Source organism: Quercus lobata, chromosome 4 (genome assembly GCF_001633185.2).
Source record: "Quercus lobata isolate SW786 chromosome 4, ValleyOak3.0 Primary Assembly, whole genome shotgun sequence".
Lineage (NCBI taxonomy): Eukaryota > Viridiplantae > Streptophyta > Magnoliopsida > Fagales > Fagaceae > Quercus > Quercus lobata.
Window position 1 is genome coordinate 93,874,596 of NC_044907.1, and position 72,089 is coordinate 93,946,684.

General features: G+C 35.2%; 2 protein-coding genes, 1 long non-coding RNA gene and 1 pseudogene across 5 annotated transcripts; all 4 read left to right on the forward strand.

Moving 5' to 3' along the window:
- Positions 1–15,012: 15,012 nt before the first annotated feature.
- LOC115987514 (exopolygalacturonase-like) lies at positions 15,013–17,450 on the forward strand. Its single transcript, XM_031111083.1, has 4 exons — positions 15,013–15,170; positions 15,386–15,694; positions 16,341–16,856; positions 16,983–17,450. Exons 1-4 carry the CDS (start codon positions 15,051–15,053, stop codon positions 17,214–17,216), a joined length of 1,179 nt encoding a protein of 392 aa, XP_030966943.1. The 5' UTR covers positions 15,013–15,050; the 3' UTR covers positions 17,217–17,450.
- A 6,498-nt stretch (positions 17,451–23,948) lies between these two features.
- LOC115983946 (succinate-semialdehyde dehydrogenase, mitochondrial-like) lies at positions 23,949–27,081 on the forward strand. Of its 3 annotated transcripts, none has more exons than XR_004090311.1 (3): positions 23,949–24,237; positions 24,378–24,490; positions 27,025–27,081. XR_004090311.1 is itself a non-coding variant. In XM_031106810.1 (3 exons), exons 1-3 carry the CDS (start codon positions 24,039–24,041, stop codon positions 27,053–27,055), a joined length of 249 nt encoding a protein of 82 aa, XP_030962670.1. In that variant the 5' UTR covers positions 23,949–24,038; the 3' UTR covers positions 27,056–27,081. The 3 variants fall into 3 exon arrangements, 2 of the variants coding, with proteins under 2 accessions (XP_030962670.1, XP_030962669.1); XM_031106810.1 differs by having other exon boundaries at positions 23,949–24,143; XM_031106809.1 differs by lacking the exon at positions 27,025–27,081 and adding an exon at positions 26,115–26,286 and having other exon boundaries at positions 23,949–24,143.
- Positions 27,082–27,485: 404 nt separating this feature from the next.
- On the forward strand, positions 27,486–27,975 carry LOC115987246. The gene is made up of 3 exons (XR_004091026.1): positions 27,486–27,530; positions 27,687–27,774; positions 27,928–27,975. It is a non-coding gene; the product is annotated as an uncharacterized LOC115987246 (long non-coding RNA).
- An 11,002-nt stretch (positions 27,976–38,977) lies between these two features.
- On the forward strand, positions 38,978–41,240 carry LOC115987244 (annotated as a pseudogene).
- The last annotated feature ends 30,849 nt before the right edge of the window (positions 41,241–72,089 follow it).

Sequence of the window (72,089 nt, forward strand, 5' to 3'; positions counted from 1 at the left end):
GGAGGGCCATCCATCAGAGAGCACCGTTGTCGTCGCCGTTCGTCTCAACGGAGTCACCACTAAATTCGTCCAAGGGAGCTAGGTATGTTTTCAACCTTCCCACTCTTTATTCTTGTGTGATTCAGTGGTTTGAAGTCATAGCTTTGCTGGGTATTTGTTTTTCTTTTCAGTCTGAATGTTAAGGCTTGCCTGTCTTTGTGAACAATGAATAAAACTTGTTGGTAATGAAGGAAAGCTTTGTTTTGATAACCGGTTAAGTAATGAAAGAAAGCCAAAAGAGAATAGTGGGGTTAAATCATGCATGTGCCTTCTTAAAAGATGGGCCTAGGCATTGAAAACTTGTGAGAAGACATAGCTTCCTTTCTTTTTCTTTTCCCACCGTAGCTAGCCCTTACATGTTGGTTAGACTCATGTTGTTTCCAACAACTCTCATGATTTTGGTTTCCACAAACAAAATGAAAAAATATACTTTGTTTTGTTACTTCAAATCAGAGGTAAGTCCTTAATTTCGGTTTCCACAAGCAAAAATAAAAATGTACTTTATTATTATTACTCTTATTATCATTATTATTATTATTATTATTATTATTATCATTATTATTATTTTTACTTCAACTCAAAAACAAGTTTATGCCTTCGGTTTTCACAAACAAAAATAAGAATATGCTTTATTTTTTTTACCAAGTCCATGTTTTCGGTTTCCAAAAATAGAAATAAAAATATACTTCATTTCCTACTTCAAATCAAAATCAAGTCACAAGCTAATCTGATTAAGTCCACTCTTCTCTAAAAAAAAGTAATCCTACTGGTTCCCTTAAAATGAAATCTTCTCATGTTGCTCAGATCATGGCTTGGAAGAATTTAAGCTTACACATGTTATATATATATATATATATAGTGGTTGTTAATTTCTTTGTCATTATTTTGTTTCGTTATTAACTTGTTGCTTATTTTTATCATCGTTATTTTGTCTTATGATTTAGCTTTAGGCCACCATGTCATAAAATCAACTACTTGCTTGATTTGGTGTAATGAATTCGATTAGTAATATTGTGCCCATCGAACGATTAATTGAATATCAAATAGTCCTTACTTATTTAGTAGAGACCGGTAGACATACCGGGCGTGCGTGGGTGCCTCATACCTTTCCACGACGTAATTTGACCCCCGAACTTGTCCTTGGTGGACGTAGACCATTTTTCTTATCCATTGAGTCAATCAAATAAAAAAGAAAGGGTTTTATTTCTTGTTTTATTTTCCCTTAAAAAAAATAATAAAATAAGTGGCGACTCCTCAACTTTTTTTTTAGACTCATGATTTTTCTAATAAAAAAATACTCTCAAGATCAAACCTTCATTTTCTTGAAAACCCATCCCGAGAGGCATCACGTGGCCGTGTCCACAAACTGGCGACTCCGCTGGGGATTAGTTAAGAGGGTCAAGCTCGAACATGAGTAGGGGCAATTTTTTTTTTAGTTAATTGTTTGATGGGCACAACTCTCACGTGCAATCTTTAAATTGAAATATTGTGGTTTGCTTGAATTGCCTTGCTCTGTCATATATATTTACATGTTGGCTACTATTGTCTTCTTTAAATATGTGGATCTTGTGATGGTTGTGCGCATGCATGTGAGAGTAATGGCATGGTGGATTTTCGCGCTTGTGTGATTGCATGTGTGACTAGCTTGTATCATTGGCATTACGAATGGTAGCAACTTGGTCGACCCCTTCCATGTAACAAGATTCGATGTAATTCAATTTTCCTTGCAATGGTCATCTCCATTGTAATTCATTGATATTGGATTGTATTAATTATTGGCCAAATCACGGTCTTTGCGTGTACTCATGTTTGCTTTTCGACCAAGCCTACCATTTGGGATCTAGTGATACATTCTGGTAGTATGTTTATTTCTCCGCTCGTTTGATTTTTTTCTTTCTTGCATGCGTTTGTGGGCTCGTTCATATCCCCATGGTTCCAAACAACCAAGCTTGGTCGCATTATGTAATTCGATTCTTTGGGCTTTGATGTAACGTTTCAGTATCTATGTATTACATATTCGGGTTGTAATTAAATTAAGTGGCCGGGTTGAGGCCTTAATTGTATAATTTGTTTGTTTCCCGACAAGCTTGTTGTTTGGAACCTGGTCATTAGCTTGGGCTATATAGTTATAGAGTCATACCACAGAGATTTGAAAGATGGACCATTGATAAAAGAAGCACGATTGTTACGCAATATGGAGGTCCTTTTGTCATTTTGTGGAGAGCGCTTTACCGTGAATGGTCCAAAACACCTTTTGAGAAGACCTATATAGCCCTCACTGTGACATGGATATTTACGAGCCCTATTTCCTGGTTGCGCTTTTTTATTGTTGTTATTATTATTATTATTATGGTTTGACAGGATGGGGGAATGCACCTACCTCACACACTGAGCACCCTAGAACGATATGCTTGAATGTATGGGGAGTCATAAGGTGCGTTAAACCAGCAGGTAACCTAAAACATAGGAACTTCCTTGGGTTGGCCAGGTAGCATCTTGATCCCGGAAGTGGATCCGGACTCGTCGTGTGGACGCCACCCACACCGCCTAGGAGGTGCGCAGAAGGTGTGTAAACACTGTATGCGGGGGCACCTTTTACCCACCTTTAGAGCCTACCATATCCTTTAAGAATGGACTTAGAACCATGGTTAGGATACCTGCCGTCACGTAGGTGCATTGTTGCACAGCAGAGAAAGTGAAGCTTCAGAAGTCCATCTACGTTCTCTGTTCTTCGGCACAACTTGTCTTCTCAGAGTTATACGTTACATGATTTCTCCACAGTCGTTTGGATCACATTTGGTATTCTGCACATGGTTTTACTTTTTCGGAATTTCGTTAAGATGGATGCTCTCAGTTTTATGGTGTACTCGATAAGTTTTTATCTTGGATGCATTCGGATCATCTTGGGACTCCCCTGAACAAATGACTTCGATTTAAAAATCAAAAGCCAAAGTGGATGCAAGTAATTTAAGCTAAGATTGGATGAGTCATCTTCCCCGAGATGAGAACCATCTAGTTGATTCTTTGGCTTCTCTTGCTTCCATGTTGCATATTCCTGAAGGTGCAGTTATTCGACCTTTTCTAGTTGAAAAAAGGACAGAACCCGCATACTTGCGCATCATGGAAATAATGGAACTATCCTCAGATGATAAACCATGGAAATCAACTGAGGGCATTTTGCTATTATGCTTGGATGAATTGTCAGCAGAAAAGGTGATAAATGAGGTGCATGGCGGGCAGTGTGGACCTCATATGAGCGGACATATGTTGGCGAGAAAGATAATGAGACTTGGCTATTTCTGGTTGACAATGGAAACAGATTGCTGTAAACATGTTAGAGGGTGTCATGAGTGCCAAATCCATGGAAATCTTAATCACGTACCACCTTCTGAACTTCATTATCTGACTACACCTTGGCCCTTCTCGGTGTGGGGCATTGACATAATTGGGAAAATCACCCCTAAAGCATCAAATGGACATGAATACATTCTAGTGGCGATTGATTACTTCACAAAATGGGTTGAAGCAGCATCTTATGCCAAGTTGACATCAGTAGAAGTTTCCAAGTTTATCAAGTTGAACATTATTTGTAGGTATGGGGTGCCACATGAGTTGATATCCGATCGGGGCTCTCATTTCAAGAAAGAGGTTTCTACTCTCTTAGCAAAATACAACATCCAACACCACAAGTCATCACCTTATAGACCCCAAACCAATGGAGCTGTGGAAGCAGCAAACAAGAACGTGGTGAACATATTAGAGAAAATGATTGAGTCACATCGTGATTGGCAAGAAAAATTACCATTCGCACTATGGGCCTATCGAACATCTTTTAGGACAGCAACTGGAGCCACACCTTTCTCCTTAGTATATGGTATGGAGGCGGTATTACCAGTTGAGATTGAGGTTCCTTCATTGAGAGTGTCCTTGGAGCACCGTGTGTTAGAGGAAGATTGGATTAGATCCAGGTTTGATGAACTGAATCTAATGGATGAGAAAAGGCTTCAGGCCGTAAATCACATGCATGCTTATCAGAGGAAAATGGCTAGAGCATTCAGCAAAAGGGTGAAATCCCGTGGACTAAAAAAAGGGGATATGGTTGTAAAGATGATTAGATGCTTGGTGAAAGACCCAAGAGGCAAGTTTAGGCCTAATTGGAGTGGTCCGTTTATCATTAGAGAGCTATCCCCCCAAGGTGCGGCTTGGCTAATGGACTTAGATGGGAATCAATTCTTTGAGCCAACTAATCTTGACCAACTTAAAAGATATCATGTTTGAAGTAATGACCAAATGATGGGTGATCTTATTTATTTAAGCCTATTCTTACATACCTAACCTCATTGATCCTTTGCTATTAACTCGTTACAATACCCACTTTCCCCTTGTTCACCTTGGGTAGGGCCTTCAAAGTGTGACATCTCTTGGAATTACTTCTTGGAGTCCATCGTAGAAAATTTATTCCAAAAAAAAAAAAAAAACAAAAAAAACAAAAAAAAAACAAAAACAAAAACAAAAGGTCATTTATCTCTCCGGAACTACGTTAGACCTGATTCCACTGGATACGTAGGCAACCTATTTAAAAGTAGGTTCGGTCTCATTTGTCATTAATCCCCATCTTTGCTCGTGTGTTCATTTTCTCATATCAACCCTTTCCCCACCCATTTATCATCAAACCTCACCATTGGTTCATGATTATCTTGCCATCAGCCAATTGTCATCACTTTGTCACATTTGACCTTGTCCTATTCCTTGAGATGCCCACACTAGGGGCATGGGTGTGCTATTGGATTTAATTTCCTTCGTTTCTTTCACATTTACCGGCACTACAATCCACAGGTCCACCCCGAGGTCATGGTCATTACTTCAAACTTTTTATCTTCTAGCAACAGATTGGCTTGGAATTGGTAACTTTGGAGTTTTGTTCCTTAAATCTCACGTTCAGTTGTGAATCTGTGCTATGAAGGTCTCATCTTTCAAGTGACCTTACAAAGTTTGAACATTAGGAGCCTAGACGTTCTCTTGGTTTGCGGTAATCGATTTGAGCTTCTTGCGACAAAAGCATTTCATACCAAGGGCATGGAAACCCCTTTATTTTGGATTTAATCAAGCTTAATAAACGGCTAGAAGAGGAGACTAATGAGTTCTGGTGGTAAGGTTTGACCTTGTTGGTGAACATTTTGAACTAGGGGCATGGACATTTATCAATATTCATTTATGGTCTAAGGCGAGATGACACACAAATTTCACTTTTCTTTTAAAGTACATACATACACATACACATACACATACACATACACATACACAATCACTACCATTGTCACTTTTACATTTTTGTTAAGCCCGGCATCTTTCCACCCGGCACATGGGCATCTTTCCACCCCATGTTTTCCTACATTTCTATTAAGCCCGGCATCTTTCCACCCGGCACATGGGCATCTTTCCACCCCATGTTTTTACATTTCTGTTAAGCCCGTCATCTTTCCACCCGGCACATGGGCATCTTTCCACCCCATGTTTTACTTTCTGTTAAGCCCGGCATCTTTCCACCCGGCACATGGGCATCTTTCCACCCCATGTTTTTACATTTCTGTTAAGCCCGGCATCTTTCCACCCGGCACATGGGCATCTTTCCACCCCATGTTTTTCATATTTTGTCAAGCCCGGCATCTTTCCACCCGGCACATGGGCATCTTTCCACCCCATGTTTTTACATTTCTGTTAAGCCCGGCACATGGGCATCTTTCCACCCCATGTTTTACTTTCTGTTAAGCCCGGCATCTTTCCACCCGGCACATGGGCATCTTTCCACCCTATGTTTTACTTTCTGTTAAGCCCGGCATCTTTCCACCCGGCACATGGGCATCTTTCCACCCCATGTTTTACTTTCTGTTAAGCCCGGCATCTTTCCACCCCATGTTTTTACATTTCTGTTAAGCCCGACATCTTTCCACCCGGCACATGAGCATCTTTCCACCCCATGTTTTACTTTCTGTTAAGCCCGGCATTTTTCCACCCCATGTTTTACCTTTTTGTCAAGCTTGGCATCTTCCTACCCGGTGATTTACTTTTTCAAAGTTCAATACCAATGCTTGCATAAGTTTCATGGAATCATTGTCTCTTTCCAAACACGTTGCATGTTTTTATTTTATATTCTTTATATCAGTCATCAACCTTTTTTCTGTTTGTCACTGTCTTTAGTATTTTGTGTCTATGGCTTTTCGTAAGGCTTGCATGGCTTAGTCTAAAAAAAAAAAAAAAAAAAAAAAAAATTAACATTTAATCTACTGTCATGTATATTTCGTTTCTTGTGTTCTAAATTTTGTTGTTTAGCCATGCAAGCTAGCCGGCGAGAACGCATGCTCAATGACCCGGTGGCAAACGGTTGTGCATTATAATGAGAACGAAATTGGTTGCCTTCTTTCACTTCGACGTTCAATCATTCCATTGCTCATGCACACGTGCACTCACTCACTCACGATCTCCGTCGAAGAGGGGCATATTTGTAGACACCCTCTTTCGTTCCCCAATTATAATGTATGCCTTTTACGCATGTGTCCCCCCAATGATGAACTAATTAAATGACATGCATTACTCTCTAATCTCTTTCATTTGACACTTTATTATTTTATTTTTCAACTTCTCTATTTATTTATTCACAGTTTTTACTATCAATCTTTATTTTAATTGCATTTGAAGCTACAATTTTTAATCCATGTTGGTTAGACTCATGTTGTTTCCAACAACTCTCATGATTTTGGTTTCCACAAACAAAATGAAAAAATATAGTTTGTTTTGTTACTTCAAATCAGAGGTAAGTCCTTAATTTCGGTTTCCACAAGCAAAAATAAAAATATACTTTATTATTATTACTCTTATTATCATTATTATTATTATTATTATTATCATTATTATTATTTTTACTTCAACTCAAAAACAAGTTTATGCCTTCGGTTTTCACAAACAAAAATAAGAATATGCTTTATTTTTTTTACCAAGTCCATGTTTTCGGTTTCCAAAAATAGAAATAAAAACATACTTCATTTCCTACTTCAAATCAAAACCAAGTCACAAGCTAATCTGATTAAGCCCACTTTTCTCTAAAAAAAAGTAATCCTATTGGTTCCCTTAAAATGAAATCTTCTCATGTTGCTCAGATCATGGCTTGGAAGAATTTAAGCTTACACATGTTTTATATATATATATATATATATATATATATAGTAGTTGTTAATTTCTTTGTCATTATTTTGTTTCGTTATTAACTTGTTGCTTGTTTTTATCATCGTTATTTTGTCTTATGATTTAGCTTTAGGCCACCATGTCATAAAATCAACTACTTGCTTGATTTGGTGTAATGAATTCGATTAGTAATATTGTGCCCATCGAACGATTAATTGAATATCAAATAGTCCTTACTTATTTAGTAGAGACCGGTAGACATACCGGGCGTGCGTGGGTGCCTCATACCTTTCCACGACGTAATTTGACCCCCGAACTTGTCCTTGGTGGACGTAGACCATTTTTCTTATCCATTGAGTCAATCAAATAAAAAGAAAGGGTTTTATTTCTTGTTTTATTTTCTCTTAAAAAAAAAATAATAAAATAAGTGACGACTCCTCAACTTTTTTTTCAAACTCATGATTTTTCTAATAAAAAAATACTCTCAAGATCAAACCTTCATTTTCTTGAAAACCCATCCCAAGAGGCATCACGTGGTCGTGTCCACATCATGACACTGCTCTCTTTATTTGAAGATCCTCTGCTGGTATCACTCTTATTCTTCTTTATGTTGATGATATGATTATTACTAGAGATGATTCTACAGGTATCCGCTCTCTTCAGCACTTCCTTAGTCAGCATTTTGAGATGAAAGATCTGGGCACTCTCAGCTATTTTCTTGGGCTTGAGGTTACCTCATCCTCTGATGGATACTATCTTTCCCAAGCTAAATATGCTTATGATCTTCTCTCCAAAGCCGGTATCACCGACAACAAGACTGTTTCCACTCCTTTAGAATACAATGCAAAGCTCACACCCTTGGACGGTGAACCTATATCCGATGCTACTTGCTATCGTCAGTTGGTTGGCAGTTTGATCTATCTCCTGTTACTCGTTGGATATTTCACATGCTATAGGTATGGTTAGTAAGTTCATGGATGCACCTCGTTCTGTCCACTATGCTGCTGTTCTTCGGATTCTCCGATATGTCAAAGGCACACTTTATCATGGTCTGCATTACTCCTCTCGATCTTCTCTCGAGCTTCATGCTTATTCAGATGCTGACTAGGCAGGTGATCCAACTGATCAATGCTCTATCATAGGTTTCTATTTCCTGTTAGGTACTTCTCTTGTCTCGTGGCGCAGCAACAAGCAGGATATGGTTTCCCGTTCCAGTACTGAGGCTGAGTATCGTGCCCTTGCCGACACCACTTGTGAGCTTGTTTGGCTTTGCTGGCTCTTGGCTGACATGGATGCTCCACAGCCCACTGCCACTCCTCTTTATTGTGACAATTGTAGTGCTATCTACATTGCTCATAAAGATGTCTTCCACGAACGCACCAAGCATATTGAGATCGACTGCCACATCACTCGCCAGCATCTCAAGAAAGGAAATCTCAAGTTGTTCTCCATGTCCTCTGCTGACCAGTCTGCTGATATCTTTACCAAGACTCACCCGCCTGGTCGTCTTCGAGATCTTATATCCAAACTCCAGTTGGCTTTCTCCTTGCCACCTCGAGTTTGAGGGGGGATGTTAGTGTATAGCTTAGACTAGTTTAGCTCATTGGGCTTAGCCTAGTATACTGTACTTGTAGTTTACTCCTTTTACTTGTACTGCACACATACCTAACCTATATAAGGCTCTCCATTGTACATTATTATACACACATTAATATACAGACTATTCAGTCTTTCTCTCACACTTTATATTGTTAACAATTTTAAAGAGCCCAAAAAATCATTTTAAAAAAACCCTGAGTCTGAATTAGGTATGAATATCCATGGGTAAAATATCGGAGATGGGTGTATAATAGGATGGAGCTATATATTGAATAGGGGGCCAATGACCCCCCTATTTTTAAAAAAAAAAAATATTAGTCTATTAATAGGTATTAATTTTAGTAATTTTGTTCAATAAAATTACACTTTGCCCTCTCTTAACAATGCCATCAATTCTTTTAAGAGTAATGTTATAACCACAATCTTTTTTACAACATTTTTACAAACTATAGAGGTAGCAAATTCTTAGTTGTTCGCACACTTGCATCACTTTTTACTTATCGATAACCACTTACCACATTAGCAATTTGTAAAATTTTGTAGTTTTATCATTTTTCACTTTTAAAGGCTATAAAAAATTAATTGATTAAATCTAAAACAAAAAAAGCCCAAAAACAATTAGCATAACAGCAAAAATTACAAATAATAAAGTTAAAAAAAAAAAATTAAGCCCAAACAACCTATTTTTATTCAAAACAAACAACTTGATTTTTTAAAAATTTTTACACAAAAATTCTCAATGGTAAAGCAGTAAAGTCAAAGGGCGAAATTGCTGCACACAGCGAGCAGCGAGGCTGCCCCCCTAACTTTAAGTCCTGGCTCTATCCTTGCAAGGTGGTAAATGATACAACTCATAGGTTTGAAATATTATCCTAAAAGAAAAAGTCATACTTGTGCCTTAGTTTTAGGCTGGTTTAATAAACGAACTGAGCCCAAGTAAATAAAATTGTTTACAAACATGCTAGTGAACAATAAGGCTCAATAAAAATAAGTTGAGTCTGGGCTCATTTATGAGTTTGGTTATAAGCTTGAAATGTGCTTGAAAAATAAACTTATATTTTACTAAGCCTTTAATTAATTGAGGGTTGGAACCACTTATCCAAACCAAATGTGCTTGATAATATTCTTATTGAGCTAAAATTTAATCTTGATATTAAATTTGAGCTTCGCTTGACTAATAAATTAAGCTAAGCCAAACCGAATCTTAACCTTTTAGACTTTTTATGAGCTCGAGTTCGATCATTTTTTGTAGGCTTGGTTTGAGCTTGAACCAAACCTAAATATTTTACATTTATTGTTGAGCCGAGTTTGAATATTCAATATTTGAAAAAAGCTTGATTTGTTTACATCCTTAGCATTATGACTATTAGTTGCTTTTGCTACCAATAGTATTGAAGGAAAAAGCAGCATTTGAATACTACGTATCACAATTTTACACATACATTCCTTTTTAGCATTTTTCAAATTAATGTCTCCTAAATTTTTTATAAAGAGTACATATCAGTTATCAAAAATTAAGTCTTGTCAGACAGTCGATGCAGTGATAACACAGTAAAAGGTTAGTGCCACAGTTACAAAATGTTTAGTATTTATTACCTGATTACAATATCTGAAATTAATGTCTCTAATTTTTATGATGATGGGAAAGGAAGGATATAGAGTTAGCCAAATTGAAAGACAATGTTTTCTTTACTATCACATGTGCTGTGACTCCAATACTATTAATTTCTCCTCTGAAACATCATCAAATACTTGATTCAAAACTCTCTCTTCAGGGACGGAACTACCTTAGGGCTGAGGGGGGCCATGGCCCCTGCCAGCCTTTGGAAAAAAATTCCCTAGTATATATATTAAAAAAAAAAAAATTTGGCTCTAAAATTAATATACTTGGCTCCCCTCTCCCAAATAATTTACAAGTTGACCCATGAAACCAAAAATGGAAAAAAATTATCAAATCATCCCTTGTCTGGTTGTCCCAAGAATATCAAGAAAAACATTTAGCTAAACATTTGGATAATTTACAAATCCGGTTAACAAAGAAAATCTACAAAACAATTAACATATTCAGATAATAAAAAAAAAAAATCTTTGGACATGGTGTAAGTAAAAAAAAAATTATAACAAATCAATTATAAATCCTAGCAAAACAAATCACAAAAACCCAATAATCTTTATCCAATTTCTACCTCTCATTTGAGAGCTCTTTGTCCCTCTCAAATGACTCCACCCTATAGTTATAGAGACAACTCCTATGTTGCTAATCACTCCATCCAAACACCAATTAGGGTCACCAGTAACTTGAATCAGTTGGTGTCTTTAACTCAACCCATGAAAAAAAATTATTTTTTTAAAGAGTTGCTACTCTTCAACACAACCCGTGGATTTTTTTTTTTTTTTTTGAATGATAGAATTTTATTGATTTTTAATGTTTCATTAACTTTGGGACACACTTGGCATGCATGCATGCATAAATGTAATACACGTGTGAAACAACAATCTACTGTTTTGTGCCTTACCTAAACTACCACTAGAGCATGTGTGTGATTAGTCTATTGGCAATAAACTTTGTGCCTTAGCTAAATTAATGTAGTGATGGGAAAGGCTTTATTATTTAATTAGTTGAAAACTCAAAGTTACCGTTCATTATCAAGTGATTGTTTAACAAAACTCTTTTTCTTTTCATTTTTTACTACTTTCTCAAAATGACAAATTTTTAAAGGAAAAGATCTCATGTATTTATGCTACCTCAACCTTAACCAAGTAATTATTAAAAAAAAAAAAAAATCCTTAACCAAGACACCAATAACTGTCCCACTATTTTTCTCATTGAATATTAGTGCATGATATTGATTAACCATTATTTTAGTTGTTTTTATTAATGCAATATTAGACATGGATTTAAACTTTTAACTATAGTTTTTTTTTTATTTTTATTTAGAATATTTTATATATAGCATTATGAAGTTATTAGGTATAGAATTATGTGAAAATAATAAATAGGTTTTAAAAAAAAATTATAATATGGATATAATAAAGAATTGGTCTAACCTCAGTCAGACCTTGAAATTATCAAGATGTGTTAATTAACTTACAGAACTCTTAATTATAAATATCTATCATTGATTTAAAAAAAAGAAAAGAAAATAATGCTAATAATGCATTGTTGTCAACCTCTAGTATTAATATTCCAACTTTTTAAAATTCTTGAATAAAGAACTTTGGCTTCCCCCTAAGTTTGAATCCTGGTTCCGTCCTTGCTCATTTAGTTGTAGCAAAAATGGGTGATTTAAAATAGCTCGCCAATTGCGAATCTCTTCACATGATCCCTTACAAAGTAGCAATTCAAAAAATGTTGTGCTATTTTTGGAATTTGGTTTGTAATGTTTGGTAATTCAGAAGAAATCCAAGACATGACGTTGCAATGTAACGAGAAACCCCATGATGTCTTTTCAGTGAACATCATCTAGTGAACAAATATTTGGGAGTTCCTCTTATATACCATCCTTAACCGTTTTAGGAGAAAGGAACCATGTTAAAAAAGTTGTTTCTTACATAGTTGGCAAATTAGTCGAGTAAAAAAATTATCTATAATTGTTGTCAAAGTGATTCTAATTTCTGAGAATGAAACGAGGAAGAGAGAGGCCTCTCTTTATTAATTAAAAATATTTATGTATTTGAAGCATTATAATAGGTGGAAAAGGGATATGAGGGAAATAAAAGAAGAGATTAAATGCCAAAAGATAGCTACTTGGATTAGGCATTTTATTTTATTTTAATGGTAATTAATCCCTAAACCTATACCATGCATTTAATCAGTATTGGGTTGTGTGATAAGAAATTAGCTTTCATGGGTTTAGGTAACTATAGAAAAACCAGCAATTGCTTATAGTTTATTTGTTTACAATTCAGTAATTGAACTAGCAAGATACAAGTAGCTTTTGTAATGGGATGTAATTCAAAATTTGCTGAAACAATGTTTAAAATTTAGTAACATGTGAAAACTTGACCAACTTGAATAAAATGATTAAAAAAAAAATAGAAAGAAAAAAATATCTAGAAATACTTGGAAGTTTAAGATGGTGCACTTATGCTCAAGTAATTAAACTTGAGGCCATATGTAAAAATAAACGCTCCTTTAAAGTAAACTAATCAATGAGGGTAAGATTTCAGTTTTTTGTCATGTGTTTGTTAGAAAATTGGAAGGATGAGAAATAAATAAAAATGTATTTTTTAGTTAGTTGAGAAGAAAGAGATTGAAACTTGTACTAATTTATGGGCAAGACTTAAGTACAGTACTTAGGTGCTGTTCCTTAGATTCCCCGATTAAGATTCTGCCATGTGAATTTTTTCTCGTGGAATAGAAATGCATAATTTAGTTAAGTAGTCATATGGCTCAATCTTAAGTGAGGAACTTAAGAAATAGCACTTAAGGTATTGTTCCTAAGTTTTGTCCTTAATTTATTGATACCCTTATGTCTTATCTCTTAAGAAATATTTTTCTTATAACATATCAATTTAAAATATTTATTTTCATAGTCCAGTAAAATGAAAGGAATTAAAGTTTTTGGACAAGGCCTCTGTCTAGTGACCTTTGAATGGAATCTTAGAGGTTTATTGGTATAGATAAATGATGTTTCTTCACGCTTTATGATGTTCTTATTGTCAATCATGACTAAATTTTTTTAACAAAAATTCAAGGTTTTCTTCTTAAAAAAAAAAACACTTCCTTTGATATTCTTTGTAATATTTACTACTAAGTAACTTTTCATAACAATATTGGGACCCATTAAGTACCACATAATATTTTGGAATTGATTGTAGCATGAAGTGGAAATTTGTGATCGGGAAAGTTTTTTCCATTTCTACCGTTGCTAAGCATGAAAATTCAAAACAAAAATTTAGGAAAATAAACCGATAAAAGAATTGTGTACTCATTTGCCTAAGCTTAAAAATGAAAATAAAATGGAAGTACAATAATAATAATAATAATAATTATTATTATTACTATTAAGTAGACTTACTTAAAGCAAGATAGATTACCAAAAGATATTAAAACACCAAAATAACAATTTCTTACCTTAATTGGATAATCTATATATATTAATAGGTAAAGCTTAGACAAAATCCAATTAGATTCTATAATTGAAGTCCAATTTTGCAACATATGTCCTAAATTATTTATTTTTAGAGAGAGTTATTTTTTAATTTTGAAGTAAAATGTGGGACCATATCATAAATATCCATTCAAGTGAGTTATTGCATTCAAACACCAAAGAGTCTATAATTAATGAACATAAAAAAAATAAAAAAAAATGGACAATTTATATTTTCTATCTAATAATATTCTTACAAGACTTTTTAAAGAGCTTAAAAAAATATAAAAATGACTATCAATAATATTTAAATTATATATGTAAAAATTATACTGTGCATCTTAATGTATCTCTATATATTAAAAGGATTCAGAAAGTTAGTTATGATTTCAAAAAATGTCAAAAATATCTCTAATCTAATTAGATAATCTTTAGTATTCAGTTTTTATTTAAAACTCCACAATTTTAAACAGGTGGAAGTCTTTTATTGGAATGGTGAACCACATCACTTGTCCACCATGAGAACCCCATAATATAGCCACACTTCTTCCTATTTTATTTTTGTTTAATGTATGCATTATACGAGCATAATGCCGCCCATTATTAAAATTGATATTTTTACCTCAAGTAATGCTACAGTTACAAACTATTTTATAATATTTTTATAAATTATTAATGTGGCCAACTTCTTATTGATTTTCATCTAGGCTCATTATTAACATCACTTTTTCATTTACCAATAACCACCCACAATATTAGCAATTTGTAAAAAAAATTTCTAAAAAAGTTTGCATCTCTAGCATTACTCTTTTACTTGGTTAACCGCTAACAATCATTTGTGTCTAAGAGAAAATCAAGGAATTTGGATTTAGTAGTTAACCATTAATGGTCATTTTTGTGTCAAGGATTTGATTTCAGGGAATGATTTTAGGGAATGAGAGCTTGACAAATAAGGCAAAGTGAATTAAATCCCTTAAGTTTTTTAGCATAATTCAATCGTAAAATTAGTTAACATTAGTTGAATAGCTCAATGGTGGTGAGCTCACGTATTGAAGTATAAATAGCTTCAAACCAAATGGGGTATTCATCATTCCGTACAACAAATTGGCAATAGCAAGCAAATAATTGAAGAACAATAAGATGGGAAAGAATTTTAGCATTGCAACAGTTTCCTTGTTATTGCTGTTGACATCCACCAATGCTGGGCAGGTCTTTGACGTTAAATCATATGGAGCACAGACTAATGGCGATATCACTCAGGTAAAAATATGTGTACGTAGTGCAATTAACCATACTTAATTAACATGAAAAGTGTGTTCAACTTAATTCGTAAAGCCTTTTAACATCATATAAGAGAACTTAGGTTCAAACTCTATTTACACTAAAACCCAATTGGTTTCTTGACTAGATTGATAAAACATTAACATGAAAAATAACTGTAATATGCTGATTTTGATTTTTCATAATGTGTTTAGGCTTTGACACAAGCTTGGAAAGCTGCATGTGCAGTAGCAGGAAGTAAAGTTGTGATTTCAACGGGAACTTACAAACTAGGTTTAGTGACTTTGTTGGGTCCATGCAAAGGTGCTATTGAGTTTAACCTTCAGGGCACCCTACAAGCCCCATCAGACATTGAATCCTTCAAAGGGAAAGATGGTTGGGTCGTTTTTGAAAGGATTGACAGTCTTACTGTGTCAGGCGGTGGAGTTTTTGATGGCCAAGGACAAATGGCATGGCAAAAAAATAACTGTGCGAAAAAGTACAATTGTGACATACTTCCTATTGTAAGATTTAAATCTCAAAATAATTAGCATTTACATTTCCATAATTTTCTACTTAGATATATATAGTCACTACAACTTTACAAGCTTTATCCATCACTAAAAAGCAATTCAAGCATTTATATGTTAGAGAATGCTAAAGATAATATAAATGATATGGTAAATGTGTCACAACTCACAAAGGAAGTAATTCAACATTTATATATGAGAAAGCCTATGGAGTATGGACACAACATTTTGTGCACAACACTAATGAGACTATGAGTGATAGAGAAAAAAAATTATGGTTAAATCTGAAAGTGATAGTTCGCCAATCTCAATCGCACATGTCATCAAGTTGTGACAAAGTGTATGTGGTTTAAGATAAGAATTATTTATAAAAGATGATATTGTTGAAGTAGTACCAACCACGTTCATTAACACATTAGGTTGTAAGTTGTTATGTGGTAATATTTCTTATAATTTTTTCATTTTTCCTATTTATTTTGTTGATTCAATGATGCTAAAAAATTTATTAACAAACCAATTTGTACTTTTTTCTGAATCGTTAGCATTTTACTAAATATGACATTTTTTTAGGTGAATATTTAAATGAAACTTGAGCATTCATATTTTGTGTTTAATTTATCTAACTTGTAATCATGAACAGAATATAAGGTTCAACTTCATCACTAATTCAATAGTCCAAGACATTACATCGAAGGACAGCAAATTTTTCCATATCAACCTTCTGGAATGCAAGAACTTGCAATTCCAACATGTTACCATAACTGCACCTGGAGATAGCCCCAACACTGATGGAATCCACATAGGACGGTCATCTCAGATCAACATTACCGATGCCAATATTGGAACAGGTGATGATTGCATCTCCATTGGAGATGGAACCCAAGATATTACTATTAAACAAGTAACTTGTGGACCTGGCCATGGCATCAGTATTGGAAGTCTTGGAAGGTACGAAAACGAACAACCTGTTTCAGGAATCAGAGTTATTGGTGCCACTCTTAGCAATACAAAAAATGGTGTTAGAATCAAAACATGGCCTGCTTCCCCTTCTGGGACTGCTTCTGGTATACATTTCGAGAATGTTATCATGGACAATGTTGGCAATCCTATCCTCATTGATCAAAACTACTGCCCAAACAATCAATGCTCAAATGAGGTTATTATAAATATCACAAATATATACACACATTTTGATGTTAGAAGTTAAAAAAAGGATAAACAAATTACAGATTCTAATATCAAATTATTGGATGGAATTTTTGTTTGTTTGTTTTGTTTTCAGTCTCCCTCTAATGTTAAGATCAACAATGTTAGCTTCAAGAACATTACAGGAACCTCTTCAACATTGGAAGCTGTGAAGCTTGTTTGCAGTAAGAGTGTACCATGCCAACAAGTGGTGGTTGCTGACATTGATCTCGCATACAAGGGAAGTGGATCTGCTACTTCCACTTGTGTTAACGTCCGTCCTGTGGTTTCAGGCAAGCAGAACCCTTCTACTTGTACCAAAAAAATTTAACTAATGCGGTATGAAGAAATACTATCTACAGACAAGTTATAGAAATTCTGTTCTAAATAGAATCTCATTTACTTGTGTCCAGCATGTTCCCTTTAAAAAAAAAAAATTGGGGAATGTTGCTTAGTTATTTTTTGAATTGTTTAAGTTCAGCCATTTGCTGAAAGCTTCTATGATTTGTAGTGTTGTAATAGATAGTATTTATTATGTTATGTTATAGATATTATTTATTTTGAATTGGGGAATTTTGGAGAATGTTGTATATATATTATAAAGAAAAAATAAAATAAATTAGAGTAAAGAAACATAAATATTTTGAGATATTAAAAATTAGTTTAGTAGCAACGCATTACTAAGATCTATTGGGGATATTACACAAAGTAATAATGGAAGAACAAGGTTAACACAAAATATAAACAAAAAATAGATAACTTGGAGGCACTATATCATTTTCCTAAGACAATATCTCCTCCCCCCTCCCTACACTTTTGTTGCTAAAGGGTTATCGTAAAGTTGTCTTTAGTATACAACCAAGATGTTAGGTTCTACAGATAGCAATTCTGGAGAATGACCATAGGATTTCTTGTGTTTCTCTCAAACTTACTATTTTGTGGAATTAATTATTTTTTCAAGTGAACATAAGCCATTATTTATACCCATAGGGTTATATTTCATCAAAAGGCACGTATGGAGAGTTAAAACGTTTTATAAAACCGTTAATAAGGCTTGAAACCTCTTCAACCTTTCTAAACAGTCACCAGAAAATTCTACAGAAAATCCTGTTTCATGAAGAGTGTACCACTACTACACTACACATGTTTGTAGTGGTACACTCTTGCCTTCAGCCAAGGCTTATAAGGCATGAGTGGGGCACATCTTTCTTCAATGTGGGAGCAAGTCTCAAAAACTGCTCACGTTGCTTGCAAAGAACAAAGCCGTGCGGGTCCTTCGGCCCCAAAGCAAACAAACTGATTGCGGGTGGATCTTCCCCCACAAATGTAGTGATGGGAAACCCTTTATTATTTAATTAGTTGAAGACTCAAAGTTACCGTTCATTATCAAGTGATTGTTTAACAAAACTCTTTTTCTTTTCATTTTTTACTACTTTTTCAAAATGACAATTTTTTAAAGGAAAAGATCTCACATATGTATGCTACCTCAACCTTAACCAAGTAATTATTAAAAAAAAAATCCTTAACCAAGACACCAATAACTGTCTCACCCTTTTTTTCATTGAATATTAGTGCATGATGTTGATTAACCATTATTTTAGTTGTTTTATTAATGTAGTATTAGACATGGATTTGAACTTTTAACTATAGTTTTTGAATTTTTTTTTTAGAATCTTTTATATATAGCATTATGAAGTTATTAGGTATAGAATTATGTGAAAATAATAAATAGGTTTTTTTAAAAAAAAATTATAATGTGGATAGAATAAAGAATTGGTCTAATCTCAGTCAGACCTTGAAATTATCAAGATGTGCCAATTAACTTACAGAACTCTTAATTATAAATATCTATCATTGATTTAGAAAAAAGAAAAGAAAAAATACAAAAAGAAAATACTGCTAATAATGCATTGTTGTCAACCTCTAGTATTAATATTCCAACTTTTTAAAATTCTTGAATAAATAACTTTGGCTCCCCCTAAGTTTGAATCCTGGTTCCGTCCCTGCTCATTTAGTTGTAGCAAAAATGGGTGATTTAAAATAGCTCGCCAATTGCGAATCTCTTCACATGATCCCTTACGAAGCAGCAATTCAAAAAATGTTGTGCTATTTTTGGAATTTGGTTTGCAATGTTTGGTAATTTAGAAGAAATCAGAGACATGAGGTTGCAATGTAATGAGAAACCCATTGTGGCCCAACCAAAAAAAAAAAGAAAAAAGAATTGAAGCCCAACGAGACCTGAAGAAAGGCTGAATGCCACTAGACCTGAAGAAGAACTCAACGGTGTCGTTGTGTCCGCCATTGTTGTTGTTGGTGGTGGCAATGTACTTAAGGGCTGCAACAAATCCAGTGAAGCTAAGACTGTGGTGTCTCATGGGATCAAACACACTGCGAGACGGCTTCACCAGATGATGTTTGATGATAGGGATTATGAACGAGCTAACGATGATGCCTTGGATGAGAACAAAAGACCTAATGTGAATGTTGTCAATTGGCATGACAAAGACTACTTTGTGGTTACTATCCAGAGTAAAGATAGGCCAAAGCTTCTCTTTGATGCTGTTTGCACATTGACAGACATGCAATATGTGGTTTTTCGTGCTAGCGTTAATGCTGAGGGTCCAGAAGCTTATCAGGTTTGCCATTTATTGTTGGTGGTGTAGATTGGGGTTAGCTTTTAATTGGCTGGCTTTGTTTTGTTTGTACTAGCATTTTTGCTAACTTTCTATGGATGAATTTGCAGGAATATTATATTAGACACATAAAGGCGGCTACAAGAAGTTTCTCTGACTTAGATTGTGAATTGTGAGATTGAGTGAGTGAGAATGGGAGAGAAGAGAGGCGGCTGTGAGATGAAACTGAGTCCGAGTGAGATGAGAAGGAGAGGTGGCTGTGAGTGAATGTGAGCTGAACTTTTAGTTTTAGGGTTAATATATATATATATATATATATGGGTATTTTAGTAATTTAGGATATAAGTATATAACCGAGGCGGGTTCGAGTTCGGGCCGGGTTTTAATAAAACCCGGACCCAACTCAGACTCGTTTTGGGTTTTTTTTTTTAAAAAAAAAAAACCCAAACCCGACCTTATTCTTTATTGGGCCAGGTAAAACCCAACTCATTAGGGTCGGGCCAGGCCAGGTACCTGCGGGTCGGGCAAAAATTGTCATCCCTACTTATAGGAAGGGCAACGGGTCGAGTTCGGGGCGGGTTTCTTTATGCCCGAACCTGACTCGCGACCTGACTCCAAAACCCAAACATGCCCTTTTTAATAAGCGGGTTTTTTTTTTTTAACCCCAAACCCACCCTGTCAGGCTCCACGGGCCCTGCCACCTCAGGCCCAATCCATGGCCCAATTAAAAAAAAAAAAAATTGTTTGAATCTTTAAACTGTGTAGAATAGAAACCATCATAAGAACCATGCAAAACAAAGTAAAAAGCACAAATATTCTACTCAATACTACAGATCAGAGTCTAAGACCATAAATATAGATCAAATCTTTCATCAAAAAAACAAAAAAAAAAAAATACAGATCAAATCAGAGTCTAAGCTTACCTCTATTTCAACCCCTCCAAAACTCCAAAAACAGAACCATGAAAAACCCCCCAACATATCAAAGTTTAAGACCATAAATACAGATAAGATCTTTCATAAAAATAAAAATAAAAATACAGATCAGATCAGAGTCTAAGCCTACCTCTATTTCAACTCCTCCAAAACTCCAAAGAAGAACCACGAAAAACCAACAAAAATCCCTCCTTTTTCCAATCAAGGCGAGGTGAGAGAGGTAAGGAGGAAGGAGCGGTGTTTGCGGTGAGGTGGAGGAGTGAGCGGCTTTTGCAGCGAGATGGAAGAGTGAGCGGTGTGGTGAGGGAGGAGCTAGCAATCTCTACGGCGAGGTGGATGAGCCACCTCGCTGCTTGGTGAGGGAGGCAGGGATTGACGAGACCGGTGAGGTGGAGGAGGGACCAGCGGTAGCAAGTGAGAGAAAGAGAGAGAGTGAGGGAGAGGGAGGGGTGGCTAAGAGTGGAGGAGAGAGAGGCAGCTGAGAGGTGAGAAATTAGGGTTAAGGAAATGTTTTTAGAAGTGATAGAATAGTATTTATACCTAGGTTTTTAAATTTTTTTAATAATATTATATATACGGGTCGGGTTCGAGCCGGGTATACATAATACCCAAACCCGACCCGAACTCGCTACAGGTTAAGTTTATAAAACCCGAATCCGCCCCATTTGCTTCGTGGGTCGGGTAAAACTCGACCCATTAGGGTAGGATCGGGTTGGTGTTTTTTTGCCATCCTTAATTGCTTACAATTTAGTAATTGAACTAGCAAGTTACAAGTATCTTTTATAATGGGATGTAATTCAAAAATTTGCTGAAACGATGTTTAAAATTTAGTAACATGTAAAAACTCGACCAACTTGAATAAAATGATTAAAAAAAATAGAAAGAAAAAAATATCTAGAAATACTTGGAAGTGTTAAATGGTGCACTTATGCTCAAGTAATTAAACTTGGGGCCATATGTAAAAATGAACACTCCTTTAAAGTAAACTAATCAACGAGGGTAAGATTTCAATTTTTTGTAATGTGTTTGTTAGAAAATTGGAAGGATGAGAAATAAATATAAATGTATTTTTTATTTAGTTGAGAAGAAAGAGATTGTAACTTGTATTAATTTATGGACAAGACTTAAGTGCAATACTTAGGTGTTGTTCCTTAGGTTTCCCTATTAAGATTCTGTCATGTGAATTTTTCTCATGGAATAGAAGTGTATAATTTAGTTAAGTAGCCATATGGCTCAATTTTAAGTGAGGAACCTAAGGAATAGCACTTAAGATATTGTTCCTAAGTTTTGTCCTTAATTTATTGATACCCTTATGTCTTATCTCTTAAGAAATATTTTTCCAATAATATATCAATTAAAAATATTTATTTTCGTAGCCAAGTAAAATGAGAGGAAATAAATTTTTTGGACTCAGCCTCTATCTAGTGACCTTTGAATGGAATCTTAGAGGTTTATTGGTATAGATAAATGATGTTCTTATTGTACTATTAAGTAACTTTTCATAACAATATTGGGACCCACTAAGTACACATAATATTTTGGAATTGATTGTAGCATGAAGTGGAAATTTGTGATTGGTAAAAAATTTTCCATTTCTACCGTTGCTAAGCATGAAAATTCAAAACAAAAATTTAGGAAAATAAACTGATAAAAGGATTGTGTACTCATTTGCCTAAGCTTAAAATTGAAAATAAAATGGAAGTACAATAATAATAATAATAATAATTATAATAATAATTATAATTTAGGAGAATACAGGCAAAGACAGGCAGCTCAATGCAACATACTAGAAGATTTCTTCACAATTGTCCATAATGAATTTCTTGGTTCTGCAACCCATTATACGGAAGTAGCACGAGAAGAATTCTTGTTGATAAAATGTTGCTCATTTGAAAGGAAAGATTTGGAGAAACATTTTGACAGAATGTCAAGGAGATACTGCTCTTTTAATGGTATGGATGATGTTAATGCCAAGCATTCCTTTCTCAACTCCCTTCTAGAACCATTAGGGGACGAAACACTCCGCATGATGAATCTCCAAAAAATAACTTTATAGCAAGCTTCCTTGGGAGAAATTTATTAGCATGTGCTCATTGCTCTAGAAAAACTCTGCAATCAGAGAAAATTTCTTTCAGAGATTGACAAGATTCATAGCAAACTCAAAGACAATTGTAAAAGAAAAGATCTGCAGATTAAGTTCTATGAAATGAATTGTGCTTTATTATTATTGTTAAGTAGACTCACTTAAAGCAAAATAGATTACCAAAAGATATTAAAACACCAAAATAACAATTTGTTACCTTAATTGGATAATCTATATATATATATATATATATATATATATTAATAGGTAAAGCTTAGACAAAATCCAATTAGATTCTATAATTGAAGTCCAATTTTGCACCATATGTCCTAAATTATTTATTTTGAGAGATAGTTATTTCTTAATTTTGGAGTAAAATGTGGGACCATATCATAAATACCTATCCAAGTGAGTTATTACGTTCAAAAACCAAAGAGTCTATAATTAATGAACATAAAAAAATAAAAAATGGACTATTTATATTTTCTACCTAATAACATTCTTACAAGACTTTTTAAAGAGCTTAAAAAAAATATAAAAATGACTATCAATAATATTTAAATTATATATGTAAAAATTACACTATGCATCTTAATGTATCTCTATATATTCATCTCTATATATTAAAATGATTCAGAAAGTTAGTTATGGTTTCAAAAAATATCAAAAATATCTCTAATCTAATTAGATAAACTTTATTCTTAAAAATTAAAAAGGGTTAAATTTGTAATTCAACAAAATTAAAGAAAAAATATCAGATAATTTTTTTTTAAAAGTTAGTACACTATCTATTTAAATATATCTCATACACGTTAGATACATTTTTTTTCTTCTAAAAACTAAACCCAACAGTTTACTCATTTTCAAATTCTAAATTTTAGTTTCTTAAAATTTCCTTCACGTGTAATCTCACTAATAATAGATAAATTCAAATTAAAAATTATATTAAATTCAAAATAAAAAAAGAGTCTCATGAACGTGCAATGAGACTCTTTTTTTTAAGTTTTTATTTTATTTTATTTTATAGGAACATGAGGGTAATTTTGGTTGTATACATGGGGCAGTAAGAAGTTTTATAGAACATGGAGTAATTTTATAAAATGGAAAGGTTTTTTTTTTTATAATTTTTTTTATCAATTTATGATTTTAACCTTATTTTTAAATATATAAATAACGACAAATTAATTAAATATTTTTGAAAAAAAGAGACAATAACTAACTTTTTGAATCTTCTTAATATATAAAGATTATCAAGGAAGTTATCTTCAAATGAAAATACAATTATCACCATTAATGAATCATGAGATAGACTAAAAACAGTGAACACAGAGTTTTGTAAGTACCAAGTACCTGTCCATATCTACAAAAATAGTCAAATAGATTCAAATACGCGTCGGAACAACCTCAATATTAGCAAACCAAAACTCACACTCACACACACACACTTGCCGGCTCTTCAGCGGGAGACAGAGAGACACACAAAGAGCGAGAGATACATAGATATGAGCACGTTGATGAGTGCAACGCACACATTCACCAAGCTTTTATCGCCTTCTTCGCATTCCTTTTCTCTTCGACCCTCTACTTCTCTCCTCACTGGCCACCAGGCAAGAACTTACCATACATAAATACCATATCTCTCTCTCTCTCTCTCTCTCTAAATCTGTGATTTGATCGTTAACTTCTATTTGATTTTTCAGAGTATGTGGTAAAAATATTATCTGGGTTTGTTTGTTTACTTAGTAATTTGTTTGTATTTTGAATCAAACTAAGTATTATAGTGTTTTGGATAACATTAACACTAAAATTAATAAAGGGTATTATTATTATTGTATTGGCAGATGAGTACGGAGGCTGAGAATGTTATTGCTCGGCTCAACAATTCGGGTTTGTTACGAAGCCAAGGCCTCATTGCTGGGAAATGGGTTGATCCCATGACAGAAAAACTATCAAGGTCTCTATTTAATTTTTTTTCCTGTCTATTTCTTATTGAATGCATGTAACAATAACAGAACTTTGGGTCTGTTATGGATTCTTAACAAATAACACTAATTATTGATATACACAACTTGTGAAAATACAATTTCAGTTATAACAGTTATAATTGTGAAATGGTGAAACCAATTTCACAATTTTAACTGAAATCATGTTTCAATTTCAGCTGTGTGTAGTTATCACCACTCAACAAATAATTTTGAGGTTCGTTATGGATCCTTAACAAACTAGTTAGGTCCCTCACATGTATTTTTTTTATTTTTTAAAGTAGTGGATGCCCCAAAGTGTATATGTAGTAGATTCATTCATAATAAAGTGACTAATTTTACATTGATCTACATATGACACTAAGTACAAACACAAACAAAGTTTTTTTAAGCATAATAAACCAACGAAAATAAGCTATACCAAATGATTACCAACCATGCTCTAGATTGGCATCAGTTTTTTCTATAAAAAACAAGAAAGATGCATCGGTTGCTTTTTTCATTTTATTCCAAGATGAAAAAGATAAATGATTTTGGATATGATAGAATGACGAAAAATAATATAGGTGTCCTCATTAATTTGTTAAGTATCCAAATTTGAATTACGAAAAAGAATACAGGGGTCTCCATTGAAAAAAGACAATGATTTTTTATATGATATACTGACATCGCTTGCTCTTTTCATTTTAAGGAGGTGATTGTATCATATCCAACATCATTATAATTGACACACACACACACGCATATTTTACTACTTATGTTGTTTTAGGCCCTGTCAATCACCTCCTTAACCTTAATCGAATGCATAATAACCATTTTTTAAAATAAAAAAGTTTGGTAAGTTATACATGCATCTAGTGGGCCTTGAACAACCTCACCCTCCATCTTACTTTCCTGTGCTCATTGGCACATAAGAAACTGATATGGACACTTATTGTTGGGCCAAGGAAGCTTCTTGCTTTGCTTTAGTCTTAGGTTTCCAAAGATGAATGGATACTTGAAGAGGTTTGGATACCCTCATTTGTCAAAAAAGAAAACAGAAGATGAATACTTTCATATCTAGGTGCCCAAATGGTTTAGAGTATTTTCATCTTAAAAGAGAATGTTCAACTTTGTATTGTTTTGTATTTTTCAAGGTATGGCTGTACTTTTACATAGCTTTTTATTTATTTATTTTTATCTATATAGTAAAATAACAACAAATAACAATACAATAATCAAGCTTTAGTCCCAAAGTTTTTGGCCAGTTATGGATCCTTAAGAAACCAGTCAAGGTTGGCCATGTGTATGTTTTCTTAGAAGGGGGGCTCCAACATGTATCTGTAGTGGATCCATTCATTTTATAGGAATAATTTTTACTCTAGCTGTCAACCTACCATAACCCTCCTCTTTTTCCAAGCTTGGGATTGCTATGAACAGATTATAACACTAAGTACAGAGACATGCAATATTATTTATTATTTATATTTTTTTAACAGGGTAAAACAATGAAATAAGCTATACTAAATGAACGCCAACCATGATATAGATTGGCATTGCTTGCACTTTTTATTATATTCCAAATGAATTTTTATTTTATCTAATATGCCTTAAAAGCTGGGAAGCACGGACGTGGCCCCAGAGGAGTTGCACCGGTGTCCGATGCAACGCGACACGGTGACACGCGGCGCCAGAGGAGTCGCACCGGTCCCCTCTCTCACAGACGCACTCAAGCTCACCTTGTTCTGGTTTCCTAAAGAACAATCCCACCTCATCGCAGAATTGTAGATCAAGCTTCTTCTTCTCTGTTTCTCTTTACTCTTTTGTTCTTCGTTTTTGAGTCTTCTGACTTTCATCTGCTGCTCTTAGTTTCTCTGCTTTGTTTCTCTTTTATCTTTCTTTTTAGTTTTGTGAGCTTAGTCAGTAGTCAGTGATAAAGCATTGGAAAGTAGCAAAGAGAGTTTGAACTTTGAAACTCTCCAACTTTTTTATTAAGTCTGACCCTTCCCCAAACGTAAATGTACTATCTTTCTTTCTTTTCTTTTTTTTAACTTGTGGCTTTGTTTTATTTATTTTTTCATTATCTAGGTACATACTATATTACTGTTTTAAACTTTTAATATTCTAAAAAGTGATAGTTGTTATTAACTTATTATTATAATTATAATTTAGGTAGGTGTTTAGGTGTAATATTGATATTCTAGTTGAAACATAGACTTATAATTTTAATATTTTCAATAAATTATATAAGAAATATATGTATATAAATAAAATAAAATAAAAAACCATTAATACTGATTTTTTATTTGGTATATGTTTATATAATGTAAAAAAGTATGTTTAACAATATATTAAAAATATAAATATAAATATTTTTAACCATTTTTTAATAACCGCAACACACCACACCCGCACTCTACTTTTTCAAAAATTGCCGAGTCCCGCATCTGCACCCAAATCTGAAAACACACCCGTGCTTCATAGCTTAAAAGTGCCGTTTTTTTTTTTCTATTCTATGTCATGGCAGGTTTGCAATCCAGCAACTGGTGAAGTTATAGTAGACGTCCCATGCATGGGTCGGAAGGAGACAAATGATGCAATATCTTCAGCATATGAGTCATTTTATTGTATGAACTTTTAGATTGAACCACACTGATTATGTTATATTCTGGGCTTTGGCATAACTTGTTAGACAAAACCATTGGTGCTTCTATGCTTGACATATACTACATCTTTTTAAAATTTAATGTTATTCAAGCCTTTAAGTTTAACCAATACATCAATAATTGTTCTAACTATATTACTTTCAGTAATGATTATTTAAGGAAATAATTGTTCTAACTAATAATACTTTTAATGTTATTCAAACCTTATACTTAACTGGACTGAGGTTGTGCTTCATATTTTTGACCATATTGGGACGTAAAATACACTTTTGAATTTTTTTTTAACTAATGTAATGTATATACAATCTATCTGTGTAGCTTAGAGCAAACTGACAGCTACCGAAAGGAGCAAATATCTAAGGAAATAGTATGTTCGCTATCTTTTGAATCTAGTAAACCCGTTGGTTTTATTGAAAGATACACAATATATTAATCTCACATAAATAGATCCTCCAAAATGCTGGCTGGGAAACTTTATACTTTTGCAAATTTTAATATTAGACTTTTCTACATGAATTTCAAGGTATGATCTACTACTTGCCCATAAAGAAGATCTTGGACAGCTTATAACCTTAGAGCAAGGAAAACCTCTGAAAGAATCCCTGGGTGAGGTATCTCCTATTCTCCTTCTAACTTTGCTTTAAGATATCTGAGCATTGGTCTTGGACACTATATCTTCCTGTTTTCATCATCAACTATATTATTTTGTCTGCAGAAGTCATCAATTGTTTTGCAACATATTATGTAATGGACTTAGTTAACAGGTTAGCTATGGGGCTGGTTTTATTGAGTTCACGCGCATGGAATAATGTGTTATTCCACTCTCCTAGATGAAGTCACATTTCTATCTCCACCACTAATACTCCCTCCCTTATCCACCACCACTCTCTCAGAAGATGAAGTCCCATTTCTCTCTCCACCACAATTTCTCCCTCCTTTATCCACAATCACTCTCTTAGATAAACTCACCTTTCTCCCTCTAACATCAAAGTTCCCTCCCTGCTCGACATCCACTCTCTTAGATGAACTCAATTTTCTCCCTCTCTTGTTCACTTCCACACTCTCAAAAGAAAACCCACTTCTCACTCTACCACCAAAACATTCCTCACTCACTTGCTCACTTAACAAGCTCAAAACTGCTTCTGCATCATCGAAACAATCTGAATTTTCACTCTCCTCTGAAACCATACAAGTATATCTCTCATTTCTTCTTCTTCTTCTTCTACGCCTATTACTCACACTAGTTTCCTAGAGAGAGCAAGAAACCTCATAACAACCCCGGTCCAAATGCTGGACTGGAAGCCTGTTATAGTAGCGGTTTCCACTTCCCAAGATCAGCCTTCTAGAAGCTGAGCATTGAAGCAGGGTGGACTGCCTCAACCCATATAAAAATGTAGGGCTTGTGGGCACCCTATGACTGTTAGTCGAAAATGTACAGCCAGAACAACAAGCACAAGCACAACAAGCTGATGATGATGATGATATTTGAAATGGGGTTCTATCAAATCATTCATTGAAGAAGTAGGAGTAGTCATTAAAGGAAAAGGAAAGATGGCCTTTGGTTCTAAGTGAACGTATATAGGTGTTGTGCATATCTATATAGCTAATATTATCTATAATAAAAGGAACAGGGAGAGAGAGGGCAGCTTACCTTGATGTGAGAAGTGGGTTATGGAGGGTTTGGAAGGTTGATGGAGCTGAACTTGAGAGTGAAACCATGTGGGTCTCTGTCTCTACTGTTGTAGATCAGATTTCTTAACTCAACTCAACTCACAGATTATGTTGTCGAATGTCGAAGAAAATGAAATTATTCAAGTCCAATTGAATTGAGGGATAGCTGATAGCTCGCTACAAGTCGAGCGGCTCATGAGAATCGGTTGGGTTGGGTTGATTCGCTCGGTGCCTAAACTCGGCTTTTCCATGTGAGTTGGCAAACACTATTTTTTGAAAGAATAATGATACAATCATTTAGCTATTTTACATTATTTTTATAAACTATTGATGCAATAAATTCTTACGGTTTTTTATTTAGACCTGCTATCAACATCATATTTTTACTTACTAATAACCACCTACCACATCAGCCATTTGTAAAATAATTTGTAACTTTAGTATTTCTCATTTTGAACATACTAATAATAATTTGCTACCTCAATATTTTGTGAAATTTTCTATAAAATTTTTAGTGGCTCTAAACTCCTTGTTTATTTTAGTAACTTCGATCTTGCTTTTTTATTCCCTCAAAACTCGTCTTACATCATTCCTATTTAAATTTGGGATAAATCTAGATTCACAATTTGCAAAAGTATAAAGTTTCCCAGCCAGCATTGCTTTTGATAGGGTCCATGATAAAACTTAGTTCACAGGTTACTATTTCAAAATGAAAATTACATGATAAAACTTAGTCTAAGAACCGTTAATCTAAGATTAAAAGTTAAGTTATGAAGTGGGAGTATTAAGAACCCACCTTGCCTAATGTAATTGGTCTTCTAGAGTATGATGGACACCATCATGTCATAATATTCATTCATCCAACAGATCAAAAAAAAAAAAAAATTTTAAATTTATATAAAAAAAAACTAGCATTGAGGTTTTTGAAAAAATGATTTTGAACATAAGAACAACATATGAATATTAAAATCTAGCATGCTTTGATCCTAAACCACCCCAAATAATCAAAGAAAGTCTTTTTAAAAAATAAAAAAATAAATAATGGCAATAACAAGATCAAAAAATCAAATGGATGAGAAAAACCACCTACATGCAGTCAGGCACAAGGCTTGATGATAAATTGAGGTTTGGTATGTTTTCGGGGGCGTTGGAGAGTAGAGAATTAAGTGATAGAGATTCGATCGTGTACTGAATAAAAGGATTACCAACTACCTTATGACCTTTATCGAAAACTTTCTCTAGATCCCCTAGAATTGTGTGTTTAGAACTGTAAACACCTTTTATTTATAAAGGGATGAAGGCATGGGTTGATGAGTTTGAGTGAAAATTAGACACCCAAAGCTTGAATCCTCTAAAAACCATATCAAAAGATGATAAATATGAGTTGAAAATAGGGGGGAATTCATAAAATGATTGGAGAATTTGAGGTTAAAAAATGGCTTGCCAATTACTTTAATAAATAATTAATCAATTTTCTACAGTTTCATTAAGTACACTCGGATTTACATTATGCATCTTTTGTTTGATAAATGTCCCGACAATGTCACCTGAAAGCAACATTGCACATAATGCATCATTGTATTTATACAGATAATCGTGCTCATATGACATATCATTCATGCTAGCTTATATAAATATTGGATATTAATGCCATGCGTCATTGTGCAACATTATTCCATGCGTGTGAATGTGAGATCACCATATGTTAGCTATGGGGCTGGTTTTATTGAGTTCACACGCATGAAACTAGTAATCGACTTAGTTTCCCATTGGCATTGGTTTTGTTGAGAAAATGGTAGCAATTATGTGCGTGAGAATGTGTTACTGTTTGTTATTATTATTTGCATTCCTCTTCTTATATACTATGAGTTAAGAAAGAGGTTGGACAAGGCAAGAGTTATGAGGTAAAGTGGTTTGACTTTTGAAGCTGGTCGATTGTAGTTGGGAGAGGTTTGTTTTTATAATCGTAGTTGGGAGAGTTTTGACAACTGAGTACCAAACCAAAAGGGACGGAGATTCCAATGTTTGTGTTCATGGTGGATGTTCTACATCTCATGGTACCACAAGTTCCTCACACATGGTTATGGACCTTATGGTTAGAAATTGAATCAATGTTCTAAATGGGTCTTTGACAACTCCGATACTAATTCGTCTCATACAAATTAAATCTATGTTCTAAGATAGATAAAGTGCTTGATCATTAGACTCTCACTCTAACGTCTTAATCCATTAGTAAGTATGACTCACCCAACCAAGTTGGCCTATATAAATAAGATTAACTTGACTCTTGTAAAATATAAGTTACATGATTAGGATATAATGCGGGTGTAAACACTCTTGTGTTAGTGTAACTAATAAAAAGCTTAAGAATGAAATCTCTTCTCCTTTACTTTTCTCTCAAGCTCTTGGAATCTCTTTGGCATGCTTTTTAGGGTGTAGATTTTATGTGCCTTGCTTTAGAAGCAACCACCAACATTAGCGACAAGCCAACTTCTCTTTAGGTCATGACGGCATAGTTTACAATGTATAACAGGTGAGCAATGCATGGAAAAATTGGGAAAACTGGGTCCATGGCCTTAAAAGAGAAGTTTTTATCTATGGCTGGCAAAGAGGTACTTATAAAGGCAGTTGTCCAAGCAATACCAACGCATACAATGAGTTGTTTTCTTCTTCCAAAGTCTCTTTGTGATGAACTAAATAGTATGGTGAGAAAATTTTGGTGGGGGTAGAAACATAATGAGCGGAAAATGGTGTGGATGAAATGGAACAAGTTGCGTAGACCAAAGGCTAAGGGTGGCATGGGTTTTAGGGATCTAAAAGCTTTTAATCTTGCTCTCCTAGCAAAGCAAGGATGGAGATTGCAACATGAATCAAACTCTCTCTTCTATCGTGTTTTCAAGAGTAAGTATTTCCCTGATAATTCTTTTGTGGATGCCTGCAAGGGTAGAAATCCATCCTATGTCTGGCATAGCATTCTTGCAGCCCAACCTATTATTCGGCAAGGGATGCATTGGCAAATTGGAAATGGTAAGAAGTTTTGTATTTGGAAGGATAAGTGGACTCCATCCCCATCTACATATAGGGTTGTGTCACTTAGAATTCTGCTACCTTAAGATGCAATAGTAGATACTCTTATTGACTCTGATCACGGGTTATGGAGGGTTGATCTTGTAAGGGAATTATTCTTAAATTTTGAAGCTGAAAATATCCTAAGTATTCCTTTGAGTACTCGTATGCCTCCAAATAAATTAGTTTGGGCTGCCACACCTAATGGTACTTTTATAGTTAAAAGTGCTTATTGGATTGCTATGGAAATGAAAGAGGAAGAGCAAGAAGGAACTTCTGGTAATGCTAGCCAAAGCAGGCTTTGGAAAACTATTTGGTTGGCTGAGGTGCCGAACAAAGTTAAAAACTTTGTTTGGCGGGCTTGTCAAAATATTCTACCCAAAAAATCCAACCTTTTCCATCGGCATGTGCTCAATTCAGATGCTTGTGACCAGTGTGACCAGAGTAGTGAGACGACAAGTCATGTGCTGCTATTTTGTGACTTTTTAAGGTCTGTGTGGGAATCTTGTAATCTGTTGGTGGATTGTCATTGTAATTTTGCTGATGTGGTTTGGAGGTTGGGTTGTGATGTGGGATCATTGGCTATTTCTCTTGCTTAGTTCATGGCAATTGCATGGAATATATGGAGGAATAGAAATGGTATTCGACATGGCAAAGAGCCAAAGAAAAAGGAAAATTTGATCCTCGAAGCGTCCAGGTTTATCTCTGAGTTTCAAGTTGTTCAAGACCCTCCAATACCTTCTATTTGTCGTTCCCAAACTAGTTGGTTACCTCCTGAGCCGAGTGTCTACAAAGCTAATGTGGATGGAGTTCTTTTTAAAAATCTTTCTAGTGTTGGAATGGGTGTTCTTATTCGTGATTATAAGGGTCAGGTTGTGGCAGCTTTAAGCCAACGTTTTTTTGCTCCTTTGGGTCCTCTTGAGGTTGAAGCCAAGGCAATGGAAGCATCTGTGATTTTTGCAAGAGATGTTGGTATTTAGAATATTATATTTGAGGGAGATTGTTTGCAAGTCTACAACCGTTTACTTGGAACCTCCAAAGCCCCTCCTGCTATTGCTAATGTTCTTAATGGCATTTTGTTCCACCTTCAATCTTTTTGTTCTTTTGATTTTTCACATATTTGGAGGGAAGGAAACAAGCCTGCCCCTATTTTAGCTCAACATGCTCAATTTGTTAGTGATTTTGTGGCATGGGTTGAGGAAACCTCCATTTTCTTAAAAACTGTTATTGCCTCTGATGTACTAGACTATTTATGATTGCTATTAATATTATGTTGCTTTTTTCACATTAAAAAAATAATAAAAAAAAATTCCTTAGTAATAAAGCAGTAGACTCAAAGGCCGGAGCTACCACACATAGCTAGCAAAAGAGTCGCCCCCCTAACTCTAAGATCTGGTTCCATCCCTAGCATCAACTTGGCTATATGTCTGAGCTTAAACTGGGTCCGATTTCTATACAAAAAGAAAACAACCAAACCCACTTTGTCGGCTTCAAAAACCTCGCTAGCATTTATCATTAACCCATCTGAAAATTTCATACCCACAAGAAAACCCAACACTCTAAGCCAAACTGAAAACCCAGTCACCATTATCAAAGTATCAAACCACCTAAACCCACACCCATCACACACCATCGTTGATCCTTCGAAAAAAAAAAAAAAAAAAGGTTGTCCATCATAACTTCTTGGTCCACAAATCATACAACAGCAACCATAATTAACAAGTGGCTGCACTCTGTGATAGAACAATGCCACAAAGGCAAGCATCCATCACAGGCCCAGTCGGTGCTACCATTCATCCGATCTGTTTCTCCAACTACCATTACACCTCACTTCTCCCACTTTCTTCCTTAAAATTAATAAATAAATAATAAATTAAAATTTTAAATTAAAAAAATACAAAATGGTGTTGTTTTGCCGTAGATAATAGTGTCAATTAACAGTTTGTTAACAAATGACTTAATTGAGAAAAAAATGAAATTTAGAGGACTGAAATGACAAAACACAAACTTAAGGGACTGAAATGAAAAATAGTGAAACTTAGAGGGTGAGTTTTGCATTTTTGCCTATATTAATTGGTTTATCAATTTTATGGGGATTGACCAAGTTTAAATTAAAGATCATAAAATTCTCTTCAAATTGACTATCCTTGAACAAAAGTCATGCCTAAATTAGGGGAGTTTTTGTGAAAAATATGAAAATTGTCTCTTTGAGTCTTTCATGAGGCCAAAATGGCCCATTAGCATTAATTTTTGAAATATTTAGCAACAGAGCACTGTTTCGGAAATAATTAGGGAAGTACCACTTTTTCCGAAAACGCCGCTATAGAGCCCGAAAACGTCACTATAGGGCTTAAAAAACGCCACTATAGGGCCCCTTAACCTGTTATGGGAGTTAGAAAAAAATTTTGCAGGAAAACGCCGCTATAGGGCCCAAAAACGTCACTATAGGGCTTAAAAACGCCACTATAGGGCCCCTTGAACCTGTTATGGGACTTATAAAAAATTTTTGCAGGAAAACGCCGCTATAGGGCCCAAAAACGTCACTATAGGGCTTAAAAACGCCACTATAGGGCCCCTTGAACCTGTTATGGGACTTATAAAAAAATTTTGCAGGAAAACGCCGCTATAGGGCCCGAAAAAGTGGTATTTCCCTAATTATTTCCGAAACAGTGCTCTGTTGCTAAATATTTCAAAAATTAATGCTAATGGGCCATTTTGGCCCTTTCATAAAATTGTCTCTTTTTACAAGCCCAGGTCTGAACACAAGTTATATACCTCAAGAGTCAAAACCATACACCTTGACCAAACTCTCCTAACCCAGTCCAAAAATTATTTGAAACCCATCAGATCTTAAGCCTTGGGCTGGAACTAACATGTCCAACCCAAATAAATTTGAACCCAACTCTCAGCCTCAAGCCCAATCTGAATATACACGCAGCTTTCCTTGATCCAATGTATTACAAACTACAAAAACAAACCTCGATTGAAATGCAAAGCCTAAGCTGAAAATCAAAACAAAATAAATGTTCACTATAGCCCAACCCTATTAGGCTACACTCATAACCCAAACAGGTCCAGCCCAAAAACAATACAACCTGTCCACCATGGCCCCCAGACTTTCAAAAAATTACACTTTGGCCCCAAACTTTCATGAAATTGAACTCTGAACTCGAATATTTCCAAAAATTACACTTTGGCCCTCAAACTTCCACCACATTACAAAATGACCCCAAAGCTTCCACAAAATTAGAAGTGGTAATTCGTGTTCACATGTCGGGTTCGAGTTGTGTCGATTAATGAGTATTCGATTATATGGATCAACACTAATCCGACATGTTTATTAAATGCGTTTGCCATGTTGACCCATTTATTAGATTTTATCAAAGCGAAAAAAAATACAATTTTTTTATTTTTTTATACAAGATAGAATTCTACTCTAGCATAATCTAAGTGTATATGTGTGTGAATCTTCCTCCTGGAGACTTGAACCCCGACCCTTTCCCCCCACATCCCACAAGCATTTATACTTGTGAAGTGATCATCACAAGTAACCAAATTGATCTAAATTATGAAAAACCAAAAAAATAATTTTTTTAATATAAAATTCATAACTAACGAGTAAATGCATCACAAATAATCATTTAAAATTAAAACATATCTCAATATAAAATATAATCAATCACAATATGTTAAAAAAATAAACCACAATAACTAATGAGTTTATATACTTAAGGTCTAAAGGGCATATTGATAAAACGTCATTTAATTAAACGGATCAGACAGGTCAAACAGATTCCATAGGTTGGACACTAACCTGACTCACTTATTAAACGGGTCAGTCATGTCAACCCGAATATAACACAAACTTATTAAGTCTCAACCCATAACTTACTAATTTCATGTCGTGTCGTGTTGTGTTCACAGGTCATGTCAAATTTTGCCACCCTACACAAAATTACACTTTGGCCCCCAAAAGTTTCACAAAATTACACTTTGACCTCAATCTACTTTGGCCCACATCTTCCATAAATTACATTTTGACACCAAACGTTTATAAATTGCATTTTAGCTCACCAAAATCCCTTTTCAATTTCATTGAATAAATGAAGAGTCTTATTTGTTTATAAATTCACATGTTGATAGATCAAAATCGCATGATATTCTCTTTGAAATTCACATGTTTATCCATGGCCCATTGATAAGCTAACAAATCCCCCCTCCCCTACACTAACCCTTTTGGTTTATTGTGTTTCATGTATGAAAATGATACTAGGAGAATAAATTTACTTAAGGTAATTGTTTCTACACTCTCTTTTTATTTTTACGTTGTAAAGATATTCACATGCTAGATATATAGTAAATAAATAATCACATGCTAGCTCTCTCTCTCTCCATATATATATATATATATATTATTTTCTTGCAAGGTAGTAAACGTTTTTCACAAGTTATTTATATATTTTCCCATGTTTTGCTTGTATATATTTCATTGTAACTAATATTCACATGATACTTTATAAGTAAAAAAAAAAAAAAAAATATTCACATCATATGTATACGAATTGTTTGTACAAAACATTTTCAAAATCAAAATCAAAATGCCAATGTTCAATTTGTCTTTCTAAAATATGAACATTGAGATTAAATTAAAATGAGGTACTATATTTTGGATAGACGGTGTGAGGGGCCTAACACATGTCACACCCATAACTGAACTTTTGAGTTCAAAATATTTTCTTCAAAACGTTGGTTTACCTTAATTAATTTAAAGACCTCTGAATTAGTTTTCAGTTAATTAGTTAACTAAAACAAGTTAGACAAATAGGTGACCAATACACCTAATACAAAACCAATGGTTGGTGAACTCCTTAAAAATAAAAATAAGAAAAGACACTCAGGTTCACACACCTACCCTAGAAACACATGCCTACATAAACACTTTGCCAAGCACCCAATGTAGAAACCCAAAAAAAAAAAAAACGAAGAAGAAGAATTGAAAAGGACCAAGCATCCACAGCTTGGCATGCCTCTTCTATTTTTCCCTTGAGTCTTTTTACAAGCATCCACATTATTATTATAATTTTGATGGTGAGACAAATAAATCAAATAAAGTATTTGAGCATATGAAGAAAATCTCATTTAGGTCCAAAATAAAATTTACACACACAACATTCAAATTGATTAAGAAAGAAATTGCATTTAGGAAAAAAAATTGAAAAAAATGGACATAAAAAAAAATTAATTAATTAATTATCCTCATTATATGATAATTAATATAATCACGCTAAGACTCTTGTAACTAAATTAGTTGACATCTCTAGAGTTCAAATTTCACTCTCAAAAAATAAAAAATAAAAAATCTCACTCAACTATCTAATTATCAAAAAAAATAAAATAATTAACATAATCACTAAATTATAATTAATATACTGTAGCAAGAAAAGCGCTTAATCACATATATATTAATATAAGGCCTTTTTTCTTTTTCTTTTTTCTTTTTCAAAGTTATGGACTGATATAATTCATCCAAAGTCAAAATACGGGGCCAAAAAAAAAAGAAAAAAAAATCTATCCTTCTTTTGAAAACAAAATCTATCATAATTGTGATAATAGTCTATATATATATATATATATATATATATAGAGTTTTTGTTTTTTTGAGAATGAATCTATATATATATATATATATATATAGTTAAAGCCAAAATTTAGAGAAAAGTCCAATTAGATTCTAAACTAGAGTTCAATTTTACGCCACTTGTCTCTCTAGTTTTTAAATTTTTGTACCAAGAAAATTATTAGGTGCAAAAATTGAAAAATATAAATCCAATTTGATTTTAAATTGGATTTCAATTAAAGTTCAATTATGCATCATATGTCCTATCTAATTTGTAATTTTTAGGATAAGTGAATTATTTGGTGTAAAAACCGAATAGTCAAAATCTATTTAGATTTAAAATTATATATATATATATATATATATATAAAATGAAAAACTATTACATATATTAAAAAATTCATAACTTAGAAAATGTGTCAATTGTAACTCTAATATTAATTATAATTTGAACTCATATATGTTTATATTTGTGATTGTTTTTAAATATACCCGTGCATATACACATGGATACAAGAATAATTAATTAAAAAACGCCCTTTTTCTCCTCTTTTTTCCATCTTTATATGCTTCATTTTTAGCATTCCAAATAAAGATCATAAACAAGCATGAGTGAATTAGCAAAAATATATCATAAATACGCATTAGTAAATTAGAGCAGCCTAAATATTGGAGAAATTATAAGGTCCTCATGGTGGACAAGTGATGTGGTCCACCGGTCCAGTAAAAGACTCCCACCTTTTTTAAATTGTTGAGTTAGTATTCAGTTTTTATTTAAAACTCCATAATTTTAAACAGGTGGAAGTCTTTTATTGGAATGGTAGACCACAACACTTGTCCACCATGAGGACCTCATAATTTCTCTAAATATATCCACACTTCTTGCTATTTCATTTTTGTTTAATGTATGCATTATATGAGCGTAATGCCGCCCTTTATTAAAATTGATATTTTTACCCTAAGTAATGCTACAGCTACAAACTATTTTATAATATTTTTATAAATTATTAACATGGCCAACTTCTTACTGATTTTCATCTAGGCTCATTATTAACATCACTTTTTCATTTACCAATAACCACCCACAATATCAGCAGTTTGTAAAAAAAATTTGTAAAAAAGTTTGCATCTCTAGCATTACTCTTTTACTTGGTTAACTGCTAACAATCATTTGTGTCTAAGAGAAAATCAAGGGATTTGGATTTACTGCTTAACCGTTAATGGTCATTTTTGTGTCAAGGATTTGATTTTAGGGAATGATTTTAGGGAATGAGAGCATGACAAATAAGGCAAAGTGAATTAAATCCCTTAAGTTTTTTAGCATAATTCAATCGTAAAATTAGTTAACATTAGTTGAATAGCTCAATGGTGGTGAGCTCATGTATTGAAGTATAACTAGCTTCAAACCAAATGGGGTATTCATCATTCCATACAACAAACTGGCAATAGCAAGGAAATAATTGAAGAACAATAAGATGGGAAAGAATTTTAGCATTGTAACAGTTTCCTTGCTATTGCTGTTGACGTCCACCAATGCTGGGCAGGTCTTTGATGTTAAATCATATGGAGCACAGACTAATGGCGATATCACTCAGGTAAAAATATGTGTAGTGCAATTAACCATACTTAATTAACATCAAAAGTGTGTTCAACTTAATTCTTAAAGCCTTTTAACATCATATAAGAGAACTTAGGTTCAAACACTATTTACACTAAAACCCAATTGGTTTCCTGACCAGATTGATAAAACATTAACATGAAAAATAATTGTAATATGCTGATTTTGATTTCTCATAATGTGTTTAGGCTTTGACACAAGCTTGGAAAGCTGCGTGTGCAGTAGCAGGAAGTAAAGTTGTGATTTCAACAGGGACTTACAAACTAGGTTTAGTGACTTTGTTAGGTCCATGCAAAGGTGCTATTGAGTTTAACCTTCAGGGAACTCTACAAGCCCCATCAGACATTGAATCCTTCAAAGGGAAAGATGGTTAGGTCGTTTTTGAAAGGATTGACAGTCTTACTATGTCAGGCGGTGGAGTTTTTGATGGCCAAGGACAAATGGCATGGCAAAAAAATAATTGTGCGAAAAAGTACAATTGCGACATACTTCCTATTGTAAGATTTAAATCTCAAAATAATTAGCATTTACATTTCCATAATTTTCTACTTAGATATATATAGTCACTACAACTTTACAAGCTTTATCCATTACTAAAAAGCAATTCAAGCATTTATATGTTAGAGAATGCTAAAGATAATATAAATTATTTGGCATAAATTTTATATAGTGATGTGTCACACCTCACAAAGGAAGTAATTCAACATTTATATGTGAGAAAGCCTATGGAGTATGGACACAACATTTTGTGCACAACACTAATGCGACTATGAGTGATAGAGAAAAAATTATGGTTAAATCTGAAAGTGATAGTTCGCCAATCTCAATTGCACATGTCATCAAGTTGTGACAAAGTCTATGTGGTTTAAGATAAGAATTATTTATATAAGATGATATTGTTGAAGTGGTACCAACCACGTTCATTAACACATTAGGTTGTAAGTTGTTATGTGATAATATTTCTTATAATTTTTTCATTTTTCCTATTTATTTTGTTGATTCAATGATGCTAAAAAATTTATTACCAAACCAATTTGTACTTTTTTTTGAATTGTTAGCATTTTACTAAATATGACATTTTTTTAGGTGAATATTTAAATGAAACTTGAGCATTCATATTTTGTGTTTAATTTATCTAACTTGTAATCATGAACAGAATATAAGGTTCAACTTCATCACTAATTCAATAGTCCAAGACATTACATCGAAGGACAGCAAATTTTTCCATATCAACCTTTTGGAATGCAAGAACTTGCAATTCCAACATGTTACCATAACTGCACCTGGAGATAGCCCCAACACTGATGGAATCCACATAGGACGGTCATCTCAGATCAACATTACCGATGCCAATATTGGAACAGGTGATGATTGCATCTCCATTGGTGATGGAACCCAAGATATTACTATTAAGCAAGTAACTTGTGGACCTGGTCATGGCATTAGCATTGGAAGTCTTGGAAGGTACGAAAACGAACAACCTGTTTCAGGAATCAGAGTTATTGGTGCCACTCTTAGCAATACAGAAAATGGTGTTAGAATCAAAACATGGCCTGCTTCCCCTTCTGGGACTGCTTCTGATATACATTTCGAGAATGTTATCATGGACAATGTTGGCAATCCTGTCCTCATTGATCAAAACTACTGCCCAAACAATCAATGCTCAAATGAGGTTATTATAAATATCACAAATATATACACACATTTTGATGTTAGAAGTTAAAAAAAGGATAAACAAATTACATATTCTAATATCAAATTTTTGGATGGATTTTTTGTTTGTTTGTTTTGTTTTCAGTCTCCCTCTAATGTTAAGATCAACAATGTTAGCTTCAAGAACATTACAGGAACTTCTTCAACATTGGAAGCTGTGAAGCTTGTTTGCAGTAAGAGTGTACCGTGCCAACAAGTGGTGGTTGCTTACATTGATCTCGCATACAAGGGAAGTGGATCTGCTACTTCCACTTGTGTTAACGTCCGACCTGCGGTTTCAGGCAAGCAAAACCCTTCTGCTTGTACCAAAAAAATTTAACTAATGCGGAATGAAGAAATACTATCTACAGACAGGTTATAGAAATTCTATTCTAAATAGAATCTCATTTACTTGTGTCTAGCATGTTCCCTTGAAAAAAACAAAAAATGGGGAATGTTGCTTAGTTATTTTTTGAATTGTTTAGGTTCAGTCTTTTGCTAAAAGCTTCTATGATTTGTAGTGTTGTAATAGATAGTATTTATTATGTTATGTTATAGATATTATTTATTTTGAATTGGGGAATTTTGGAGAATGTTGTATATATATATTATAAAGAAAAAGTAAAATAAATTAGAGTAAAGAAACATAAACATTTTGAGATATTAAAAATTAGTTTAGTAGCAAGCATCACTAAGATCTGTTGGGGATATTACACAAAGTAATAATGGAAGAACATGGTTAACACAAAATACAAACAAAAAATAGATAACTTGGAGGCATTATATCATTTTCCTAAGACAATATCCCCCCCCCCCCCGGGCACTTTTGTTGCTAAAGGGTTATTGCAAAGTTGTCTTTAGGATACAACCAAGATGTTGGGTTTTACAGATAGCAATTCTGGAGAATGACCATTGGATTTCTTATGTTTCTCTCAAACTTACTATTTTGTGGAATTAATTATTTTTTCAAGTGAACATAAGCCTCTATTTATACCCATAGGGTTATATTTCATCAAAAGGCACGTATGGAGAGTTAAAACGTTTCATAAAACCGTTAATAAGGCTTGAAACCTCTTCAATCTTTTTGAACAATCACCAGAAAATCCCATTTCACGAAGAGTGTACCACTACTACACTACACATGTGTAGTAGTGGTACACTCTTGCCTTCAGCCAAGGCTTATAAGGAATGAGTGGGGCGCATCTTTCTTCAATGTGGGAGCAAGTCTCAAAAACTGCTCACGTCGCTTGCAAAAAACAAAGCCGTGCGGGTCCTTCAGCCCCAAAGCGGACAAACTGACTGCGGATCAATCTTCCCCCACAAATGTAGTGATGGGAAACCATTTATTTTTTAATTAGTTGAAGACTCAAAGTTACCGTTCATTATCAAGTGATTGTTTAACAAAACTCTTTTTCTTTTCATTTTTTACTACATTTACAAAATGACAATTTTTTAAAGGAAAAGATCTCACATATTTATGCTACCTCAACCTTAACCAAGTAATTATTAAAATAAAAAAAAAAAATCCTTAACCAAGACACCAATAACTGTCTCACCCTTTTTTTATTGAAAATTAGTGCATGATGTTGATTAACCATTATCTTAGTTGTTTTATTAATGTAATATTGGACATGGATTTGAACTTTTAACTATAGTTTTTGTATTATTATTATTTTTTTTGAATCTTTTATATATAGCATTATGAAGTTATTAGGTATAGAATTATGTGAAAATAATAAATAGGTTTAAAAAAAAAATTATAATGTGGATAGAATAAAGAATTGGTCTAACCTCAATTAGACCTTGAAATTATCAAGATTTGCCAATTAACTTACAGAACTCTTAATTATAAATATCTATCATTGATTTTAAAAAAAAGAAAATAAAAAATACAGAAAGAAAATAATACTAATAATGCATTGTTGTCAACCTCTAGTATTAATATTCCAACTTTTTAAAATTCTTGAATAAAGAACTTTGGCCCCCCCTAAGTTTGAATCCTGGTTCTGTCCCTGCTCATTTAGTTGCAGCAAAAATGGGTGATTTAAAATAGCTCGCCAATTGTGAATCTCTTCACATGATCCCTTACAAAGCAGCAATTCAAAAAATGTTGTGCTATTTTTGGAATTTAATTTGTAATGTTTGGTAATTCAGAAGAAATCTGAGACATGAGGTTGCAATGTAATGAGAAACCCCTTGATGTCTTTTCAGTGAACATCATCTAGTGAACAAATATTTGGGAGTTCCTCTTATATACCATCCTTAACCGTTTTAGGAGAAAGGAACCATGTTAAAAAAGTTGTTTCTTACATAGTTGGCAAATTAGTTGAGTAAAAAAATTATCTATGATTGTTGTCAAAGTGATTCTAATTTCTGAGAATGAAACAAGGAGGAGAGAGGCCTCTCTTTATTAATTATAAATATTTATGTATTTGAAGCATTATAATACTTAGGTGGAAAAGGGATATGAGGGAAATAAAAGAAGAGATTAAATGCCAAAAGATAGCTACTTGGATTAGGCATTTTATTTTATTTTAATGGTAATTAATCCCTAAAACTATACCATGCATTTAATCAATATTGGGTTGTGTGATAAGAAATTAGCTTCCATGGATTTAGGTAACTATAGAAAAACCAGCAATTGCTTATAGGTAGGAATGGCAATGGGCCGGGTTCAAGCTGGGTTTTTTCATACTTGGACCCGACTTGCTGGCCCGAACCTTGCCCGATTATTAAATGAATTTTTTTTCGAAGCCTAGATCCGCTCACAGAGCCTCGCGAGCCCCTTTTAGCCCAACCAAATTTGGGCCCATGCAGGGGCCCAAATTGTGGCCCAACCAAAAAAGAACAAAAAAAGAATTGAAGCCCAACAAGACTTGAAGAGAGGTTGAATGCCACGAGACCTGAAGAAGAACTCAACGGCATTGCTGTGTCCGCCATTGTTATTGTTGGTAGTGGGAATGTACTTAAGGCAACAGCAAATCCAGTGAAGCTAAGACTATGGTGTCTCATGGGATCAAACACACTGCGAGACGGCTTCATCAGATGATGTTTGATGGTAGGGATTATGAACGAGTTGACGATGATGCCTTGGATGAGAACAAAAGACCTAATGTGAATGTTGTCAATTGGCACGACAAAGACTACTTTGTGGTTACTATCTAGAGTAAAGATAGGCCAAAGCTTCTCTTTGATACTGTTTGCACATTGACAGACATGCAATATGTGGTTTTTCATGCTAGTGTTAATGCTGAGGGTCCAGAAGCTTATCAGGTATGCCATTTATTGCTGGTGGTGCATAATGGGGTTAGCTTTTAATTGGCTGGCTTTGTGTTGTTTGTACTAGCATTTTTGCTAACTTTCTATGGATGAATTTGTAGGAATAGTAAATTAGACACATAGAGGCAGCTGCAAGAAGTTTCTTTGACTCAGATTGTGAATTGTGAGATTGAGAGTGAGTGAGAGTGGGAGAGAAGAGAGGTGGCTGTGAGATGAAATTGAGTCCGAGTGAGATGAGAGGGGGAGGCGGCTGTGAGTGAGTATGAGCTGAAATTTTAGTTTTAGGGTCAATATATATATATATATATATATATATTTATATATACACACACATATAGGGATATTTTAGTAATTTAGGATATAAGTATATAACTAGGTCGGGTCTGAGTCCGGGTTCGGGCCGGGTTTTAATAAAACCCGAACTCGGCTCGGACTCGTTTCGGGGTTTTTTTTTAAAAAACCCAAACCCGACCTTATTCTTTACTGAGTTAGGTAAAACCCGACCCATTAGGTCGAGCCAGGCTAGGTACCCGTGGGTCGAGCAAAAATTGCCATCCCTACTTATAGGAATGGCAATGGGTCGAGTTTGGGGCGGGTTTCTTTATGCCCAAATTTGACCCGCAACCTGACTCTGAAACTCGAACCCATCCCATTTAATAAACGGGTTTTTTTTCTAACCCCAAACCCACCCGGTCAAGCTCCACGGGCCCCGCCACCTAAGGCCTAATCCATGGCCCAATAAAAAAAATATTTGTTTGAATCTTTAAACCGTGTAGAATAGAAACCATCACAAGAACCATGCAAAACAAAGTAAAAAGCACAAATATTCTGCTCAATAATACAGATCAAATCAAAGTCTAAGCCTACCTCTATTTCAACCCCTCCAAAACTCCAAAAACAAAACCATGAAAAACCCCCCAACATATCAAAGTTTAAGACCATTAATACAGATAAGATCTTTCATAAAAAAAAATTAAAAAAAAAAAATACAGATCAGATTAGAGTTTGAGCCTACCTCTATTTCAACTCCTCCAAAACTCCAAAATAGAACCACGAAAAACCAACAAAAATCCCTCATTTTTCCAATGAAGGCGAGGTGAGAGAGGTAAGGAGGAAGGAGTGGTGTCTACGGTGAGGTGGAGGAGTGAGCAGCATCTATGGCAAGATGGAGGAGTAAGCGGCGTGGTGAGGGAGGAGCTAGCAATCTCTACGGTGAGGTGGATGAACCACCTCGCCACTTGGTGAGGGAGGCAGGGACCGACGAGACCGGTGAGGTGGAGGAAGGACCGGTGGTAGTAAGTGAGAGAAAGAGAGTGAGGGAGAGGGAGGAGTGTCTAAGAGTGAAAAAGAGAGAGGCAGTTGAGAGGTGAGAAATTAGGGTTAAGGAAATGTTTTTAGAAGTGATAGAGAAGTATTTATACCTAGGTTTTTAATTTTTTTTAATAATATTATATATACAACTCGGGTTTGGGCCGGGTATGCATAATACCTAAACCCAACCCGAACCCGCTACAGGTTAAGTTTATAAAACTCGAATCTGCCCCATTTGCTTCGTGGGTTGGGTAAAACCCGACCCATTAGGGTTGGACTGGGTTGGAGTTTTTTTGCCATCCCTAATTGCTTACAATTCAGTAATTGAACTAGCAAGTTACAAGTAGCTTTTATAATGGGATGTAATTCAAAACTTTGCCGAAACGATGTTTAAAATTTAGTAACATGTAAAAACTTGGCCAACTTGAATAAAATGATTAAAAAAAAATAGAAAGAAAAAATATCTAGAAATACTTGGAAGTGTTAGATGGTGCACTTATGCTCATGTAATTAAACTTGGGGCCATATATAAAAATGAACGCTCCTTTAAAGTAAACTAATCAACAAGGGTAAGATTTCAGTTTTCTGTCATGTGTTTGTTAGAAAATTGGAAGGATGAGAAATAAATATAAATGTACTTTTTATTTAGTTAAGAAGAAAGAGATTGTAACTTGTATTAATTTATGGGCAAGACTTAGGTACAATACTTAGGTGTTGTTTCTTAGGTTCTCCTATTAAGATTTTGTCATGTGAATTTTTTCTCATGGAATAGAAGTGTATAATTTTGATAAGTAGCCATATGGCTTAATCTTAAGTGAGGAACCTAAGGAATAGCACTTAAGGTATTGTTCCTAAGTTTTGTCCTTAATTTATTGATACTCTTATGTCTTATCTCTTAAGAAATATTTTCCTATAATATATCAATTAAAAATATTTATTTTCGTAGCCAAGTAAAATGAGAGGAAATATATTTTTTGGACGAGGCCTCTGTCTAGTGAACTTTGAATGGAATCTTAGAGGTTTATTGGTATAGATAAATGATGTTTCTTCACACTTTAATGATGTTCTTATTGTCAATCATGACTAAATTTTTTTAATGAAAATTCAAGGTTTTCTTCTTAAAAAAAAAACACCTCCGTTGATATTCTTTGTAATTTGTACTGTTAAGTAACTTTTCATAACAATATTGGGACCCACTAAGTACCACATAATATTTTGGAATTGATTGTAGCATGAAGTGGAAATTTGCAATTGGTAAAAAATTTTCCATTTCTACCGTTGCTAAGCATGAAAATTCAAAACAAAAATTTAGGAAAATAAACCGATAAAAGGATTGTGTACTCATTTGCCTAAGCTTAAAAATGAAAATAAAATGGAACTACAACAACAACAATAACAATAATAATAATAATAATTGTAGGGGTAAGGGCCCAAGATCATATATTGGGCTTTGGGTTTTATTCGGCACATTGACAAGTCCGAGGAGGAGCAAATAGTTGTTAAGGGATTCTTAGTTAAAGTCTCATAAGCAGGAAATGAATGGAAGATGATCTGAGGAGGAATCCTTCCTCGGATACGACGAATGTAGCCCAAGTGTGTATTCTAGCAATTAGAGTGACCCTCCAAAAGGCTCTAGTGATAGGAATGTGTCTCATGAAAATACGAGAAAGAAGGAAACTCAAAAATATCTAAGGAAAAACTGCTAATACCGCATTAAATGTATCGCAGCTACTTTTCTGGCCTCATTTATGTGGAGAAAACCTCTGAACAGTGCTGCTTTGGCTACCACAACTCACAGAAGGCTGAAAGGGGTGTCTGATGGGACGGGCACTCAAGTAGGGACTCAGATGATCAACAAGTGTAGGATCAAGATGACTCAAAAGAAGCTATATAATGTGAGAGACCCTCCATGAGAAGGGGATCGGAAAATAGAGAGAGAAAAAGATTATAGCAATCTAAATCATTCAGATATCCAAGAGTAATCATTATATACAGGTCTGACCTCCTCAGACTAAAAGTCAATTGATATCAGCGTCCTTTATTTGTGTTTGATCGTCATGCAATTCAATACTAGCCGTTGTTCAACTCATTAGGACCTAATTCTTTGACCCATTCTCTACAAATTCATTGTATTGGGCACATTGGGCCAAGATTCCATACATTTTGGACTTGGACTGCAAATTGGGACCTTACAATTGGCACCGTCTGTGGGAAGAACTTGTACATCAGTGAGTGCAACGGTTAAACATGGAGGGATCAGGTCCACACTAAACGAAGCCTGCAGGTTCTCAACGGCAGGACAACTTTCTTAATCTTGAACGGGAAAGAGATCGGGACAGGTATCAAGAGGGTAGTGTGTGCACTACCCATACAAGCAGAAGCCATTCTAGGGCGGGAAGTCACGTGTCCCAAAGGCAAGACGGTAATAAAGCCTTCCAGTAGGAGATCGACGACTTAAAAAAGAAACTACGTCGTGCGCAATGGAAGCAGTCCCCTTCCAGTTTAGATACGTCCTCTAATGATGAAGGGGACGACAATTATAGGCAAAGGTCAAGAATCCCAATGAGTGAGACCTTTTCTTATGAGGAAGAGCACCACCATAAACGCAGACATAAAAGTCTATCTCGTAAAGGCCTAGTAAACGACGCCATGAGCAAGGCGTTAGATCGGGTCTCTAAGTCACCCTTCACATGTAAGATAGAAGGGGCTAAGCTCCCTCAGCGATTCTATCAACCTACATTCACCATGTACAATGGTCGAACGAACCTTGTAGAGCATGTAAGCCAATTTAACTAGAGGATGGTCGTCCATTCCAAAGACGAGGCTTTGATGTGCAAAGTATTTCTGTCTAGCTTGGGACCAGTGGCAATGAGATGGTTTGATGGCTTGAGGCCAAATTCCGTAGGTTCCTTTAAGCAGCTAACCCAGGCCTTTGGCTCTCACTTCATCACGTGTAGCAGGGTTCCTCGGCCCTTGAATTCTCTACTGTCTTTGTCCATGCGAGAAAAGGAGACCCTGAAAGCATACTCGGACAGATACTAGGACATGTACAACAAGATAGAGGGTAACTTTGATGACGTTGCCATCAATACCTTTAAGAGTGGTCTCCCAACCGAGCATGGTTTAAGAAAGTTTTTAACAGGAAAGCCTGTCACTAGCTTGTGCCAGCTCATGGACCAGATTGACAAGTATAAAAGGGTTGAAGAAGACCAGCAATTGGGTAAAGGTAAAGCAAAGATTGTCCCTCAGGAGAGGAGGGACTTTAGGTTAGACTGATTTAATAACAACAACCAACCAAGGAGAGACTTTGCAGGATAATCCAAGATCCAATGCAAACAATCAATGCTGTGTTCCGAGATCTAGTGCATCAGGTTTTGGAGAAGATCAAGAACGAGTCATTCTTCAAATGGCTAAATAAGATGGCAGGAGACCCCATGAAGTGCAACCAAAACCTATATTGCCAATACCACCAAGAACCAGGGCACACCACCGAGGACTGCAGGAATTTAAGGAATCACTTGGACCAGCTGGTCCGAGAGGGAAAATTAAGGCACCTCCTGCATCATTCTAGTGGTCAACAAGGACAGGCAAATCCGGAGTCCCGGAGAGACACCTCCTTAAGACCTCCTATAGGCATGATAAATGTCATTCTTGCTGCTCCGGGAAGAATCGACTCTTGTCCTTCTAGAGTGATGTCTGTGGTTTGGCTATCCACCAAGGACAACAATCGGGAGTGCAAAAAAGCCAAGAAGGAAGCCTCACCGGTGCTGGGCTTCTTGGACGAAGATAAGATCGGAACCATCTAACCCCATGATGATGTTCTAGTAGTCACACTCAGGATAGGAGGATATGATGTGAAGAGAGTGCTGGTTGATCAGGGTAGTGCTGTGGAAGTAATGTATCCCAACCTGTACAAGGGGCTGAACTTAAAACCCGAGGACCTAACGTCGTATGATTCCCCTCTAGTAAGTTTCGAGGGAAAGACCGTTACTCCAAGAGGCTAGATTAGACTACCCATACAAGCCGATTCGAACGTGGTGGAGGTGGATTTCATTGTAGTTGACGCTTATTCACCCTACATAACTATTGTGGCTAAACCTTAGCTTCATGCCTTAAGAGCTGTCTCTTCTACCCTGCACCAGAAGGTGAAGTATCTGTCGGAAGGCTAGGTTAAAGAGATTGTGGGGAATCAGTCCATGGCCAGACAGTGCATGGTGGCTACCATCTCAAACCGATCCAATGCTGAGTCCTTTGCCTCCGTTAAAAGGGGATTATAGCAATCAACAACCCCGGCATTGCCCGGTAATGGATCAACCAAGGAAGCAAAGTGCGAGGACCTAGAAAAGGTTGCTGTTGGCAATGATTCGAAAAGGTTCTTTCAAGTCGACTCGGAACTACCTCCCCAAGAGAGAGAAGAGCTAATTGGGTTTCTCAGAGAAAACGTGGATGTATTTGCGTGGGATGCCTACGAGGCCCCAGGGGTTAATCCGAACTTCATATGCCACCATCTAAATGCTAACCCATCCATTACTCCCAAGAAGCAACCACCTCGGCGCCCGTCGAAGGAGCATGCTAACGCTGTTAGGGACGAGGTGATGAAGATTAAAAGAGCAGGGGCTATCAAGGAAGTTTTTTACCCTGAGTGGTTAGCCAATACCGTAGTGGTAAAGAAGAAGAGCGGAAAGTGGCGAGTCTGTGTAGACTTCACGGATCTGAATAAAGCCTGCCCAAAAGATCTGTTCCCTATGCCTCGGATAGATCGGTTGGTAGATGCAACCGCAGGCCATCCTCAGATGAGCTTCTTAGACGCCTTTCAAGGATATCATCAGATACCACTGGTCGTGGATGACCAAGAGAAAACTGCTTTTGTCACCCCCATTGGAAACTACCATTACAAGGTGATGCCTTTTGGTTTGAAAAACGCAGGGTCCATCTACCAGAGGATGATGACCAGAATGTTTGAGCCGTAGTTGGGCAAGAGTATTGAAGTCTATATAGATGACATGGTGGTAAAGAGAAAGGTGGTATCCGAGCACGTGAGAGACCTCGAAGACATCTTTGAAATTTTAAGGAGACACAAGTTGCGTCTTAATGCTTTAAAATGTTCATTTGGGGTAGTATCAGGCAAATTCTTGGGCTATATGGTGACCCATAGGGGAATCGAGGTCAATCCCGATCAAATCAAGGCTATCAACAGTCTACAACCACCTCGGAATCCCAAGGAGGTCCAAAGGCTTACCGAAATGATTGCTACTTTAAACTGTTTTATTTCTCGGTCGGTAGATAGGTGCAGACCCTTCTTCCTCTTGATGAATAAATGGAAGGGATTTGAATGGACCGAGAAATGTGTTTTGGCCTTCCAACAACTTAAAGAATATCTATCCCGGCCACCAATCATGTCTAGTCCCGAGTCCGATGAAGTCTTGTTCACCTACATCGCTGTGGCCCCTCATGCAGTAAGCCTAGTGCTAATATGAGTGGACGATGGCGTACAACAACTAGTTTATTATATGAGCAAATCATTGCATGAAGTTGAGATCCGTTACTTGCCACTAGAAAAGGCCATCCTAGCGGTGGTTCAAGCTACACGAAAGCTTTTCCATTACTTCCAGGCACACACAGTTATCGTTCTAGCCTAGCTTCCGCTTAGGTCCATACTTTAGAGTGCTGATTATATAGGGAGAGTTGCTAAGTGGGGCACGATTCTAGAGGCTTTTGACATCAAGTACATGCCTCATACCTCCGTCAAGGACCAAGTCATCGCGGATTTGGTGACTGAATTCGCTGAACCCTTATTAGAAGAAGAAGCAGAGACGCAAGACATGGATGAAAAATCAATTGGCGCAATCTCTCTACAAGGGCCCACATGCTGGAAAGTATATGTTGATGGCGCAGCGAACCGGCTTTGAAGTGGGGCTAGTTTTGATTTCTCCTGAAAAGATTACCATTGAAAAATCACTAAGATTGGGTTTCTTGGCCACGAATAATGAGGCTGAATATAAGGCCCTATTGGAGGGGATGTCTATGGTTCAGAAACTGGGTGGAAAAGCAGTAAACATGTTCTCGAACTCAAGACTGGTCGTTGGCCAAGTGAATGGGGAATTAGAAGCAAGAGACGAAAGAATGCAAGGATACTTGGACCAAGTTAAACACCTATAGTCACGTTTCGATTCTTTTAGCTTACTGCATATCCCTAGAAGTGGAAACACACATGTCGACTCCTTGACCACGCTTGCTACCTCCTCGGCTCAAAGTTTACCCCGAGTCATCCTTGTGGAAGATTTATACAAACCTTCAGTGATGAAGAGAGAAGTGATCCATATCCACCAGGTCAGAGTAGGACCTAGCTAGATGGACCCTCTAGTACTGTTTTTGAAGGAAGACATCTTGCCCGAGGAGAAGACCGAGGCTGATAAGATACGGAGAAAAACTTCTCGGTTCTGGCTATCTGAGGACCAGAAGCTGTATAAACGTTCATTTTCTAAACCATACTTGCTCTGAGTACACCCTAAGACCTCAGAAATAATTCTTGAGGAATTACACGAAGGGATTTGTGGAAGGCACACAGGAGGTAGGTCCTTATCTCATAAGGCCATCACCCAAGGCTTCTAGTGGCCAAACATGCAGAAAAAAGCATATGAATATGTGAAGAAGTGTGACCAATGTCAGAGATTTGCACCAAACATACATCAACCAGGAGAGACCCTTAATCCACTGTCCAGCCCTTGGTCATTTGCTTAGTGGGGCTTGGATATCGTCGAACCTTTTCCCAAGGCAGTAGGGAACAAAAGGTATCTGCTCATCGGCACTAACTACTTTACTAAATGGGTTGAAACTGAACCTTTAGCAAACATCAGAGATGTGGATGCCAAAAATTTCGTCTAGAAAAACATTGTTACCCGGTTTGGGATCCCTCACTCCCTCATCTCAGACAATGGTCTTTAGTTCGATAGTAAGGCCTTCAGGAGGTACTGTTGCAAATTGGGAATTACGAATAGATATTCTACCTTAGCCTACCCCCAGGAGAATGGGCAAGCCGAGGTTTTTAACAAGGTCATAGTGAACGAACTTAAGAAAAGGTTAGATGACGCGAAGGGAAGATAGGTGGAAGAACTGCCACATGTCCTGTAGACGTATCGAACCACACCTCGCAGATCAACAGGAGAGACCCCCTTTTCGATGACTTATGGGGCTGAGGCTGTTATTCCTCTAGAAACGGGCTTTGCAACGCTAAAGACCAGCTCATTCTGTCCAAGCAGCAATAATGAGCTACTAGAGAAAAGCTTAGATCTTATTGAAGAAAGAAGAGAAAGAGCAATGGTCCAATTGGCGTACTACCAACACAAACTCAAGCAAGGTTATGATGCCAAAGTAAAGCTAAGGCCACTAGTGCCTGGTGACTTAGTGTTGAGGAAAGTTCTAGGCATTGCAAAAAACCCAGCATGGGGAAAGCTATGACCCAATTAGGAAGGACCATATCGCATTACCTCAGTGCCTGGTATAGGGGCATATTTTCTAGAAGATTTAGATGAGCATGTAATACCACACCCTTGAAATGAAAACAACCTGAAAATGTACTATTATTAATGAAAATTTCCTTTCTCAATAAGTTCTTTTGTTGTATAAAGGCATCGTGCTTCTTGTCTCTCAATCTATTCAAGTGTTAAACAGAACCTAAACTCTGCATGGCTCCTTGGACCACAGGTTTAGGGAAATTAATAACTTTTGACATCTACTCAAGTGTTAAACAGAACCTAAGCCTTGCATGGCTCCTTGGACCATAGGCTTAGGGGAAATTAATAACTTTTGACACCTACTCAAGTGTTAAATAGAATCTAAGCCTTGCATGGCTCCTCGAACCACAGGCTTAGGGGGAAATTAACTACTTTTGACACTCAAGAACACCATTATAAACGTTAAATAGAAATTAAGTTATAAGGTATGTTACTTATTACCTTCAGATTCAACATTCACTACGTAAGAGTTAATTCGTATTAGAAACGTAAAATAACTCTATCTTGCTTGTACTTAGTTAGATTTCTTGAAATGCCAACAATGAATTACTGTTGGAAATGAAGCAACAACAGTTCAAGCTTGTTTGCAATAACAATAAAAATGGAAGCAATGAAAGCAAAGACCCAAGGAATAGAAAAAAAAGTTCATTCATTAATTTAAAAGAAATTATATTACAAGTAGTGGCAGAAGCCACAAGAATGGAAAGAAAAAAGAGAGCTACAAAAGAAAATCCTATATCTAGAATTCTAGGCCTTGTCTTTGAGGGGATCTTTCTTAGGATCAGTAGCCTCGAAATGAGCACCATCGGCTTTGGACTTAGACTCCGCATTCTCGGCCTGCGAGACTACATCCCTGATTGTGAGGGAGTCTTCGGAAGGCTTATCCTTCGTTGGTGGTTGAGCTTCCTTATCCACTCTTGCCCCCTCAGGAACGTCGATGTTAGGAAGGGGGGCCTGGGTAGAAAGGAGCTTCTCAGAAGGAGGGTCCGACTCAGGAATCTCTCGAATATCCTCTGGGAAGAAGATATTCTCAGCCCTCCTTAGCTCGAAATTTGCAGGGACTCTCGCCCGGTCCATCGCCACTCCCTAGGACTCGGTGCAGTAATCCCTACAAACTACAACCACCTCCTCTGTCAGCCTGTTCTCCATGTCCAGCACCCCATGCTCATAGGATGCCTTCATCGCGGCCTCAACTGCTTCCCTGGCCACCCGAGCTACCTCCTTGGCTTTTTGCAGCTGCGCCTTGAGATCTAAGACTAATTGCTTTTCGGTGGCCATATTTATCTCTGTTACGTGCAGCTTCTGGCACATATCCTCGGCCTACCTTCCAGTGGTCTTCAGGCCCGCCTCGGCACTATCGCGAGCTTGGATAGCCTCTTTAACCTTCTCGAAGAAGCTCTCCTTTTCCTGCCTAAGGACTCTGACAGCTTTTTCAGCCTCAAGGCAGGACTGAACCTGAGCAGCACTCACCTCATCGTGGGCATTCCTAACCCACTCCTCAGCCACATAAATTTGTTGAGTAACCTACATAAATGTAGCGAAAGGGTTATTAAAATATATGCAATATGTGAATGAACATAGAATCTAAAATTTATATGAAGAAGGATGTTGTTTGATTTACCATCACAAGGTCCCTCTTCAACGACATGAAGAGGTTCGACTGCCTGGTATTCCTGAGCCCATCCATATCTCGGGGGAGGAGAAGGGGCTACTGTAAGGCCTCGGTGAGGTATGTAGCCTATCCCCTTTAAGACTCCCAAATCGTGGCGTCCCAAGAAATGGGAGCACCATCTATCTCGAGTCGAGGGGACCAAGTACGCTGCCCTCATCGCACTACAGCCTCATCCTGGCTGTCCACGGACTTGGCCCTCTTATCCTTAGGCTCTCTGGTCTTCTTCTGCTGTTTGACCCCCTTTTGAGGACTGACCTCGCCCTCCTCCAAATCATCAACTGTCCTTTTCCTCCTCAGATTCGGATTGGCCTGTAACCCGAGGTCAGTGGAAGGCAGGGAAGGATGAGGAAGGCTAGGAGGAACTTGTACCTTGGGGACATCTCTGGCGGTTTGTCCCTTGTTCCTATTGGCCATCAGGCCCTTTAAGCTGGACCTTTGCTTCAAATCCATGCCTTCTTCTTCGACTTCTTAGCTGGTATCCGATCTGAGCAACTATCAACCTCGGAGAATGTGCCGCAGAGAATCGGTCAAGATCAGCGTCAGAGTCCGAGAGCTCTACTGGCCTTGTGACACTTTACCTTCCTCATTAAAGTGAAATTGATTAATCTCAGCTTCGAAGGATGAGTGAGTAGAATATATCTCCTCTCTTGGAGTAGCTGCCCCTTGAAGAACACGCTGAATGGGGCGCTAAACAAGTGGGAGGTCTCTCCAAGCTAAAAATCCCGGCTTGGAGACGTCAATCCAAGCCAATCTGGGACTCCTGGCCCTTATTGCCTGGCCTACGTCCTGGAAGATGCGAGACAACGACTCGTAGTCCAAAATCAGATGAACAGCCCGCAACTGTCCATCTTTACTCATGAAAATCTCTGACCTTAGGAGGTAATTAAGAGCTTGAACATTGACCAAACTGATCTTCAGAGTGATGTGATCTTTATTTGCAAAACATCCGAAAGGGAAATTGTGATTAATCCGAGAAAAAAAAAACTAAAAGCAAGTAAAGGGAAAGCTCAGAAGACTAAGATCTCAGTCAAGGGACCTGATCCTAGAGTACCCCACCTGGTGTTCCTGCCCTAACTGGGCAGTGAAGACCGTCATGCCATTCCTCGGAAACGACCAAATAATCGTCGTTCAAGCCTTTGTTGGACTTAGGAAGGCAAGATATCAATCTCACCTCGTCGGACCAAGATTTGAGATAATATCCCCCGGAAAGGGAGTGACACTTGTACAAATAAGCATCGTTGTGCCATGTGAGGCCGAGGTTCATTTGGTCGTTTAGAGCATCTACGCACCCTAAAACTCAGAACATATTCGCGGCGCACTAGTGGGGGGTCAATTTGTGGTTAAGCAAATAATCCCTGGTTATCCTACCCATGGGAAGCGTTATTCCTCCCTCTATGAAAGTAATCATGGGAATGACGACTTAACCCATCTCTCTGTTAGTGAGTATTCGGTCTGGAGGACAATATTCTAAACCCACTCCTTGTGGGATATGGTATCTAGCCCTAAAACCCTCCATAACGGCTGGTGAATCTACTAGGTGCTTGAACCTACCCATCTAAGTGACCAGAAATGACGCAGAGAAAGGTTTATAAAAAGAAAAAGGCCGAGAAGAAAAAAGAAGAATATAAAGAAATGAGAGACTTACAGAAACACATATGCTAAATCTTTGAAACTTTTAGAAAGATTCGCGAAAACTTCTTACAAGAAATAGCTGTGGAGACTTAGGAATTTAGAGTGTTTTGTGAGACGAGGCACTGGAATTCTCTGGAGCACTTGAAGGTTTTTGAAGAAAAGAGGAAAATGGTTTCCCTTAAGACTTTATATAGAGGGAGAGAGTAAGTGGGAATACTCTCACTCAAAATTCTAGGAAAAATGTCAACCGTTAGATTAGTGCCTCACCCTTGGATGCGAGAGACATAAAGCCACCTAGAGTAATTAATAATGCCTCGTGGGCTACGAAGCGTCAGTGACAATTATGAGGTGCATAAAACCGCATTCCCACACGTGTGAATCAAAGAATTAGTGGGTCTTATCCCTTCAAAATCAAAACCCCACTTTTCCTCCTCGAATAAGAGGGAAAAACCGGAATTTTGAGGGGCTATTGTAGGGGTAAGTGCCCAAGATCATATATTGGGCTTTGGGCTTTATCCGGGACATTGACAAGTTTGAGAAGGAGCAAATAGTTGTTAAGGGATTCCAAGTTAAAGTCTCATAAGTAGGGAATGAATGGAAGATGATCCGAGGAGGAATCCCTCCTCAGATACGACGAATGTAGCCTAAGTGTGTATTCTAGAAATTAGAGTGACCCTCCAAAAGGCTCTAGCGATAAGAATGTGTCTCATGAACATACGAGAAAGAAGGAAACTCAAAAATATCTAAGGAAAAGCTACTACCACCGCATTAAATGCATTGCAGCTACTTTTTTGGCTGCATTTATGTGGAGAAGACCTTTGAACAATATTGCCTTGGCTACCACAACTCACAGAAGGCTGAAAGGGGTGTTTGATGGGACGAGCACTCAAGTAGGGACTCAGATAATCAACAAGTGTTGGATCAAGATGACCCAAAATAAGCTATATAAAGTAAGAGACCCTCCATGAGAAGGGGATCGAAAAATAGAGAGAGAAAAAGATTATAGCAATCTAAATCATTCAGATATCCAAGAGTGATCATTATATACAAGTCTGACCTCCTCGAATTGAAAGTCAATTGATATCAGCATCCTTTATTTGTGTTTGATCATCATGCAATTTAATACTAGCCGTTGTTCAACTCATTAGGACCTAGTTCTTTGACCCATTCTCTACAAATTCATTGTATTGGGCACATTGGGCCAAGACTCCATAGGTTTTGGGCTTGGGCTACAAATTGGGACCCTACAATAATAATAATAATTTAGGAGAATACAGGCAAAGCCAGACAACTCAATGCAACACACTAGAAGATTTCTTCATGATTGTACATAATGAATTTCTTGGTTCTGCAACCCATTATATAGAAGTAGCACGAGAAGAATTCTTGCTGATGAAATGTTGCTCATTTGAAAGGAAAGATTTAGAGAAACATTTTGACAGAATGTCAAGGAGATACTACTCTTTTAATGGTATGGATGATGTTAATGCCAAGCATACCTTTCTCAACTCCCTTCCAGAACCATTAGGGGACGAAACACTCCGCATGATGAATCCCCAAAAAATAACTTTGCAGCAAGCTTCCTTGGGAGAAATTTATCAGCATGTGCTCATTGCTCTAGAAAAACTCTACAATCAAAGAACGTTTCTTTTAGAGATTGACAAGAATCATAGCAAACTTAAAGATAATTGTAAAAGAAAAGATCTGCAGATAAAGTGCTATGAAAACAATTGTGCTTTATTATTATTATTATTATTATTAAGTAGACTTACTTAAAGCAGAATAGATTACCAAAAGATATTAAAACACCAAAATAACAATTTCTTACCTTAATTGGATAATCTATATATATATTAATAGGTAAAGCTTAGACAAAATCCAATTAGATTCTATAATTGAAGTCCAATTTTGCACCATATGTCTTAAATTATTTATTTTTAAAGAGAGTTATTTCTTAATTTTGGAGTAAAATGTGGGACCATATCATAAATATTCATCTAAGTGAGTTATTGCATTCAAAAACCAAAGAGACTATAATTAATGAACATAAAAAAAAATAAAAAAATGGACAATTTTTATTTTCTACCTAATAATATTCTTACAAGACTTTTTAAAGAGCTTAAAAAAATATAAAAATGACTATCAATAATATGTAAATTATATATGTAAAAATTATACTATGCATCTTAATATATCTCTATATATTAAAATGATTCAGAAAGTTAGTCATGGTTTCAAAAAATGTCAAAAATATCTCTAATCTAATTAGATAATCTTTATTCTTAAAAAATAAAAAGGGTCAAATTTGTAATTCAACAAAATTCAAAAAAAAAAAAAAAAACTATTAGATAATTTTTTTTTTTTTTTTAAGTTAGTACACTATCTATTTAAATATATCTAATGCACGTTTGATACATTTTTTTTTTTCTAAAAACTAACACACACTAAACCCAACAGTGTACTGAATAAAAGGATTACCAACTACCTTATGACCTTTATCGAAAACTTTCTGTAGATCCCCTAGAATTGTGTTTAGAACCGTAAACACCTTTTATTTATAAAGGGATGAAGGCATGGGTTGATGAGTTTGAGTGAAAATTAGACACCCAAGGCTTGAATCCTCTAAAAATATATCAAAAGGTGATAAATATGAGTTGAAAATAGGGGGGAATTCAGAAAATGATTGGAGAATTTGAGGTTAAAAAATGGCTTGCCAATTACTTTAATAAATAATTAATCAATTTTCTACAGTTTCATAAGTACACTCGGATATACATTATGCATCTTTTGTTTGATAAATGTCCCGACAATGTCACCTGAAAGCAACATTGCACATAATGCATCATTGTATTTTTACAGATAATCGTGCTCATATGACAGATCATTCATGCTACCTTATAAATATTGGGTATTCATGCCATGCGTCATTGTGCAACGTTATTCCATGCGTGTGAATGTGAGATCACCATATGTTAGCTATGGGGCTGGTTTTATTGAGTTCACACGCATGAAACTAGTAATGGACTTAGTTTCCCATTGGCATTGGTTTTGTTGAGAAAATGGTAGCAAGTATGTGCGTGAGAAAGTGTTACTATTTGTTATTATTACTAGCCGTGAATCTGCACGTTGCTCGTGATAATTATTTTTATAGTGGTTTTATTAAATTTTTTTTTACAATTTAAACTAATTTAATAATGAGTAATGTATTTCGTAATTATATTTTTATTTATTATAGGAACAATCATAAATGTAATATAGGAACAATCCAAAACACCAAAAAAATGTAAACTAAAAAAAATTAATAAAACTTAACAATGATTAATTGAACCAATATTAGGATAAAATTTTGTTTTTGATAATCTATTAAGGTTATTTTCTTTGTATAAATTATAATTTTGGCTGCCCAAAACATATTATCAAATAAACAATTATTAGCAAAATCTAAGAATTAAATTTCTATACATGCATTTTTATAAAATAATAATAATAATAATAATAAAATTGCAAAAGTTAAAATTTGTCACCTATCCGATTATTTTCGTTCGACTAACCTTTGCTTTTCTTTAAATAAATGGAATTATAGAATACTTCTAATACAAATATTAAGAGTACTTTGTCCACCACAAAGGATTAGAAAATAAACAAAAATTAGTAAAGTCTCATAGTTTAACATCCAAATTGAGTACTATAAAAAATCATGCTATGTAATAGAATAAATATCAAATTATTCAAATCATGCTATTTAATAGAATAATATTATATTTTTATATGCTATATTTAATTCTTTAGAACGCAATAGGATAACATTTAACAATCAAAGAGAATAAAAAATAAAAAACAACTACAACAACAATTTAAAAAACAAAACTAAATTGCATTAACCCAAAATAGAGTTTTAAAGAATATAGAAAATTATCAATCTAAAGTAGAGATGCAAGAAAAATAAAAAATAAAATCCACCAAAAAATTTAGAGAGAGAGAGAGGGAACCTTTTTTTTTTTATGAGGGAAAACTATGCATAGAATAGAAGAGATAGTGACAAATTTATAGTAAGAGGATGTGAATAAGAAGAGACAAAAATAAAGGAAAATGAAGGGAAAGAGGAAGAATGATATTAATGTAGAGGGTAGTGGGGAGATGAAAAGGTAAGGGAGAGAGAAAGATTGAAGAAGTAGTGGGGAGATGAAATGGTAAGGGAAAGAGAAAGGTTGGAGAAGTGTAAATATTAAAAAAAAATAAATGTTAAAAAAAATTATAAGAAAATTGAAAAAAAAAAAAAGCCTTAAAAGGCTTTTTTTTTTTTCCTTCCTTTAAGCTGAAAAGGCTTACACAAAATCCTAAAGCTAAACTGAAAAGGCTTTGGGCTTGATAGTGGAACTAAATAAATAAGAAGTGAACTGGATTAATTATATAGATTTATTATAGAGTGACAGTGGAAGAAAATAAATAGGTAGTGGGCTAGATTTATTATAGGGTGATAGTAGAAGTAAATAAATAAGTAGTGGGCTGGATTTATTATAGGATGATAGTGGAAGTAAATAAATAAGTAGTGGGTTGCATTTATAGAGCTAAAAATTGTAAAAACCATTTTAAAATTGTAGGATAAATTATATTTTAAAAAAGAAAAGAAAAAAAAAAGAATGAGGTGGCAGCTGATGTGACGCAACGTGAGAGCAGCAACATTAAATGCTATGCTTCAGCTTTTAGTAATATATAGAATTGCATTCCTCTTTTTATATACTATGAGTTAAGAAAAAGGTTGGACACGGCGAGAGTTACGAGGTAAAGTGCTTTGACTTTTGAAGCTGGTCGATTGTAGTTGGGAGAGGTTTGTTTTTATAATCGTATTTGGGAGAGTTTTGACAACTGAGTACCAAACCAAAAGCGACGGAGATTCCAACGTTTGTGTTCATGGTGGATGTTCTACATCTCATGGTACCACAACTTCCTCACACATGGTTATGGACCTTATGGTTAGAAATTGAACCAATGTTCTAAATGGTCTTTGACAACTCCGATACTAATTTGTCTCATACAAATCAAATCTTTGTTCTGAGACAGACGAAGGGATTGATCACTAGACTCTCACTCTAACGTCTTAATCCATTCGTAAGTATGACTCGCCCAACCAAGTTGGCCTATATAAATGAGATTAACTTGACTCTTGTAAAATATAAGTTACATGATTAGGATATAATGTGGGTGTAAACACCCTCGTGTTAGTGTAACTAATAAAAAGCTTAAGAATGAAATCTCTTCACCTTTACTTTTCTCTCAAGCTCTTGGAATCTCTTTGGCATGGTTTGTAGGGTGTAGATTTTATGTGCCTTGCTTTAGAAGCAACCACCAACATTAGCGACAAGCCAACATCTCTTTAGGTCATGACGGCATAGTTTACAATGTATAACAGGTGAGCAATGCATGGAAAATTGGGAAAACAAGGTCCATGGCTTTCAAACCAAATATGAGTAAAGCTTTTGATAGGGTTGAATGGAGTTGCTTAGAAAAAATCATGACAAAAATTGATTTTCATTCTAGGTGGATTTCGATGGTTATGAGCTGTGTAACTTCTGTCACATACTCTATTCGCATTAATGGTGTCCCTCAAGGGCGTATTACCCCAACTAGGGGTTTGCGTCAAGGGGATCCTCTCTCTCCATATTTGTTTTTGTTATGTGCAAAAAGTCTTTCATCTTTAGTCCACAAATCAGCTGAGATGGGAACTCTTCGAGGTCTTTAGGTTTCAGGCGAAGCTCTCACATCACCCATCTTTTCTTTATTGATGACAGTTTATTGTTCTGTAATGCTACCACTGCTGATTGTGATGAAATACAAAGACTGCTTATGGTCTATGAAAGGGTAACAGGTCAACAAGTAAATAGACAAAAAACCTCATTATTTTTCAGCCCCAATACTCCAGCAGAGATCCAAGAGGAGCTTAAGCAGAGATTTGGTGCGGATATTATTCGTCAGCATGAGAAGTACTTGGGTTTGCCTTCATTAGTTGGCTAAAATAAACGCAATATCTTCCAACAACTTAAGGAAAGAGTAGCTAATAAACTCTCTGGATGGAAAGAGAAGTTTTTATCTATGGCTGGCAAAGAGGTACTTATAAAGGCAGTTGTCCAAGCAATACCAATGCATACAATGAGTTGTTTTCTCCTTCCAAAGTCTCTTTGCGATGACCTAAATAGTATTGTGAGCAAATTTTGGTGGGGGCAGAAACATGATGAGCAGAAAATGGTGTGGATGAAATGGAACAAGTTGTGTAGACCAAAGGCTAAGGGTGGCATGGGTTTTAGGGATCTAAAAGCTTTTAATCTTGCTCTCCTAGAAAAGCAAGGATGGAGAATGCAACATGAATCAAACTCGCTCTTCTATCATGTTTTCAAGAGTAAGTATTTCCCTAATACTTCTTTTGTGGATGCCCGCAAGGGTAGAAATCCATCCTATGTCTGGCAAAGCATTCTTGCAACCCAACCTATTATTCGGCAAGGGATGTGTTGGCAAATTGGAAATGGTAAGAAGGTTTGTATTTGGAAGGATAAGTGGACTCCATCCCCGTCTACATATAGGGTTGAATCACCTAGAATTCTGCTCCCTGAAGATGCAACACTAGATACTCTTATTGACTCTGATCACAGGTTATGGAGGGCTAATCTTGTAAGGGAATTATTCTTAAATTTTGAAGCTAAAAATATTCTAAGTATTCCTTTGAGTACTCGTACGCCTCCAGATAAATTAGTTCAGGCTGCCACACCTAATGGTACTTTTACAGTTAAAAGCGCTTATTGGATTGCTGTGGAAATGAAAGTGGCAGAGCAAGAAGGAACTTCTAGTAATGCTAGCCAAAGCAAGCTTCGGAAAACTATTTGGTTGGCTGAGGTGCCGAACAAAATTAAAAACTTTGTTTGGCGGGCTTGTCAAAATATTCTACCCACAAAATCCAACCTTTTCCATCAGCATGTGCTCAGTTCAGATGTTTGTGACTAGTGTGGCCAGAGTAGTGAGACGACAAGTCACGTGCTACTATTTTGTGACTTTTCAAGGATTGTGTGGGAATCTTGTAATTTGTTGGTGGATTTTCATTGGAATTTTACTGATGTGGTTTGGAGGTTGGGTTGTGATGTGGGATCATCGGCTATTTCTCTTGCTCAGTTCATGGCAATTGCATGGAATATATGGAGGAATAGAAATGGTATTCGACATGGCAAAGAGCCAAAGAAAAAGGAAAATTTGATCCTCGAAGCGTCCAGGTTTATCTCAGAGTTTCAAGCTGTTCAAGACCCTCCAATACCTTCTGTTTGTCATTCCCAAACAAGTTGGTTACCTCCTAGGCCGAGTGTCTACAAAGCTAATGTCGATGGAGCTGTTTTTAAAAATCTTTCTAGTGCTGGAATGGGTGTTCTTATTCGTGATTATAAGGGTTAGGTTGTCGTAGCTTTAAGCCAATGTTTTTTTGCTCCTTTGGGTCCTCTTGAGGTTGAAGCCAAGGCAATGAAAGCAACTGTGATTTTTGCAAGAGATGTTGGTATTGAGAATATTATATTTGAGGGAGATTGTTTGCAAGTCTACAACTATTTACATGGAACCTCCAAAGCCCCTTCTGCTGTTGCTAATGTTCTTAATGGCATTTTGTTCCACCTTTAATCTTTTCGTTCTTTTGATTTTTCGCATATTAGGAGGGAAGGAAACAAGCCTGCCCATATTTTAGCTCAACATGCTCAATTTGTTAGTGATTTTGTGGCATGGGTTGAGGAAACCCCCAGTTCTTAGAAACTGTTATTGCCTCTAATGTACCAGAATGTTTATGATTTCTATTAATATTATGTTGCTTTTTCACATTTAAAAAATAAAAATAAAAAATCCTTAGTAAGAAAGCAGTAGACTCAAAGGCCAAAGCCGCCACACACAGCTAGCAAAATAGTCGCCCCCCTAACTCCAAGATCTGGCTCCGTCCCTAGCGTCAACTTGGCTATATGTTTGAGCTTAAACTGGGTCTAATTTTTATACAGAAGGAAAACAATCAGACCCACTTTGTCAGCTTTGAAAACCTCGCCAGCACTTATCATTAACCCATTAGAAAATTTCATACCCACAAGAAAACCCAACACTCTAAGCCAAACTGAAAACCCAGTCACTATTATCAAAGTATCAAACCACTTAAACCCACACCCATCACACACCATTGTTGATCCTCTGGGAAAAAGAAAAAAAAAAAAAAAAAAAAAAAAAAGCCCAGAGTTGTTCATCATAACTTCTTGGTCCACAAATCATACAACAGCAACCATAATTAACAAGTGGCTCCACTCTGCGATAGAACAATGCCACCAAGGCAAGCATCCATCGCAGGCCCAACCGATGCTGCCATTCATTCGATTTGTTTCTCCAACTACTGTTACACCTCACTTCTCCCTCTTTCTTTCTTAAAATTAATAAATAAATAATAAATTAAAATTTTAAATGAAAAAAATACAAAACAGTGTTGTTTTGCCGTAGATAATGGTGGCAATTAACGGTTTGTTAACAAATGACTTAATTGAGAAAAAATGAGATTTAGAGGACTAAAATCACAAAACACAAACTTAAGGGATTGAAATGAAAAATAGTGAAACTTAGAGGGTGAGTTTTGCATTTTGGCCTATATTAATTGGTTTATCAATTTTATGGGATTAACCAAGTTTATGATATTCTCTTTGAAATTCACAAGTTTGTCCATGGCCCATTGATAAGCTAACAAATCCCCCCTCCCCTACACTAACCCTTTTAGTTTATTGTGTTTCATGTATGAAAATGATACTAGGAGAATAAATTTACTTAAGGTAACTGTTTCTACACTCTCTTTTTATTTTTATGTTGTATAGATATTCACATGCAATATATATAGTAAATAAATAGTCACATGCTAGCTCTCTCTCTCTCTCTCTCTCTCTCTCTCTCGATATATATATATATATATATATTATTTTCTTACGATGTAGTAAACGTTTTTCACACGTTATTTATATATTTTCCCATGTTTTGCTTGTATATATTTCATTGTAAATAATATTCACATGATACTTTATAAGTAAAAAAAAAAAAAAAAAAAAATCACATCATATGTATACGAATAGTTTGTACAAAAAATTTTCAAAATCAAAATCAAAATGCCAATGTTCAATTTGTCTTTCTAAAATATGAACATTGAGATTAAATTAAAATGAGGTACTATATTTTGGATAGACAGTGTGAGGGGCCTAACACATGTCACACCCATAACTGAACTTTGGAGTTCAAAATATTTTCTTCAAAACGTTGGTTTACCTTAATTAATTTAAAGACCTCCGAATCAGTTTTTAGTTAATTAGTTAACTAAAACAAGTTAGACAAATGGGTGACCAATACACCTAATACAAAACCAGTGGTTGGTGAACTCCTTAAAAATAAAAATAAGAAAAGAGACTCAAGCTCACACACCTACCCTAGAAACACATGCCTACATAAACACTTTGCCAAGCACCCAATGTAGAAACTGAAAAAAATAATAATAATAATAAATCAAATAAATCAAATAAAGTATTTGAGCATATGAAGAAAATCTCATTTAGGTCCAAAATAAAATTTACAAACACACAACATTCAAATTGATTAAGAAAGAAATTGCATTTAGGAAAGAAAATTTAAAAAAATGGACATAAAAAAAATATTAATTAAATAATTATCCTCATTATATGATAATTAACAAAATCATGTTATGACTCTTGTAACTAAATTAGTTGACATCTCTAGAGTTCAAATTCACTCTCAAAAAATAAAAAATAAAAAATCTCACTCAACTATGTAATTATCAAAAAAAATATAATAATTAACATAATCACTAAATTATAATTAATATACTCTAGCAAGAAAAGCACTTAATCACACATATATATATATATATATATATAAGGCCTTTTTTCTTTTTCTTTTTTCTTTTTCAAAGTTATGGACTGATATAATTCATCCAAAGTCAAAATACGAGGCCAAAAAAAAGAAAGAAAGAAAAGCTATCCTTCTTCTGAAAACAAAATCTATCATAATTGTGATAATAGTCTATATATATAGTTTTTGTTTTTTTGAGAATGAATCTATATATATATATATAGTTAAAGCCAAAATTTAGAGAAAAGTCCAATTAGATTCTAAACAAGAGTCCAATTTTACGCCACTTGTCTCGTCTAATTTTTAAATTTTTGTATCAAGTAAATTATTAGGTGCAAAAATTGAAAAATCTAAATCCAATTTGATTTTAAATTGGATTTCAATTAAAGTTTAATTATGCATCATATGTCCTATCTAATTTGTAATTTTTGGGACAAGTGAATTATTTGGTGTAAAAACCGAAGAGTCAAAATCTATTAGATTTAAAATTATATATATATATATATATAATGGAAAAACTATTACATAATTTAAAAAATTCATAACTTAGAAAATGTGTCAATTGTAACTCTAATATTAATTATAATTTGAACTCATATATGTGTATATTTGTGATTGTTTTTAAATATACCTGTGCATATACACGTGGTTATACACTAATAATTAATTAAAAAAATGCCATTTTTCTCCTCTTTTTTCCATCTTTATATGCTCCATTTTTAGCATTCCAAATAAAGATCATAAACAAGCATTAGTGAATTAGCAAAAATATATCATAAATACGCATTAGTAAATTATAGTAGCTCAAATATAGGAGAAATTATGAGGTCCTCATGGTGGACAAGTGATGTGGTCCACCATTCCAATAAAAGACTTCAACTTATTTAAAGTTGTAGAGTTTTCATAATTTTCTACTTATATATATATAGTCACTACAACTTTACAAGCTTTATCCATTACTAAAAAGCAATTCAAGCATTTATATGTTTGAGAATGCTAAAGATAATATAAATGATTTGGCATAAATTTTATAAAGTGATGTGTCACAACTCACAAAAGAAGTAATTCAACATTTATATATGAGAAAGCCTATGGAGTATGGACATAACATTTTGTGCACAACACTAATACGACTATGAGTGATAGAGAAAAAATTATGGTTAAATCTGAAAGTGATAGTTCACCAATCACAATCGCACATGCCATCAAGTTGTGACAAATGTGGTTTAAGATAAGAATTATTTATATAAGATGACATTGTTGAAGTAGTACCAACCACGTTCATTAACACATTATAGGTTGTAGGTTGTTATGTGATAATTGTTCTTATAATTTTTTAATTTTTCTTATTTATTATGTTGATTTAATGATGCTAAAAAATTTATTACCAAACCAATTTGTACCTTTTTTTTGAATCGTTAGCATTTTACTAAATATGACAGGTGAATATTTAAATGAAACTTGGGCATTCATATTTGGTGTTTAATTTATCTAACTTGTAATCATTAACAGGATATAAGGTTCAACTTTATCACTAATTCAATAGTCCAAGACATTACATCAAAGGATAGCAAATTTTTCCATATCAACCTTTTGGAATGCAAGAACTTGCAATTCCAACATGTTACCATAACTGCACCGAGAGATAGCCCCAACACTGATGGAATCCACACAGGACGATCATCTCAGATCAACATTACCAATGCCAATATTGGAACAGGTGATGATTGCATCTCCATTGTTGATGGAACCCAAGATATTACTATTAAGCAAGTAACTTGTGGACCTGGCCATGGCATCAGCATTGGAAGTCTTGGAAGGTACGAAAACGAACAACCTGTTTCAGGAATCAGAGTTATTGGTGCCACTCTTAGCAATACAGAAAATGGTGTTAGAATCAAAACATGGCCTACTTCCCCTTCTAGGACTGCTTCTGATATACATTTCAAGAATGTTATCATGGACAATGTTGGCAATCCTGTCCTCATTGATCAAAACTACTGCCCAAACAATCAATGCTCAAATGAGGTTATTATAAATATCGCAAATATATACACACATTTTGATGTTAGAAGTTAAAAAAAGGATAAACAAATTACAGATTCTAATATCAAATTCTTGGATGGATTTTTTGTTTGTTTGTTTTGTTTTCAGTCTCCCTCTAATGTTAAGATCAACAATGTTAGCTTCAAGAACATTACAGGAACTTCTACAACATTGGAAGCTGTGAAGCTTGTTTGCAGTAAGAGTGTACCATGCCAATATGTGGTGGTTGCTGACATTGATCTCGCATACATGGGAAGTGGATCTGCTACTTCCACTTGTGTTAATATCCGACCTGCGGTTTCTGGCAAGCAGAACCCTTCTGCTTGTACCAAAAAAATTTAGCTAATGCAGAATGAAGAAATACTATCTACAGACTAGTTATAGAAATTCTATTCAAAATAGAATCTCATTTACTTTTGTCCAACATGTTCCCTTTTAAAAAAAAAAAAAAAAAAAATTGGGGAATGTTGCTTAGTTATTTTTTGAATTGTTTAAGTTCAGCCTTTTGTTGAAAGCTTCTATGATTTGTAGTGTTGTAATTGATAGTATTTATTATATTATGATATAGATATTATTTATTTTGAATTGGAGAATTTTGGAGAATGTTGTATATATATATTATAAAGAAAAAGTAAAATAAATTAGAGCAAAGAAACATAAACATTTTGAGATATTAAAAATTAGTTTAGTAGCAACGCATCACTAAGATCTGTTGGGGATATTACACAAAGTAATAATGGAAGAACAATGTTAACACAAAATACAAACAAAAAATAGATAACTTGGAGACATTATATCGTTTTCCTAAGACAATATTCCCCCCCCCCCCACACTTTTGTTGCTAAAGGGTTAGAGCAAAGTTGTCTTTAGGATACAACCAAGATGTTGGGTTCTACAGATAGCAATTCTGGAGAATGAACACAAGATTTCTTGTGTTTCTCTTAGACTTACAATTTTGTGGAATTATTTATTTTTTCAAGTGAACGCAAACCTCTATTTATACCCATAGGGTTATATTTCATCAAAAGGCACGTATGGAGAGTTAAAACGTTTCATAAGACCATTAATAAGGTTTGAAACCTCTACAACCTTTCTGAATAGTCACTAGAAAATTCTACAAAAAATCTCGTTTCACGAAGAGTGTACCACTACTACACTACACATGTGGGAGCCCTCAGCCAAGGCTTATAAGGCATGAGTGGGGTGCATCTTTCTTCGATGTGGGAGCAAGTCTCAAAAACTGCTCACGTTGCTTGCAAAGAACAAAGTCGCGCGGGTCCTTCGGCCCCAAAGCGAACAAACTGACTGCGAGTGGATCTTCCCCCACAAATGTAGTGATGGGAAACCATTTATTATTTAATTAGTTGAAGGCTCAAAGTTACCGTTCATTATCAAGTGATTGTTTAACAAAACTCTTTTTCATTTCATTTTTTGCTACTTTTTCAAAATGACAATTTTTTAAAGGAAAAAATCTCACATATTTATGCTACCTCAACCTTAACCAAGTAATTATTAAAAAAAAAAAAAAAATCCTTAACCAAGACACCAATAACTGTCTCACCCTTTTTTTCAATGAATATTAGTGCATGATGTTGATTAACCATTATTTTAGTTGTTTTATTAATGTAATATTAGGCATGGATTTGAACTTTTATATATAGCATTATGAAGTTACTAGGTATTGAATTATGTGAAAATAATAAATAGGTTTAAAAAAAAAAATTATAGTGTGGATAGAATAAAGAATTGGTCTAACCTCAATCAGACCTTGAAATTATCAAGATTTGCCAATTACCTTACAAAACTCTTAATTATAAATATGTATCATTGATTTAAAAAAGGAAATAAAAAATACAAAAAGAAAGTAATGCTAATAATGCATTGTTGTCAACCTCTAGTATTAATATTCCAACTTTTTAAAATTCTTGAATAAAGAACTTTGCCCCCCCCCCCCCAAAGTTTGAATCCTGGTTCCGTCCCTGCTCATTTAGTTGCAGCAAAAATGGGTGATTTAAAATAGCTCGCCAATTGCGAATCTCTTCACTGATCCCTTACAAAGTAGCAATTCAAAAAATGTTGTGCTATTTTTGGAATTTGGTTTGTAATGTTTGGTAATTCAGAAGAAATTCGAGACATGAGGTTGCAATGTAATGAGAAACCCCATGATGTCTTTTCAGTGAACATCATCTAGTGAACAAATATTTGGGAGTTCCTCTTATATACCATCCTTAACCGTTTTAGGAAAAAGGAACCATGTTAAAAAAGTTTTTTCTTAAATAGTTGGCAAATTAGTCGGGTAAAAAAATTATCTATGATTGTTGTCAAAGTGGTTCTAATTTCTGATAGTTTTTAGACTCCTTAAAAACACAATTGGATTAACCTAGGTAATTAGCCAAGTTGTTACTTAGTCCAAATTCCAAATCTAGGTTATCACAATCAAACAATTATATCATGCAAAGTAGCGGAAAGATAAATAACACAATGATATGATCACCTAGGAAACCAAACTGGTAAAAACCTGGGGAGGATTTAACCTAGCTATCCTCAAGGTAAACCTGAATCCACTATGAAAGAATCGAAGTTGTTCAACAGGACTTAGACCACTAACATCCTATTGCTACCCACCAGTAGAAACTTACTGACACGACCATGTGCAAGCTCTGAAACCACGGACTCCTTCTTTCTTGGATTCTCCAGCAAGTACAAGCACACCCGCTTTTGTTCCTTTAAGTTCTTATGGCAGCAACTGAATGATCATCAAGCTCTTGAAGAAATCTCCTTCTTGATAATCCTAAGCTTGTGTAAAGGAAAGCTCCTCATAGATCTCACAAGAGATTTACACAAATAGCAATATGAGCAATACTAAAACGTGGCTAGGGTTTGCCTTATATACCTAGGGCAAAAACACAAAACCCTAAACGTTTTAAATAAACTAAGGCTGAGTTGGAATTCTGCAAAAAAATGCATTTGACCTGATTTTCGATTGATCGAGCCTAAGCTTCGATCAATCGAACCAGGCCGAGAAGCAATATTAATTTCTGCATCAACTTGTTCCAACTTTACATAAATGAACCAACTTTGAGCAAGTCTAAACACGACTAAACATCTTGTTTTGATCATGGTTTGCCAACAATACACATTAGAGTTCTAAATACATAATATCCTAAGTCTTTAGAACCTAACAATTTCTGAGAATGAAATGAGGAAGAGAGAGGCCTCTCTTTATTAATTAAAAATTTTATGTATTTGAAGCATTATAATACTTAGGTGGAAAAGGGATATGAGGGAAATAAAAGAAGAGATTAAATGCCAAAAGATAGCTACTTGGATTAGGCATTTTATTTTATTTTAATGGTAATTAATCCCTAAAACTATACCATGCATTTAATCTGTATTGGGTTATGTGATAAGAAATTAGCTTCCATGGGTTTAGGTAACTATAGAAAAACCAGCAATTACTTATAGGTAGGAATGGCAACGGGCCGGGTTTTTACATACTCAGACCGGACTTGCAAGCCTAGACCTGGCCTGATTATTAAATGGATTTTTTTTTTCCGGAGCCCAGACCCACCTCGCAGGCCCTGTTTAGCCCAACCAAATTTGGGCCCATGCGGCAGCCTAAATTGTGGCCCAACCAAAAAAAAAAAAAGAATTGAAGCCCAATGAGACCTGAAGAGAGGCTGAATTCCATGAGACCTGAAGAAGAACGTAATAGCATCGCTGTGTCCGCCATTGTTGTTGGTGGTGGCAATGTACTTAAGGGCAACAGCAAATCCAGTGAAGCTAAGACTATGGTGTCTCATGGGATCAAACACACTGCAAGACGGCTTCACCAGATGATGTTTGATGATAGGGATTATGAACGAGTTGACGATGATGCCTTGGATGAGAATAAAGACCTAATG

Excerpts from the sequence above, each read along its gene's own strand:
- LOC115987514 (XM_031111083.1), top strand. The coding sequence starts at position 15,051 with ATGGGAAAGAATTTTAGCATTGCAACAGTTTCCTTGTTATTGCTGTTG. Across the intron at positions 15,171-15,385 it reads CTAATGGCGATATCACTCAG|GCTTTGACACAAGCTTGGAA; the intron begins GTAAAAATATGT and ends TAATGTGTTTAG. Across the intron at positions 15,695-16,340 it reads ATTGTGACATACTTCCTATT|AATATAAGGTTCAACTTCAT; the intron begins GTAAGATTTAAA and ends AATCATGAACAG.
- LOC115983946 (XM_031106809.1), top strand. The coding sequence starts at position 24,039 with ATGAGCACGTTGATGAGTGCAACGCACACATTCACCAAGCTTTTATCG. Across the intron at positions 24,144-24,377 it reads CTCTCCTCACTGGCCACCAG|ATGAGTACGGAGGCTGAGAA; the intron begins GCAAGAACTTAC and ends TTGTATTGGCAG. Across the intron at positions 24,491-26,114 it reads ATGACAGAAAAACTATCAAG|CTGGGAAGCACGGACGTGGC; the intron begins GTCTCTATTTAA and ends ATGCCTTAAAAG.